Below are 70,138 nucleotides of genomic sequence, written 5' to 3'. Positions count from 1 at the left end.
TCCATCCAATCCCTCTGGGTCTTCCCAGTGCACCAGCCCTGAGCACTTGTCTCATACATCCAACCTGGGCTGGTGATCTGTTTCACCCTTGATAGTATACTTGTTTCAATGCTATTCTCTCAGAACATCCCACCCTCGCCTTCTTCCACAGAGTCTAAAAGTCTGTTCTGTACATCTGTGCCTCTTTTTCTGTTTTGCATATAGGGTTATCGTTACCATCTTTCTAAATTCCATATATATGCATTAGTATACTGTATTGGTGTTTATCTTTCTGGCTTACTTCACTCTGTATAATGGGCTCCAGTTTCATCCATCTCATTAGAACTGATTCAAATGAATTTTTTTAAATGGCTGAGTGATATTCCATAGTGTATATGTACCACAGCTTCCTTATCCATTCGTCTGCTCATGGGCATCTAAGTTGCTTCCATGTCCTGGCTATTATAAATAGAAGAAGTGAAACTCTCACTGTTTGCAGATGACATGATCCTCTACATAGAAAATCCTAAAGACTCTACCAGAAAATTACTAGAGCTAATCAATGAATATAGTAAAGTTGCAGGATATAAAATTAACACACAGAAATCCCTTGCTTTCCTATACACTAACAATGAGAAAACAGAAAGAGAAATTAAGGAAACAATACTGTTCACCATTGCAACAAAAAGAATAAAATACTTAGGAGTATATCTACCTAAAGAAACAAAAGACCTATACATAGAAAACTATAAAACACTGATGAAAGAAATCAAAGAGAACACAAATAGATGGAGAAATATACCATGTTCGTGGGTTGGAAGAATCAATATTGTGAAAATGAGTGTACTACCCAAAGCAATCTATAGATTCAATGCAATCCCTATCAAGCTACCAACGGTATTCTTCACAGAACTAGAACAAATAATTTCACAATTTGTATAGAAATACAAAAAAACCTCGAATAGCCAAAGCAATCTTGAGAAAGAAGAACGGAACTGGAGGAATCAACCTGCCTGACTTCAGGCTCTACTACAAAGCCACAGTCACCAAGACAGTATGGTACTGGCACAAAGACAGAAATATAGATCAATGGAACAAAATAGGGTTGATTTCCTTTAGGATTGACTGATTTGATGTCCTTGCTGTCCAAGGGACTCACAAGAGTCTTCTCCAAAGCCACAATTTGAAAGCATCAGTTCTTCAGCCCTCAGCCCTCCTTCATGGTCAACCCTAACTTCCGTACTTGACTACTGAAAAAACCATACCTTTGACTATATGGACCTTTGTCAGCAAAGTGATGCCTCTGCTTTTTTTAAGATGCTATCTAGGTTTGTCATAGCTTTTCTTCAAAGGAACAAGTGTCTTTTAGTTTCATGACTGCAGTCACTGTCTGCAGTAATTTTGGAGTCCAAGAACATAAAGGGTGCCACTGTTTCCATTTTTCCCCATCTATTTGCCATGAAGTGATGGAACTGGGTGCCATGATCTTCATTTTTTGAATGTTGAGTTTTAAGCCAGCTTTTTCACTCTCCTCTTTCACCTTCAGCAGATGTCAAATAATGGTTGTAGATAGCCACCTTCTCACTGTGTACTCATGTGGGCTTTCCTCAGTGCATGTGTGAAGAGCGAGCTATCTGGTATCGCCTCCTCTTCTTTTTAAAAAGCATTGATTTATTTGGTCGCACTGGGTCTTAGTTGGGGCATTTGGTATTTTTAGTTGGAGTATGTGGGATCTAGTTCCCTGACCAGGGATCGACCTGGGCCCCCTGCATTGGGAGCATGGAGTTTTAGCCACTGACCACCAAGGAAGGCCCTCCTCCTCTTCCTATAATGACACAAAGCCTATCTGATTAAGGCCCCACCGTTAAAACCACATTTAACCTTAATTTCCTCATAAGGTCCCCATCTCCAAATGTATTCATATTGGGAGTTAGGGCTTCAATATATAAATTGGGGGGTGGAGGGGGTATAAACTTTTGGTCCCACAACAGACTCCTAAACCATCAGTAGCTGGACACCAGGATGGGGAAGTGAAATAAACTCCCAGGCACTTACGGTCCTCCAGTATGAGCAGGGTGGCTCCAGAGCTAATGAACAACCCCCTGAAGGCCACAGGTGTGAGCAAGTAGCAGGTAAGCTTGAAGAAGCTGGGTGATATGTACACAGAGCTGGAGTCTAGGTCTGGCTGGCAAAAAACCTTCAAGATACTCCACTGCTGTATCAGTAAGAGATGACATACATCTGTTCTAATAGAGGAATTGAATTATAATTGTATATCTGCAGACTTCTAACCCTGCACACCAAGCTGAAGAAGTCTTCTGCTAGACTTGGAAATTTCCACAGAGTTAGCCTCCAATTTCCTCTCACAGCCTGGCAGTTTGATCAAAAGACTTCCTAGGTTTTTCACAAAATCCATAATGGTAAACACAGGGCTTTGATTTCCCCCTTGTTCAGATGATTCCAAACTACTGCTGAGCCCTGGTTGATTTCCCTGTCAGTGAGATCACTGCTCTGACAGTGAGAAAAAAAAAAAAAAAAAAAACAGAAACTTCCACCCAGAGCCCAATCAAGCATCTGTCTTAAAAGCATTTGCCTTGAAATCCAGCCAACTTCAGTGCAATAAAAAAAGAATCCATTTTCTGCTTCTATTTCTTGACCAACTCCTAGAAGAGGCAGTGACTCAAGTCCTGGACGTCAGTGGTTGGCACGGGAGCAATGATACACTTATCAGTAGGCTGGCTGTGCCTACAGAGAGGCTGTGAATCAGGAGGGCACGAGCCACTCCATAATCTCCAAAGCAACCAAGCCAGGTGTGCTGTCAAGCACCGCAGATGCTCCTGAGCTAGAAGACTGAGAGATCTCTTCCAGTCGAAGTTCATGTTTGTTAGGAAAATTTTTCAACCTTTCACAGATATGGACAGCTTTGTCAATTCCAAAATGGGGTCAGAAAATGGAAATTCTCCTTGGATGGGGTCCATGGGCACATAATATCTGTGCATTTGCTCTTTGCACTCATAAATGTCTGTGGTTCCATCCAGTTGCACACAGAAGAGAGATGGGAAGCTGTCTGCTCCTCCATAACCTGCTTCAAAAATATAAAAAGAATGATTAGCAGTCTTGGGATGATGCCAAACACAATTCTTTGGTTTTCTTCCCCTGTGTCAAATCACAACACAATTCAGCTCTTTCTAGGAGGCATGGCTCTACTGGAGTCCTAGTCCATGTGCCATAGGAGATGTCAAGACAATGTCTTTGTTGGGGCAATGCCAACTCCTTGTAAAGTTTTGTTTTTCAAAACTGTGCTTTTGGGACTTCCCTGTTGGTTCAAGGATTAAGAATCTGCCTTGCAGGCCAGGGAACAAAGGTTCGATCCATGGTTGGGGAAGATCCTACATGTTGCAGAGCGACTAAGCCTGCACACCACAACTACTGAGCCCGCAGGCCACAAGAGAGTCTTCACACCACAGCCAAAGATCCCGTAAGATGCAACGAATATCCCTTGTGCCCCAACTAATACTGAGGCATCCAAATTAATTAATTAATCTAAAAATGCTTTTAAAAATAAAATACAATGTACTTTCTACACACACACATACAAGTTCAAGTTGGATAGACTTAATATATTCAATGTACTTTGACAGCATCTTAATTTTAACTGCCCCAGAAGCTTAGGCAAAGATTTGAGAATAAATACACTATTTAGAAAGTAGCTCCAGAAAGTATCAGTAGATTATAGAGATGGAAGACAAGGAAGACAAGATAGACAGTAAATGATGTACTGGCGAGAGAGTTACTGCCGTGAGTTACTAGAGCTTAATCCCTCTGGAAGTCTGGCAGCCAGTGTAGAATTAAAGGGTGAAAGAGCTGGGGTATTGACCCACCAACTCCTGTCAGTCATTTGTAGAAGGTTGCTCTCAGTAGGGACTTTGATTTCCAAGCACTTCTGGCTGCCCCTGTGAAGACAAAACAGACTCTGTTTGCAAGAGAAAGCTTCTGATCAAAGAGATACCAGTCCTGGTAGCTGGAAATGGGGTCAGTGTTTACCAGAGTGTCAAGGAAGAGGGGAAATCCTCAAGCTTCAGGGGGTGAGAATCTAGCCACATAAGCAACACTAAGCTTTTGTGACCCATTACTTGAGTGATGAATAGAAAGCCAAAATGGGCCTGGCATGGTTAACTTACGGGAGGAGAAAAAAAGCCCTTCTTTTTTCAGTTGCGCTTCAAAATGCATAACATAAGCTTTACCATCTTAACCATTTCTGGGTGTACATCTCAGTGGGATTCCCTGGTGGCTCAGATAGTAAAGAATCTGCCCGCAATGCAGGAGACCTGAGTTCCATCCCTGGGTCAGGAAGATTCCCAGGAGAAGGAAAAGGCTGCCCACTCCAGTATTCTGGCCTGGAGAATTCCATGGACAAAGGATTCTGGTGGGCTGTAGTCCATGGAGTCACAAAGAGTCAAACACAACTTAGAGGCTAACACTGTCAGTGGCATGAAATACATTCAGATTTTGTGTAGCCACCACCCATCCCCAGAACACTTTGCATCTTGTAAAACTGAAACTCTATACCCATTAAACACTGACTGCCCAGTCTCTGGCATCCAGCATTCTATTTTATGTCTCTATGAATTTGACTTATCTAGGGACCTCAAGTAAGTGGAATGATATAGTACTTATCTTTTTGTGACTGGCTCATTTGAGTTATCATAATGTGTTCAAGATTCATGCATGCTGTAGCACCTTTCAAGACTTCATTTCTTCTTAAAGCTGAATGATATCCCATTGTATGGACAATACTGGACTTCTCAGGTGGCACTAGTGGTAAAGAATCTGCCTGCCAATGCAGGAGATGTAAGAGACTGGGTTCGATTCCTGGGTCAGAAAGATGCCCTGGAAAAGGAAATGGCAACCCACTCCAGTAATTTTGCCTGAGAAATTCCATGGACAGAGAGCCTAGCAGGCTACAGTCCATGGGGTTGCAAAGAGTCGGACACGACTGAGCATCTGAGCCCATGGATATGCTACATTTTGTTTTCTCATTCCTCTGATGAGGAATACTTGGGTTGCTTCCACCTCATGGCAATTGTGAGGAATCCTGCTATGAATATCTAGCACACATTTTGTGGAGGAAGAACACCAACAGGATTCTGAAATCCAGCACTACATCGATGCTGAGGCCGTGATTCCCACAGGCTGCCCCCACCAGTGACCAAGCAGTGCAAGGATACTGCGGCAGGCCATGACCTGGGAGACTAGAACTCCTTTGGAACAAGCAAATGAGCTCAGTGACTGGGTCAAATCCCTCAGAACTACCCTGCAGTCTAATCCGATTCCATCTCGAGTCTTCCCTGGTGGTCCAGTAGTTAAGACTCGGCTCTTGCACTGCAAGGGGTGTGAGTTCGATTCCTGGTGAGGAAACTAAGATCCCATATGCTGCATGTTGATCAATCACGCGACTCTTTGCGACCCCAAGGACTGCAGTATGCCAGGCCTCCCTGTCCCTCACTATCTCCTGAAGTTTGCCCAAGTTCATGTGCATTGCATTGGTGAGGCCATCCAGCCACCTCATCCTCTGAGGCTCTCTTTTTCTGCTCTCAATCTTTCCCAGCATCAGGGTCTTTTCCAATGAGTCAGCTCTTCACATCAGATGACCAAAATACTGGAGCTTCAGCTTCAGCATCAGTCCTTCCAGTGAATATTCAGGGTGGATCTCCCTTAAGATCGACTGGTTTGATCTCCTTGCAATCCAAGGGACTTTCAAGAATCTTCTCCAGCACCACAGTTTGAAGGCGTTAATTCTTTGGCAGTCAACCTTGTTTACAGTCCAACTCTCACAACCATATGTGACCACTGGGAAGACCATAGCCTTGAACACCGACCATTGTCAGCAGAGTAACACCTCTGTTTTTCAACACACTGTCTAGGTTTGTCATACTGCATGGTACAGACTAAAATAATTTTTAAAAAATAAAAAAGAAGATAACCTAGAGAGACACATAGAGAGAAGAAGACCACATGATAATGAAAGTAAAGATTGGAATGATACAGCTAAAGGCCAAGAAATGCCAAGGACTGCTGGAAACTGCCAGAAGCTGGGAGAGAGGCAGGATGTGGATTCTCCCTCAGTCTCCAGAAGAAACCAGCACCACCGATACCTTGATTTTGGACCCTTGGTCTCCAGAACTTACAGCTTTCTGTTTTTGAAGCCCCTGTGGTCACTTATTGGGGCTGCCCTGGTGGCTCAGATTGTAAAGAATCTGCCTGCAGTGCAGGAGACCCAGCTTTAATCCCTAGGTCAGAAAGATCCCTTGGAGAAGCAAATGGCAAGCCCCTCCAATATTCTTGCCTGGAGAATACCATGGACAGAGAAGCCTGCTGGGCTACAGTCCATGGGATCACAAAAGAGTCAGACATGACTGAGCAAATGAGCATACACGGTCAACTGTTACGGCCACCTTAGGAAACCAAAACAGTCAGTTGAAGGCAGTGGTTGGTATAAAAGGGAACTCTTTTCAAGTAACCTCCAAGGCAGTAGGAGCACCATCAGCATCTGCTATGGCAGAATCTTTTTATCTCCGGAAATGTGTTGCAAATGCAACCAAGAAATTATGATGGTTGGGACTTCCCTGGTGGCTCAGTGGTTAAGAATCCACCTACCAATGAAGGGGATGCGGGTTCGATCCCTAGTCTGGGAAGAACCCACATGCCTCAGAGCAACAAAGCCTGTGCACCACAACTGTTGGCGCCCATGCTCTCTAGAGCCCGAGCTCCACAAGAAGCCAACACAACGAGAAACCTAAGCTCTGCAACTGAGAGTAGCCCCTACTTGCCGCAAATAGAGAAAGCCCACGCACAGCAAGGAGGACCCAGTGCAGCCAAAAATTACATAAATAAATAACTTTAAAAAAAAAGAAAAAAATTATGAAGGGAAGGACAGCACCTCCTTCCCTTGGGGAGCTGACATTGGCTATAGTTCTGGCTACCTCTCATTTAACCTGCCATCTTCCAATGATCATCTCGCTCTCCCTTTTAGGGGGAAACTCCCCACTGAGAATAGTCTTAACATAGGGACTATTCCAACACTAGCCTCCCTACCCAGGGCAGGCATGAGAGCCATGGTTGGCCAACCTAAGTCTCGTTGTTTTGACTTCTGAGTGAATGGTCCGGGGTCATTTGGAAGTGTCTGAGGACAGGGGCAGGGGTAGCATGTGGCCAGAGCTGTCCACCAGCTCTGTGACCTTGGCTCTGAATCCTCTTGCCGGCCCCTAAGGAGGAAGGCTCATCTAAGACAGATATGCTGAGGGAGAACTTCCTGTGAACTTTCTCTTCAGCATGAAAGTTCACAGATGTCCGGTAATAACACAAGAGTGATCAGGAGAAGGGATGTACTGAGCCCCACCAGAACCTCTCCTCTCACCACAACATGAAGGTATTAGCTGGGTGTATGCATGCCAAGTTACTTCAGTCATGTCCGACTCTGCCACCCTGTGGACTGTAGCCCACCAGCCTCCTCTGTCCATGGGGATTCTCCAGGCAAATAGTGGAGTAGATGGCCACGCCCTCCTCCAGGGGCTCTTCCCGACCCAGATATCAAACTCACATCTCTTATGTCTCCTGCACTGGCAGGCGGGTTCTTTACCACTGGGAAGCACTACTTGGGAAGGCCATTAACTGGTTAAAAAGAAGAAATCTGGACAGGATTGTGCTCGCAGAGCCGGGCAAAGCTGCTGCACCCAGCTCCTATCTCTGAGGCCACTGTCTCCAAGTGACTGGAAGATTCTAAGGAAACTTCAAGATGTCAATATTAGCATTTCTCAGCCCTTCACTCTCAACGTGGGTTCTAAATTCCTTCTGCCATAGAATGTAATTGTTTTGCTCAGGTTCCCCTGGAAGCAGATGCTGACCCCAAGTCTCCTGCATGAGTCATTTATTTGGGAGGTGACCCCAGGATACACCAGTAGGGGTTTAGGGATGTGATAAAGAAAAGGGAGTGTGCCCCATACTGGTGCTACAGATAACCGGTTTTCCTCTATGGACTCAAATGACTAGGAAACTCTAGGAGACTGCATAGGACATGCCCCTCAGAGTCTTCCCACCTGAGGGCAGGAGAGCTGGGGTATTGATACACCAGTTTCCATCAGTTGTTGGCTGATTGCTACTGGTCGTGGCAGGGGTGGGGATATAGCTGTTCGATGTTCATTCCCAGGCACTTCTAACCTACTGTGCAGCCTTTGGCAACTTTAGAGAAGCCTATTGAGCAAAAAGATGCAAACAGCAATAGCTGAGAGTATCTACCAAAGGTTACAGTTGTGCAACATTAGCATCAGCAATTCACAACCCTCATGGTGCCCACTGGAACCCCCAGAGATCCCTCAGTTTCTCTCCTTTCTCCAAGAATATTTCTACAACTCTCAGTCCATTCTTTGAGCCTCTGATATTAGTTCCATAAAACTCATCTTTTAAATTTATTAATAATATGAACAGAATCTATTTCTTTTGCATGCGTGCAGACAAAAACCCTGACTGAGGGACTTCCCTGGTGGTCCAGTGGCTAAGAGTCTGTGCTTCCAATGCAGGGGCCCTGGGTTCAATTCCTGGTCAGGGAAATAGATCCCACATGCTGCAACTAGAGTTCTCATGCTGTAACTAAAGATATCACATGCTGCAACAAAGATGGAAGATCCCACATGCTATAACTAAGACCCAGTGCAACCAATAAATAAAATTTTTTAAAAATTCAGCTCTGACTGTTCCCCTTTACGGCGTTATTTTTCTCCATATCAATTAACAAAACTGTTGTAGTTTGGGGACTTCCCTGGAGCTCTCCTCATTAAGACTCCACCCTTCAAATGCAAAAGCTATAGTTTCAATCCCTGGTCAGGGAACTGAGATCCCATATGCCACATCGTGTGGCCAAAAAAATATTTTAAAAATTATACAGTTTCCTTTTTTATTTTACTGACTGACTCCAGCCCATGTCCAGTCCCATGAGGACAGGAGCTTTCATCTATTTCAGTAGTTGCTGCTGTAACACCAGTACCTAGCACAGCACCTGCTACAGAATTGAATGAATGAACTGATACATATATTTCATGAATTATGGAATATTTACTCTTCAGCAGTTGATAGTGAAAGCCTAGAGCCTATATAGAGTCTTAAAGGTTTCTCTGATTTGACCCTGAAGCACTGCATTTCTCTGCATCCCCAGCAGAGCAAGAAATCTGCCTAGCATTCACCATCCAGTATTGGGGAAAATCATATCTTGTGACCCTGTACTTCTCAGACTTGAAACATTCACAGGACTGAACATCTCCAGGCAGGGGTGAAGCTCCTAGTTTTGAGCCACCAGAAAGAAATGCTCCTCGCTGGAGGTGACTCTTGGTCACATTTTTCCTTCACCCCTCCTCTGTCCTAAAAATAATCAAGATGCTGGAAGCTGTTGAGGCTGTGTTGAGCTATTTTTAACCTTGGGATCTAGGCTGTGACCAGGCTTGACTTAGCTGCAGCAAAAACATATCGATGGGTATGTCTCACCTCAGAGATGATTTTGAACATCTTTATGATGTGCAAGTTATGATGCCTGACTTAGCAGAGGCTGTAAATTGAGAGTTATTGGGGAATTGGCAGAAGAATGAGTAAAGTGCAAGAGTTCATTCATTAAGTGCCAGGTTCTTTTCTGGGTAATGGGGATACAGTAAGGAACAAAACAGACAATCTGTGCCCTGGATATAAACAAAGTGAGCTTAGACTATCTACTTAGGTCAGAAAGCAAGGAAGGGGCTTTTAAAGACAAAGTTTTGTCAAAAAATACACAAACTAGTTTGAAGGACTTCCCACTAGTCAAAACTGGGATAAGATCCTCCTCTCTTAGCCAAAAATCCCATGTTATAAAAACCTTTCTTGTGCTCGCTTCGGCAGCACATATATTAAAAACCTTTCTTACAGATATTCAATGCCATTTCTTACAGCTCTGACCAGAGCAATTAAATAAACAGACTGTCTAGAGGTTTCACACAACAAGAATAAATAGCCAAGCACCAAGGATTTTTGAAAAGCAATATGGTACATATTGAAATTAAAAGATCAGCGGCATGTCTACCTGTCTGCTTCAAAAGGGAAAAGTGTTTTGGCTCCTTTTATTACTCCGGTAGTATCCAAACAATTCTGTTGCCATATTGAAGGTACTGAAAGGCAAGGCTCTCTCTTTTCTCTAGCGGAAATAATAAGCAGTATATGGCGTTCACCCATATGTTCTCCTACATTTCCCAGACTCCCTTACAGTTAGAACAGACCCATGTGATTCATTCTAGTCAACGGATTATCACTACTGGGAGGAGGCAGTTAACAGCTGGTACGCTCCCTCTATCCTTCTCTTCTCCTCCCAGGGTAGCTTTGGAAGCCATGTGAGAGATGCTGCTAGTGCTCGATGGAGGAAGGTTGGATCTCTGAGTCACTGCTTGGATGAGAGCCCTGCTAGCCAGCTTCACAGCAACAGGAAACAAACTTGTGCTGGGTGCAGCCATTAAAGTTTCCGGTTTCTCTGTCATCACCACTGAACAGAGCCTTATACTGACTAGCAAGCCTACTTTCTGGACAAAGGGAGAATTCTCAGGACAATTTTGCAGACATTACATGTCATTTTCCCCAACTACAATTTGCATAATTCATTTTCCAAATTATTTCATGAAACTTAGTGAAGAATTAAGGTCAGTATGCAGCAGTTTGCTGGTGGCTTTTGTTTTCATGAGAGAGGAGAAATCATTTATTACATAATGAATGCCATTGGGTCTCTTTAAAGGGCCTATAGCCAAGAGCCTCTCCTAGAAGGAGTGCACATAAGCCACTTTGCCAATATGGCTCTCAGTTTCCCCATTTGGAAGGACGCATAGGAAAGTCTCTGCAGTCCATTTGTTCATTAAAAAAATGTCCTTGATTTTAGGGATTCCCTGGTGGTCTAGTGGTTAAGAATTCCTCCTGCCAATTCAGGGAACTCTGGTTCAATCCCTGATCCGGGAAGATCCCGAATGCCTTGGAGCAGCTAAGCCCATGTACCACAGCTACTGAATCTGAGCTCCAGAGCCAGGAAGCCACAACTAGTGAGCCTGTGTGCCACAGCTATTGAAGCCTACACACCTAGAGCCCATGTTCCACAACAAGAGAAGCCACCGCAATGAGAAGCCTGTGCACCACAACTAGAGTAACACCTGCTCAACACAACTAGAGAAAGCCTGCTTGCAGCAATGAAGACCCAGTGCAGCCAAAAAGAAAATAAATAATTTTTTTAAATTTCCTTGATTTTAATTTCAGTCTGAGTAACCCAGGGAAGGGGAGAAGAGGGGAAATTTGGAGATAATTCCCCTCCATGTAGCAACCCCCTGAAGCTCTCACACACACAAAAAAAGGTTATAGTGAAAATGGGAGCAAGAATTCTAAAACTTCTCTACTCCTGAGGAACCTGCTGTCCTAAATTTAAACTTGGCAGAGACTTTGGCAACACCCTCAAGCCGCTTTCTGCCAAGAAACTCACTGAAATTAACAAATGGCTTGTTTGCTTATGTTTGGTCTGTCCTCAGCGCCGTAACAGTTTTCCACGCATGTAACTGTACCCAAATTTACTTCCAGTTTTTCCTCTCCTTTCTGCTGTTGTGTTGTGTCCTCAGCTTCAAAGGTCACGTTCATCAAATTAGAATATGACAGGTTGGCATGCAGACATTTCATGTAAATGCCTGAATGCCTGAGGCAAGATAAGGAAGGAAAAAACTTTTGCAAAAGAAAAATAATTATAATAACAGCTTGGGCACAGTCCTCAAGTTGTACATATATTAAATTTAGCAATATTGGACTTTTGTAACCACCTGAGCTCCTTTGCAGTACATATTTTCTTTTGCCCAGACCATTCCAATAAATTTGTAACACATAATAAGGCAGTTATCATACAAAAATGCAAAAGGTGAAAAATAATGATCTAAAATAACACAAATTGGGACTTGCCTGGTGGTCCAGTGGTTAGGACTCCACACTTCCACTGCTGGGGGTGTGGGTTTGATCCCTGGTTGGGGAACTAAGACCCCACATGCCATGGGCACAGCCTTAAAAAAAAAAAAAAAAAAAAAACACACAAATTGTTAACACCCTAGTCTGAGTCTCCATCATTTTCCACCTGGACCAGTGCTGTTGTTTCTGCCCAGGTCTCCCAGCTCCTGCCCTTACACATGATGGTCTGTTCCCTTTGCAACAGTCAGCGGGTACCAGTGAGCACCTGAGTCCGGTCATGCCTCCCCTGCTCAGAACTTTGCACAGCTCCCATTTCACTGGGGTAAAAGCCAAAGTCCTTCCCATGTCCCCCAAGGCCTCGCACAGTCTGTCCCCAACACGTCCCTGCCTCACCTCCTCCCACCCTCCCCCTCAGTCATGCTCTCCAATCACAATGGCTTCCTTGCTATTGCCCAGACAATACTAGGCATAGTCCCACCTCAGGGCCTTTGCACTTGGTATTCCCGTGACCTAGAAAGCACCTCCTCCCAGCTTCCTCCTTCGCCTGCCTCAAGTTTACTCAGTTCTCACATTCTTGATGAAGCTGGCTTCTGAGCACTAGAAACTGCAACTCGCTTCCTAGCACCCCCAATCCACTTACCTTATTCTATACTTTTTCCCACAGTATTTACTACCTTTTAACATACTTTATGGGCTTCCCAGGTGGCGCTAGCGGTAAAGAACCCGCCTGCCAATACAGGAGATATAACAGATGCAGGTTTGATCCCTAGGTCAGGGAGTTCCCCTGGAGGAGAGCCAGCAACCTACTCCAATATTCTTGCCTGGAGAATCCCATGGATTGAGGAGCCTGGCAGGCTGCAGTCCATAGGGTCGCACTAAGTCAGACATGACTGAAGTGACTTAGCACGCATGCAACACACTTTATGTCTCATATTTGTTATCTACCACCCCCCAACTTGAACTGAAGTCCCAGGAGGATAGCTTTGTCTATTCATTCCTGTAGCTCAGACACCTAGAAAGTACTTCACCCATAGCACATACACAACACACATTGTTGAAGGAATGGATGGATGAACAAATGAATGACTTGCTATACAATATCTGGCTTATGGAATTTTTAGAATATCTAACTTTGGAATATCTCAGTGTTGACTTCTTAATAGGTTTTCATTTCCTCCCTATAGTATCCTGTTTGAGTTCAAATCCCATCCTTGGTCCTCTAGAATTCTCTCCATCCACAGACACGGCAGTGTGGCTCAGATGGTAAAGAATCTGCCTGAAGTACAGGAGACCCAGGTTTGATCCCCCGGTCAGGAAGATCCCCTGGAGAAGGGAACGGCTACCCACTCCAGTATTCTTGCCTGGAGAATTCCATGAACAGAGGAACCTGGCGGGCTACAGTCCACAGGGTCACAAAGAGTCCAACACAACTGAGCAACTATAACACTTTCAACACAGATATACAACCCCACAACATTCCCACAAAAATGAATCTTTTAATTAAAAACAACAGTACTATTTCCAGGTGGGAGATGATGGAGGGTCAGACCAGGGTGTTAACAATTTGTCCTATTTTTTACTTTTAAGGCTATGCCTCATGGCATTAATAAGAAGGAAACACCAGACAAACCCAAACTGAGGGGCATTCTACAAAGTACTCAACCTGCACTGTTCCAAAGAATCAAGGTCATGGAAGAAAACGAATGACCAGGAGGCTGTCCCAGCCTGAAAGAGACTGTAGGAATCCAGTGACTAAAAGCAACAATTGATGACTCTAAATGGGACCCTTTTGACCTAAAGCAGCAGTCCCCAACATTTTTGGCGATAGGGATGGGTTTCGTGGAAGACGATTTTTCCATGGACAAGGGTGAGGGGGTGGTTTCAGGATGATTCTCACAAGGAGCATGAAACCTAGATCCTTCGCATGTGCGGTTCAGAGTAGGGTTCATGCTCCCATAAGAATCTCATGCCACTAATGATCTGTCAGGAAGTGGAGCTGACGCAGTGATGTGAGCGAGGGGGAGGGGCTATAAATACAGATGAAGTTCCGCTTGTGCGCTTGCTCGCCCGCCGCTCACTGCCTGCTATGCGACCTGGTCCCTAACAAGGGGTTAGGGGACCCCTGCCCTAGGGGACCTCTGCCCTAAAGGACATCGTTGGGGTCATTAGTACGTTAGTGCTATTAGTGGCACCAATACACAGAACAGGGATAGGCCAGAGGGCATTTTGCTAAGTGGAGTAAGTCAGACAGAGAAAGACAAAGACTACATGATTTCATCTATATGTGGAATCTTAAAAAAGAGAGAGAGAGAGAGACCATAGTTACAGAGAACGGATTGATGGCTACTACAGCCAGGAAGAGGGATGGGTGAAAGGACCGAGGTGATCGAAAGTTACAGACTTCCATTTATAATGACTTCTGGGGATGTTATGTACCGCATGGTGACCAAAGCGCTGTGTTGTATATTTGAAAGTAAGAGCTAAGGGAGTAAATCTTAAAAGTTCTCTTCAAAAGAAAAAGATTTCAAAATATACGAGATGATGAATGTTAGCTAAACGTACTGTGGTAATCTTTTCACAACATATACATATATCGACCAACAGGGGTCTACTATCTACGGAGGGAATTGTACTTAATACTTTGTAGTAACCTATAAAGGAAAAGAATCTGAAAATAATTTATATATATATATATATGTATATATATATGATTGAATGTGTGCCAAGTCACTTCAGTTGTGTCCGACTCTTCTGAGGCCCTATAGACCATGGCCTGCCAGACCCCCCTGTCCATGGGATTCTCCAGGCAAGAATGCTGCAGTGAGTTGCCATGCCCTCCTCCAAGGTATCTTCCCAACCCAGGATAGAACCCGCTTCCATGTTGCCTGCATTGGCAGGAGGGTTCTTTTCCACTAGCACCACCTAGGAAGCCCCATATATATGACTATATATACATATATATGTGTGTGTATATATATATAACTATATCATGTGCTGTGCTTAGTCGCTCAGTCATGTCCAACTCTTCGCAACCCCATGGACTATATAGCCCACCAGGCTCCTCTGTCCATGGGATTCTCCACGCAAGGATAATGGAGTGGGTTCCCTTCTCCAGGGATTGAACTTGTATCTCTTGCATTGGCAGGCAGATTCTTTACCACTGAGCCATCAGGGAAGTCCTTAAATATATATATATATATATATAAAATTGTTTTGTACACCTGAAACTTATACAGTGTTATACGTCAATGAAACTGTAAAAAATAAGTGTGTCCTGAGGAAACCAGAATTGAAAGAGACACATGTACCCCAGTGTTCATTGTAGCACTGCTTACAATAGCTAGGATATGGTAGCAACCTAGATGTCCATCAGCAGATGAATGGATAAGAAAGTTGTGGTACATTACACACCAGTCAAAATGGCTACTATCCAAAAGTCTACAAGCAATAAATGCTGGAGAGGGTGTGGAGAAAAGGGAACCCTCTTACACTGTTGGTGGGAATGCAAACTAATACAGCCACTATGGAGAACAGTGTGGAGGTTCCTTAAAAAACTGGAAATAGAACTGCCATATGACCCACCAATCCTACTCCTGGGCATACACACCGAGGAAACCAGATCTGAAAGAGACACATGCACCCCAATGTGCATCACAGCACTGTTTATAATAGGCAGGACATGGAAGCAACCTAGATGCCCATCAGCAGACGAATGGATAAGGAAGCTGACGTACATATACACAATAGAATATTACTCAGCTATAAAAAAGAACACATTTGAATCAGTTCTAATGAGGTGGATGAAACTGGAGCCTATTATACAGAGTGAAGTAAGTCAGAAAGAAAAGCACCAATTCAGTATATTAACGCATATATATGGAATGTAGAAAGATGGTAACGACAACCCTGCATGCAAGACAGCAAAAGAGTCACAGATGTAAAGAACGGACTTTTGGACTCTGTGGGAGAAGGCAAGGGTGGGATGATCTGAGAGAACAGCACTGAAGCATGTATATTACCATATGTGAAATAGATGACCAGTCCAGGTTCAATGCATAAAACATGGCTCTCAAAGCCGGTGCACTGGGACAACCCAGAGGGATGGGATGGGGAGGGAGGTAAGAGGGGGGATCAGGATGGGGGACACGTGGACACCCGTGGCTGATTCATGTCAATGTATGGCAAAAACTACCACAATTTTGTAAAGTAATTAACTTCCAATTAAAATAATTAATTTAAAACAAACTCATAGAAAAAAATAAGTGTGTGTACAGGTATATACATACACATATACAGAAAGACACAGAGGTAAAGATGAAAGCAGTACAGAAATGTTAATAACTAAGGGCTATGGGTGAAGAGTTTGTGGATGTTCATCGTACTGTTCTTATAGTTTTTCTGTATTTGAAAATTTGTGAACATTTCAAACAAAAGATATGAACATTTTCAAAATGAAATGTTAGGAAAACAAGTCACCTAATCTATTGCCAGAGTTTTAAAATTTTATTTGTTGACTTATTTATTTTTGACTGTGCTGGGTCATTGCTGCTGTGTGTGGGCTTTCTCTAGCTACAGCGAGTGGGGGCTGCTCTCTAGTTGTGATGTGCAGGCTTCTCATTGTGATGGCTTCTTCTGTTGCGGATCACAGGCTCTCGGACATGTGGACTCAGTAGTTGAGGCTCACAGGTTTTAGAGTGTGGGTTCAGGATGATGGCACACAGGCTTAATGGCCCAGTAGCATGTGGAATCTTCCCAGACCTGGGACTGAACTCATGTCCTTTTCATTGGCAGGTGGATTTTCAACCACTGGACCACCATGCAAGCCCTAGTGCCAGAATTTTAATTAATTCAAGTAAGGGATTTATGTTTCAAAATGCTCCCTTAATTAGAGCTTTACAAAGGAAACAGAGGAAGAACATTGGAGATTTTCAGAAAATATTTGGTTATTGCTACACATCTTGAGAGTCCCTTGGACTGCAAGGAGATCCAACCAGTCCATCCTAAAGGAGATCAGTCCTGGGTGTTCATTGGAAGGACTAATGCTGAAGCTGAAACTCCAATAACTTTGGCCACCTCATGCAAAGAGTTGACTCGTTGGAAAAGACTCTGATGCTGGGAGGGATTTGGGGCAGGAGGAGAAGGGGATGACAGAGGATGAGATGGCTGGATGGCATCACTGACTTGATGGACAAGAGTTTGAGTAAACTCTGGGAGTTGGTGATGGACAGGGAGGCCTGACGTGCTGCGATTCATGGAGTCACAAAGAGTGGGACATGACTGAGTGACTGAACTGACCTGAAGACATTTGCCATGGATAATCTGCGTTTTTCATCTCTACCTACAAACACTTATTCAACAATATTGTGTGGTCCCGTTTAGAGAGCCATTTTCCTCCTCCGAAAGTCAGAATGTCTTCAAGATTTGCATAATCCATTTCATGGCCAGGGAACATTAGGATAGATGCGAATCTTGGAGTGTGGGTTGTTAGACTATTTTGAAGCTGGTGAGAAAAAAACACACACACAAAATATCTGCAAGACAAAATAGGTATCTGCAACTCCCGGTCAACAGACAGCACAAGTAGAAATGTCTCTGCCCTGGTGGGAACAGATTGAGTGGAGGGAGTTGATGGGTGGGAAGGCAATGCTGTCAAAATCCTGAAATAAAGATGTTCAAAACGCCCTTTCACAGCATCTCAGGCAAATGTCATGTGGGGACCTCGACAGCCCAGAATGACTGAATGTCAAGTGGAGATTTTGAGAAAATGAGAGAGGGTGGAAATGATGCATGAAAACATACCCTTTTTCTCTCTTTTCAAATCTGGCTCAAAAAGCCCAGCTGTGAAACCAGGACAGTTTCTCAGCTGTCTAAGAAGCAGTACTACCTTGTCCAAGACTAACAGGGTACCAGAATAGTCAGGCTTCCTATTATTAATTGATTTGTTTGATTTACATTTATGTTCTAGGTGCTATGCTAAGCTTTGGAAAACAGAGGATTCTGCCAGCTCCTGCCCCTGAAGTCTTGTAGTCCAATGAGAGCAAGAAAAGTAGTAACAAGTGTGGTGGATTGAACTGCTGGTCTCATTTCTTTGTTCTTTCTCTCTCTCTTTCTTTGTATGACTATACCGGATCTTAGTTGTGGCATGCACATCACGATTGAAGTCTCCCATCTTCAATCTTTGTTGCAGGACACAGGATCTTTAGTTGCAGCATGCGAAATCTTAGTTGCAGCCTGTAGGATCTAGTTCCCCAATCAGGGATTGAACCCAGGCCCCCTGCATTGGGAGTGGGGAGTCTTAGGAAGTGTTAGTTGCCCAGTCATGTCTGACTTTGTGCCCCCATGGACTGCAGCCCACCAGGCTCCTCTGTCCATGGAATTCTTCAGGCAAGAATACTCGAGTGGGGAGCCATTTCCCCCTCCAGGGGATCTTCCCAACTCAGAGATCAAACCCAGGTCTGCTGCATTCCAGGCAGATTCTTTATCATCTGAGCCACTGGACCACCAGGGAAATGCCCTGGTCTCATTTATTTACTCCTCCGCAACCCATACCGTGCACCATGGAACTTCACTGTCATTCTCACTAGAGGCAGAGTTCTTGCCCCTTGAGTTTTAAAATACACTGTGTTGCAGGAAGCTTGACAGATAGTAAGGCCAATAGATCAGAAAATGATTTCCATTGACAAAATACCTTATCTCCCAAAGTTCCCAGAAGGAAGGGGTTCATGCCAAGCTGTGCTTCCTTTGGAAGAAGCGAGTGAAGCAGAGTAAACGCACTTCAGATTGACTAGTTGGAGTAACTTCAGCAGTGTCTGGGCATAAGTGCTGCCCCTAGCTGTCCAAAACCTACACCTGGGTTGACTAGGACAGACGGCTAGTGGCCCTGAGTGCCAGAGCCCAATAAAAGAGATGGTTGGACTTCCCTCGTGGTCTAATGGTTAAGAGTGCGTCTGCCAATGCAGGGGACATGGGTTCGATCCCTGGTCTGGGAAGATACCATATGCTGTGACAGTTAAACCCGTATACCACAACTACTGAAGCCCACACGGCCTAGAGCTTGGCCATGCCACAAGAGAATCCACCTCAACGAGAAGGCCTCGAACCACAACTAGAGAGTAGCCCCTGCTCCTTGCAACTAGAGAAAAGCCCGAGCACAGCAACAAAGATGCAGAGCAGCCAAGTAAATAATTCTTTTAAAAAAGAAGTAAAGTGAAGTGAAGTGAAGGTTGTTCAGTCGTATCCGACTCTTTGTGACCCCATGGACTATGCAGTCCATGGAATTCTCCAGGCCAGAATACTGGAGTGGGTAGCCGTTCCCTTCTCCAGGGGATCTTCCCAACCCAGGGATCGAACCCAGGTCTTCCACATTGCAGGTGGATTCTTTACCAGCTGAGCCACAAGGGAAGCCCTAACAAAGAAGTAAAGGGGAAGTAAAAGACCTGTTTTAAAAAGTTATTAGTTCATTTTCTTTTTGGCTCCCTTTAGGCCTTTGTCGTTGCACAGGGGCTTTTCTTTGTTGATGTGCACAGGCTTCTCATTGTGGTGGCTTCTCTTGCTGCAGAGCGCGGGCTCTAGGCAGGTGGGCTCAGTAGTTACCCCTGGCGGGCTCTAGAGAACAGGCTCCGTAGTCACGGGGCACGGGCTTAGCTGCTCCACAGCATGTGGGATCTTCCCAAATCAGGGCTCGAAACTGTGTCTCATATATTGGCAATCAGATTCCTTTTTTCTTTTCCTTTTTTTTTCCCCCAAACTTATTTAAAAGAAAATTGTTTCGCCATTTGGCCTCTGCCACACCTCAACATGAGTCAGCCATAGATATACATGTGTCCACTCCCTTTTTAGCCTCCCTCCCACCTCCCACTCCTTCCCACCCCTCTAGGTGATTACAGAGCTCCGGTTTGAGTACCTTGAGTCACACGGCGAATTCCCATTGGCTATCTGTTTTCCACATGGTAGTGTATATGCTTCCCTGTTCCTCTCTCCATTCGTCCCACCCACCCTCTCCTTCCCCCCCGCCCAACCTCCAGGCCGGACTGTGTCCATAAGTCTTTTCTCTATGTCTGCATCTCTGTTGTTGGCAAGAGGATTCTTAACCACTGGACAACCAAGGAATTTCAAGAACTCTCTGAGACAACGTCTAGTATCTGGGTGTAGTGATAGATTTCCTGCGCCCTCCGGTGGGCGTGCTGTGCCGCAGTAGGTAATGCAGCTCAGAGGTGAGAAGGTCAGGGGTTCTGTGCCTTTCAGACACAGGGGAGCATCCAAGCGTCTGCTGTTGGAATTCCAGGCAGCGGTGAGGCGAGCAAGCTGGAAAGACACAGCAGGAGACAGCAAATGGAAAGCTGAATGAAGCGACTTAGAACACAGTGCCCTTTACACCAAAGCTGTGAGCCTCTGAGAGGCCGGGAATGTCCTATCTCTCGGGATCCTGGTGGTGGTTACTTTGCTGTTGTCTGGTGGCCCAGTTGTGCCCAACTTTTGCGACCCCCATGGACTGTGCCCACCAGGCTCCCCTGTCCATGGAATTCTCCAAGCAAGAGTACTGGAGTGGGTTGTCTGTCATGTCCTTCTCCAAGTGGTTACTTGGGTGCATATAAATGTAAAAATTCATCAAGCTGTATGCTGAAGATTCATTCATTTATGGGCCTAAGTCTTATCACCAGCAAGCCTTTTATTTTTAACGGAATTCTTTTCTTTTTTTGAGTTATTTATTTGGCTGCACCAGGTCTTAACTGAGGCACGTGGGGATCCTCTATCTTCATTGCAGCGTTCAAGAGCTTTAGTGGCAGCATGCGAATTATTCGTTGTGGCATGTGGGATCTCATTCCCTGACCAGGAATTGAACCTGCGTCTCCTCTGTTGCAAGCATGGAGTCTTTGCCACTGGACCACCAGAGAAGTCCCACCAGCAAGTCTTTTTTTTTTTTAATCCCTGCAGCGCTTCTCACCCCCAACTAACTGCCCTTCCTCAGTTTCCAAGGCTCTCTATCCACATTTTAAACCTGCCTAAATTATATATACCAAGGGTTGGCAAACTCAAAGGACCAGAAAGTAAATATTTTTAGCTTTTCAAGTCAGATGGTCTCTTTCTAAATGACTCAGCTCTGCCCTTGTAGCATGAAAGTAACCGTAGAAAATAGGTAAACAAATGGGTGTGTCTGTGTTCCAATAAAACTTTATTTACAAATGCAGGTGGTGGGCCAGATTTGGCCTTGGGGCCATAGTTTGCCAGCCTCTGATATTTACCACGTTTGAATTGCTTCATCTCCTCTATCAAGCACAACTACCTTGAGGCAAGGGCAAGTTTTTCCATCCCTGTAGTTTCACCATCTGGTCCAGCACCTGACACAAAATAAATGATTGTCCTCAAACAAATCAATGAGTGATTTAGTTAATTGTTTACTCAGCTCACACCTAAATGAGAAGAGGAAGAAAAGCAAAGTTGAGTGATATAAGGGTATGACAAAGGATGCAGCCCACCCAGGAGGCATAAAAAAACCTTCCAAGTTGCCCCCACACTATGGAGATTCTGGTTATTGCATTCAGTTTTGTGTACAGAGTTTCCTTTTGGGTGATGAAAACATTCTGGAATTAGATAGAGGTGATGGTTGTGCAACCCCAAAACTGGGTGCCTCTTGGTGGATGTTGAGTCAAAGGACACAATCAAGTCAAAGATTGGAAGAAGGAAGGATTTATTTCCTGCAGCAAGTAAAGAGAACACTGGAGATCTTTCCCAAATAGCAAAACTGAGGAAGTTTTAAGCTAAGGGTACATGCATATTCATGAAGTGACTTGAGCAAAGAACTCAACATGGAATTGGAGCAAAGGTCAACAAAGTTCAAGCCTTGTGATTGAGGTCACGAGGGTCAATGTCATCACGCCATCCTCTACCTGGAGGGGGGCGCTTAGTTCCTACAGAACTCAAAAGACATGTATCAGATTGTTATATATAATATATCCCCACAGGGGGAACTAGGACTCTGTTTTGTTGCTAACCTATTGTTTCTTGACTGCTTTTCCTCTGTTCCTGCATTCTCTCACCCATAACTGAGACCTGTTCAAAGTAAGCATTGCGACCAGGCTTAGATCCCCAAATGACTTAGGCTAGAAAAGGCTTCACTTACGTCAAGAAAGCCATTCCCGGGGACTCCGCTAATGATCCAGTGGTTAAGAATCCTCCTTTCAATCCCTAGTTGGGGAACTAAGATCCCTCGTGCCACAGGGCAACTATGGAGCCAGTGGACTGTAGAACCCTAATGCCGCAACTAAGATCCAAGAAGGTCAAATAAATAAATTTGAAAGAAAGAAGGATATGTCTGGTCGTTTTTCTCCAGGGACTCCCTGCCCTATCTGCTTACGATTACACAACCCTGTGAATGTACTAACTACCACTGAATTGTTCATTTTTACATGGTTGATTTTATGTTTTGTGAATTTCAATCTTTGAAAGCAAAAAAAAAAAAAAAAAATAGAAATAGATATACAAATGTGAAACTTTGCTAAAAAGGAAAAACAAAGGCTCCCTCTGGCTGCTGAGTAGAGAATAGACTTTCTACGAGGCTGGAGCAGAAGTTGAAGGTACCTAAGTTCTTCAGCTTCAGTCATTTTACTTTCGTTGGTTCTATTATTTCGGAAATATTTCTTGAGGGACACAAAATGTTTTGTCTCAATGCTATTGGAACTACCTAACTTCTTCTCGGTCTTAGGAAATGCCAAGAAATAAAGATGCTGGGACTTCCCAGGTGGTCCAGTGGTTAAGACTCTGTGCTCCCAATGCAAGGGGCTCAGGTTCAATCCCTAGGCAGGGAATGAGATCCCACATGCCACAACAAAGACCCAGGACAGCCAAATAAATTTTAAAAATAGAAAGAAAGAAAGATGTTGCCACTGAGCAAACTGGTGGGGTCCACAGTTTGATGGTCTCAGACAGATACTGCCCCAGTGTTAGCGTCTTGGAGCAGTAGCTAACGCCCTTGGAGATCTTGCTATGTACAAAGCGCCATATTAATCTATTTACGTTTGAGTATATGCTTGTGAGCTGATGCGCTGTTCTATCACCCTTTCTGCAGTTAATCCGTGAGTGCTGCATATCCCTTTCCTTCAGCCTTTATGCTTATAGCCTCCAGAGGCTGCAAGCTTCAAGTCACCTTCTGTTGACTGTGTCCCATCTCAAGACTATCACACATCATTTCACTTTCTCCAGCCTTCTCCAATCCTACAGGTTGGAGAAGAGTGTGAAGTTAAAGATCACTGGGGTGCAGTTGGTCATGATTAACATCGACACATCATATCACACGTTCCCTAGCAGGATATACTTAAACGGGCTGTTGTAAACTGAAAGTTTGTGTCCTTCTAAATTTCATGTGTTAAGAGTCTAAGCCCCTGTTAATCAGCTATACCCCAATATGAAAGAAAAAGTTTAAAATTTTCTTTTTGAAAAGAATATATATGATGAAATATTTTATCGGTGTTAAAAAAGCAATAAATCGGACATTTTTAAGACAAAACAAAAAACAAAAAAATCTAAGCCCCATAGAGAACAAATGTATGGACACCAACGGTAGAAAGGAGGAGGAGGGTGGGATTAATTGAGAGATTGGGATTGACATATATATATACACTATTATGTATAAAACAGATAACTAATGCGAACCTACTGTATAGCACAGGGAACTCTGCTCAACGCTCTGTGATGACAAAGAGGGGAAACATGTATACCTAAAGCCGATTTACATTGCAGTGCAGAGGAAACTAACACACCACAGTAAAGCAACTAAGCTCCAATTTTAAAAAAAGTTAACCCACAACATGATGATATTGGGAGGTGGGGCCTTTGGAGAGTTGATTAGGTCATGAGGGTGGAGCCTTCATGAATAGAATTAGTGCCCTTACATTCAGGGAAGCTGGGTTAAGTGTGTAAGAACTTTCTGTACTATTTTTGTAACTTTCCTATAAATCTAAAATCATTTCAAAATACAGTTTAAAAGCTTAAAAAGAAAGATTTCAGGTTTTGACCTTCAACCGGTGGAAAACATGATCCAATGGATAAATGTTCCTACCTCCAGCTTTCAAACAGACATTGTCGGGAGAAAACTTAATTCTGTGGCTCACAGCAGTGACCACTACAACACACCTCATCTTGGCTTTTCCCCCTTCTCAGTTGTATTCTCCCAGCTCTCTCACTCCTGATTCTTGGGGTCATCTCTGACAAGGACCCCTCTCTTTGACCAAACTTTACTCAGGCTCTTCTGAACTCCCTGGCCGGCCCTTGTCCTTGTCCTACTGATTCCAGTTGAACAAAAGTCTCCCCACACTTGACACATAACCAAGTTCCTCTTAGTAACTTACTAACTGATTCCCTCACCACACCCATTGGCTATAAACTAGTAGCTCTCCTCACTGTATTAGGAGTTGAGGTCAATCTCTCTCCTCTATTGCCATAGTCTTGAATAAAGTCTTCCTTGCCTGTTTAACATTGTCTGGTGCAATTTTTCTTTGATGTCTCCCAGGTAAACAACTTGAGCCCAAGTCCTTGTCTCAAGGGGACCTGAATTAAGACAATCCCCACTAACAGATGAGGAAAATGAGGCACCCTGAAGTTAAGGTGTAATCTCAAGGTTTAACAGCCAGGAAATCGTAGAGATAAGATGTAACAGACAGCCCAACAGCAGAGTCTGCCCTCTTGATGACCACACTATACTGCCTCTAAGAATTAAAGGATTTTCTGGGACATTCCTGATGGTCTGGTGGCTAAGACTCCATGCCCTCAATGCAGGGGACCTGGGTTCAATCCCTGCTGGTCAGGAAACTAGATCCCACGTGCTGCAACTAAGAGTTTGCATGCTGCAAGTAAAGATCCTGCAGGATGAAACTAAGACCCAGTGCAGCCAAACAAGTAAATTAACTTTAAAAAAGAATTAAAGACTTTCTGTTTAAAATTTCACTAATTTAAACCCAGGTTTGTGTCACCATGATTCCCCAACACAAACCCGAACACCATTCTTCTGCCAACTTATTCAAATAATGTGTGTCAGGCAGAGAAAAGTGACAGCTTGAAACTACTCTAATTTTACTTACAAATAATTGGGTTGATTCATGCTGTTTTCTCCAAAAAACTGGTAATCTGATTGGTGTTACAGAGTGCCAAATTTGTCACATACGTCTCCTACAGCTTTTATAATTCTCCTTCAAAGGCAACACTCAAAAGCAGTCAGTCACAAAACTAGAGTAGTGAGCAAGAGATATTCCAAGATGGAAGAAAGTTAGTTTTCCAAAAGAGATGAAACGAGAAAAAAAGAAAGCAAGGTAAGAAGGAGGAAAATGAAAGAGCAGCTTCTGGGAGAAAGAAACCTCAGTGTTCCATGATGTAAAGATCATTAATAGGGGTGGGATGGAGTGGGAGGTGGGAGGGAGACTCAAGAGAAATTGTGTTAGTATCACTCACTCATGACTCTTTGTGACCCCATGGACTGTAGCCCGCCAGTCTTCTCTGTCCATGGGATTCTCCAGGTAAGAATGCTGGAGTGGATAGCCATTCCCTTCTCCAGTGTATCTGCCCAACCCAGGGCTTGAACCCAGGTCTCCTGCGTTGCGGGTGGATTCTTTACTGTCTGAGCCACAAGGGAAGCCTTGTAAAGATCATTAATAGGATTAAAAAAATTAAATTGCTATAACAGATACTCAAAAATGTACTAGTTAAAAGAATATAGAAGTATGGACCTTACTCAGGTAACTGTCCTCAGATAAGTGGTCCAGTTGTGCATGCAGATGCTCTCTGTTTGATCACTAGGGACACAGGTACTTTCCATTTCCTTTCTCTGTTATTGCATTAGTTACCTGCTTGTCTGCTCAGTTGCTCAGTCATGTCAGAGTCTTTATAACCCCATGGACTGTAGCCCACCAGGCTCCTCTGCCAATGGGATTTTCCAAGCAAGAATACTGGAGTGGGTTGCCATTTCCTCCAGGGGATCTTCCCAACCCAGAGATCAAACCCCGTGTCTCCTGTGTCTCCTGCATTGGCAGGCAGATTCTTTACCAATGAGCTACCTGGGAAGCCCCATTAATTTTCTAGTTCTGCTTTAACAAAGTGCCACAAATTGGCTTAAAACATCATTTATTATCTGGTGGCCAAGAGTCCAAAATCAAGGTGTCGGCAGGGCCATGCTTCCTTGGCCGGTGGTGAAGTGAAATGAAGTATTTTTCATGTCTGACTCTTTGCTACCCCATGGACTGTGGCCTGCCAGGCTCCTCTGTCCATGGGATTTCCCAGGCAAGAATACTGGAGTGAGTTGCCATTTCCTTCTCCAAGGGATCTTCCTGACCCAGGGATCAAACCCAGGTCTCCCATAGTGCAGGCAGTTTCTTCACTGTCTGAGCCACCAGGACCTGAGATAGTGTAACCAAAAGTGGGGTCCGATTGCTCGCTGCTCAAAAGCCATTGAAGAGGCCAAGCAGGTGGAAAGGAAAGTTTGCCTTATTTTGGATGCCAGCAACTGGGGCAGAGGGTGGATGCCCAAAGGCTGACTCCCCCACCCTGAAAATCAGGGAGCAAGAGCTTTCACAGATAGAAGGAAGGGGCTACAATGCAGAAACTCTACATTCAACTCTGCATCAATGCAGTCAACTCTGGCAGTTATCTTGAAATTGGTCATTGGTGATCTGACCAGGGTCATCTTAATTGTTTTAGGTACAGAAAACCATTCCATGGTCTGTTTGCTCTCACTTCCTTGAGGCCATTTCTCAGAATTATGGCAACTTATGTGATCGCTACCCTGGAAAAGGAAATGGCAACCCACTCCAGTATTGCTGCCTGGAGAATCCCAAGGACAAAGGAGCCTGGTGGGCTACAGTCCATGGGGTCCCAAAGAGTCGGCCATGACTGAGCGTACACACACATGTCATGGCTATAGTCTGGTCATCACATAGTTAACTTCTTCCACCTAGTGGGGGTTTCAAAACCTGTAAGACAGCTCACAGGATATGGCTCAGAATATTATCTATAGCCCTTGAGAAGGAACTAAAAGTCCTTGACTATGTTTAATGACTAAGTGACTATTATTTGGTCTTCTCTGACTGTTTTTCTTTGTTTCTGTATTTTCTCACTTCTCTGATTAAGCTTATTCTTAAGATTTTTCCACAGACAAAAGGTGGGCAGAGGGCATAGTGACAAGAATCATAGGATCTTGTTCTGTTTCAATAGCATCACTTCAGTCTCTGCCCCTGTCTTCATAGGGTCTTCTTCCATCTGTTTCTCTCTGTAGTATCCTCTTCTCATAAGAACACCAGTCATTAGAATAGAGCCCCCTTAATGATCTCTTCTTAATGCAAAGAATGTATTTCCAAATAAGGTCACTACTGAGATGTTTTTAGTCACACTTTTGACACCAAATGCCTGCATTTTTTTTTCCACATCAATAACCTGTTTTCCAGCTCTCTGGACCTCAATTGGGTATCCAAAAATTCAATTCAATAATGACACTAACTACCCAAAGTTCATGCCAGACCTCAAAGGTTAAGGGCTCAATTCTACAGGACTGTCCACCACTTCATATGCCAATTACAAATCCTGGGCCTCCTGTACTTATGACCAACTGTCTATAAAGGGCCACCATGATCACCTCCCTGGGTTCAGTAATTTGCTAGATCAGTTCACACAAGAAAGAAAAGTGAAAGTGAAGTCCCTCAGTCATGTCCAACCATTTGCGACCCCATGGACTGTAGCCTAGAAGGCTCCTCCATCCATGGGATTTTCCAGGCAAGAATACTGGAGTAGGTTGCCATTTCCTTCTCCAGGAGACCTTCCCAACCCAGGGATTGAACCCTGGTCTCCAACTCAAGGAAAATAGTTTAGTTACTGGTTGTTGTTTAGTCACTAAGTCCTGTTTGACTCTTTTGCTTCCCCATGGACTGTAGTCCACCAGGCCCCTCTGTCCATGGGATTTCCCAGGCAAGAATACTGGACTGGGTTGCCATTTCCTCCTTCAGGGGATCTTGTTGACCGAGGGATCAAACCCACGTCTCCTGCATTAGCAGGTGGATTCTTTACCACTGAGCCACCAGAGAAACCCTTAGTTACTATTACTGGTTTATTACAGAGGATATTATAAAAGATACTTTATATACTTAGAATAACTGAGGTTAGATGATGATATAATTTGGTCAAGATCATACAGTCAGCAAATGGCATGGGGAGGATTGGAACCCCTGTTTCTCTCCTATGCAATGTTGTTGATCAAATATAACAGTACCCTTTCTCATCAACCAAAAATAAAACACCATATGTCTGCTTGTTTATTCAAAACACTTGATGAGCTAGTCCTTACCCTCAAGAGGTTTACAACTTCTTTAAAAAAAGAAAAAAAGCAGAATCCACTCTACTCTCTATTACTTTCAGTTCAGTTCAGTCACTCAGTCATGTCCGACTCTTTGCAACCCCATGGACTGCAGCACGCCAGGCTTCCCTGTCCATCACCAATTCCTGGAGTTTATTCAAACTCATGGCCATTGAGTCGGTGATACCCTCTCAGTTCTGTGTTGTCCCCTTCTCCTCCCGCTTTCAACCTTTCCCAGCATCAGGGTCTTTTCAAATGAGTCAGTTCTTCCCATCAGATGGCCAAAGTATTGGAGTTTCAACTTCAGCATCAGTCTTTCCAATGAATATTCGGGACTGATTTCATTTAGGATAGACTGGGTGGATCTCCTTGCAGCCCAAGAGACTCTCAAGAGTCCTCTCCAACACCATAGTTCAAAAGCATTAATTCTTCGGCACTCAGCTTTCTTTATAGTCCAACTCTCATGTCCATACATGACCACTGGAAAAACCATAGCTTTGACTAGACAGATCTTTGTCAGCAAAGTAATGTCTCTGCTTTTTAACATGCTGTCTAGGTTGGTCATAACTTTTCTTCCAAGGAGCAAGCATCTTTTAATTTCATGGCTGCAGTCACTATCTGCAGTGATTTTGGAGCCCAAAAAAATAAACTCTGCCACTGTTTCCGTTGTTTCCCCATCTATTTGCCATGAAGTGATGGGACCGAATGCCATGACCTTAGTTTTCTGAATGTTGAGTTTTAAGCCAGCTTTTTCACTCTCCTCTTTCAATTTCATCAAGAGGCTCTTTAGTTCTTCACTTTCTGCCATAAGGGTGGTGTCATCTGCATATCTGAGATTATTGATATTTCTCCCAGCAATCTTGATTCCAGCTTGTGCCTCATCCAGCCCAGCATTTCGCATGATGTACTCTGCATATACGTTAAATAAGCAGGGTGACAATATACAGTTTTGACATACTCCTTTCCCTATTTGGAGCCAGTCTGTTGTTCCATGTCCAGTTCTAACTGTTGCTTCTTGATCTGCATACAGATTTCTCAAGAGGCAGATCAGGTGATCTGGTATTCCCATCTCTTTAAGAATTTTTCAGTTTGCTGTGATCCACAGTCAGAGGCTTTGGCATAGTCAATAAAGCCGAAGTAGATGTTTTTCCTTTAAGTAATAAAATCTCCTGAATTGTTGGGGGGGGTCACATGACCCCCATCTAGAAACTACATTTCCCAGGAGGTCTTGCTGCCAGGTGTGGCCATGTGACTATGTTGAATCCCAGTGGGATTCAAGTAATCCTCAGAGCAATTTGGGAGTCACCTCCTTAAAAACAAAACTACTCACCCAGATCTCCTCCTCCTTCTGCTGGGAACTAGGCTATAGAGGCAAGCCAGCTCCTACTGTGTATCTGAGGACAGACCCTAGGAGATGGAGAAGAAACAAGACAAGACAGAAGGAGTCTGGATTCCTGGATTAACTAATGGAGCACAGAAAAGAATTAATACCCAACCCTATGTGACCATATTTGCCCCTGCTTAATTTTAATCAATGACTTGAGTCCACACAAAGTATGTAGCAAGAGTGAAATGGAATGACTTACTATAAAAGTTTGTTATATAAAAAAAAAAGTTTGTTATAAACATTCCATAAGGCTCAAAGCCATGCAACTAATTACAGTAAAATTATTATGTGCAGGAAGGTTGTTGTCGTTTAGTCACTAAGTGGCATCCAACTCTGCTACCCCATGGACTATAGCCCGCCAGGTTCCTCTGTTCCACAGGATTTCCCAGACAAGAATAATGGAGTGGGTTGCCAGTTCCTTCTCCAGGGGATCTTTCTGACCCAGGGATCAAACTCTCATCTCCTGCATTGGCATGTGGATTCTTTACCACTGAGCCAACTGCAGGAAGATAACTGGCACGTACGGAAACTTCAGGCAAATAGAAAAAGGCATCTACTCTAATAGACTAGGGTCCACGATCCTCCAACTTGGGGAATACAGTCTAGGCAGGATTTCAGCCCCCTTTCCAGCCTCTCAGCCAGTCACAGCATGAACAGCCATACACAGCAGTTCATATCAACATGCAGAAATAGGAGGTGGGATCTTGTATCTAAATGAGTTTTCTATAAAGTGAATCATTTTCAGTGCACTGAGGAAGTTGTCTATTTAAAGAAATCCTCCTGCGAATTCTTTGACAGAGAACGCTTTCCTAATGGAGTTAGTCACCAGTGAGTCATCTCTACAAAATTCAGACTCGTGATTTGGTCTTAGCCGGATTTGGCGAGAGAAGTCAGATAAATTATAGATGGCGTTAATGAATTATAGAGTATTCAAAAGCAAAAGAGGAAAGAGAAAAGGGCACGTGAATGTGAACCAGTGGACCCCAGGGAGGTAGATCTTTAAAGTGGTCCCCGTGCGTGCGTGCTTAGTCGCTCAGTCTTGTCCCATTCTTTGCTACACTATGGACTGTAACCCACCAGGCTCTTATGTCCATGGGGTTCTCCGGGCAATAATAATGGAGTCGGTTGCCTTGCCCTCCTCCAGGGCATCTTCCCGACCCAGGGATCGAACTAGCATCTCTTGCATTGCGGGTTCTTTACTACTAGCGCCACCCAGCACCTAATCCTAGCCAAGATCCTATGCTACCCATAATTTTTTAATAAACAAATGGTCCTGGGAACAGAAAAATCAGCTTCTGTCCAATTGGAAAGTGAACGAACGAAGGGAAAAGAAAGAGCAACTGGGAAAACAGTCACCAAGTTGAGGCAAAAAGCTGTGGACGAACAAAAGAAGCCACCGCAGACAAATTCTTGCGGCTCCCGGGCCCGGTTGCCATGACAACCGAGCTGGCGTCAAGGTAGAGCCTGGAGCACGCCGCAGGCCTCCCGCAGGCCCCGGCGCTGATTGACGCTCGCGCAGACGCCCCAGAACCAGCGTCGCGCCGCGGAGGTTCCCCCTTTTGAGCCCCATGCTCGATCTCTGCTCCTCGCCGGAGCCTCGCAGCGCGGGGAAGCGGGATCGCAGGGACCCGGGAAGAATAAGCAGCTTGTCTGGATGCCCCCTTAGTGCTGAGAGCCCTCTGGAGGACTCTGGTGAAGATCCCCGCCTTCCAAACCGGCACCTTCCTTCGAAGCTATGTGAGACTGCACTTCGGGTCCATGTGGCTAGCCTCAGTCTCCCCATCTGTAGTGTGCGGGTTCACAGCTCCTACCCCCGAGGCCAAAGAATATTCATAAAACTGGAAACAGGGCGGGCTCCGTGGTGGGAGTGATGGGGTGAAGGCAGCCCTTCAACGGCCCGAGGAGGTGGGCATATTATTCTCATTTTACAGAGAAAGAAACTGAACCCAGAAAAGTGAAGTGAGACCGACTCATGAGGCTCAGCTAGTGCCTGGCAGGAGGAAGAGGGGAAGGTGCCCACCCTGGGGTAACCCCCACTGGAGGCTCGGGGGATGCAATGAACCTGTGCCTTGGCAGGAGTGAGAGTGAAAGTGAAAGTCGCTCAGTCATGTCCGCCCCTTTGCCACCCCATGGACTATACAGTCCATGGAATTCTCCGGGTGAGAATACTGGAGTGGGTAGCCGTTCCCTTCTCTAGGGGATCTTCCCAACCCAGGGATGGAACCCAGGTCTCCCGCACTGCAGAACGCAGCTCTTCTGATTTCAACAGCCAGAGGAGGTGGGCATACTATTCACATTTTACAGAGAAAAAAAACTGAGCCCAGAAAAGTAGTGAGCCAGCAGGGAAGAATGAGAGGGTTGTGTTTACATGTTGGGGGTGGGGAGACAGAGTGAAGGCAAGAAATAACAACCCAGAGTGCCCCAAACACCATCTGGATTGTAAACAGGATGGGAAAAGTGTTGGATTTAGGAGCCCATATATGCTTACCTTTTGAAACAGTACCTTTGTTGGCAAATTCTTCAGCCCACTTGGCATCTCCACCAGGGTCCAGGTTCTAATCTGAGCTCCCATTTTGGTTCCTGTGCCTCTGGGTTTCTCAACATCAGCACTTCTGACATTTGGGACTGGCTCATTCTTTGGGAGGTGGGCTGTCCTGTTCGGTGTAAGATGTTCCATCTAGCAGCATACCCAACCTCTACCCGCTAGATGCCATGAATATGACTACCTCCAAATGTCACAACCAAATGTCCTCTGGGGGACAACTCTCCCCCATTGAGAACCACTGACCAGAGCCAAAACTTAAGACATTCTGTCTCTGGACTTCCCTGATGGCACAATGGATAAGAATCCAGCTGCCAATGCAGGGGACACAGGTTCCATCCCTAGTCCAGGAAGATTCCACATGCTGCAGGACAACTAAGCCCAGTACACTGCAACTACTGAACCCAGTGGGCCTAGAGCCTGTGCTCCACAACAAAAGAAGCCATGGCAATTAGAAGCCCATGCACCACTGCGAAGAACAGCCCCCACTCACCATAACGAGAAAGCCCACACAAAGCAATGAAGATCCAGTGCAGTCAAAAATAAATAAATAAATAAATTTTAAAAGACAGATAAATCTATTCATTTTCACTAAATAAATTTTTAATTCTTGGATCATGCTCTATGGGAGAAGGCAATGGCAAACCCACTCCAGTACTCTTGCCTGGGGAATCCCATGGACCGAGGAGCCTGGTAGGCTGCAGTCCCTGGGGTCACAAAGAGTTGGACCCAACTGAGCAACTTCACTTTCACTTTTCACTTTCATGCACTGGAGAAGGAAATGGCAACCCACTCCAGTGTTTTTGCCTAGAGAATCCCAGGGACGGCGGAGCCTGGTGGGCTGCCGTCTATGGGGTCGCACAGACTCGGACGCAACTGACGCAACTTAGCAGCAGCAGCAGTATGCTCTATGCTCCAAAGTGGTGGTGGTGTTGCTGTTCGGTCGCTAAGTTGTGTCTGACTCTTTGCAACCCAGTGGACTGTAGCGCGCCAGGCTCCTCTGTCCTCCACTATCCCCCGTAGTTTGCTCAAATTCCTGTCCATTGAGTCGGTGATGCTCTCTAACCATCTCATCCTCTGCTGTCCCCTTCTCCATTGGCCTTCAGTCTTTCCCAGCATCACTCATTCCAAGTGAGTCAGCTCTTCACATCATCAAGTGGCCAAAGTGTTGGAGCTTCAGTTTCAGCAACAGTCCTTCTAATGAATATTCAGGGTTGACTTCCTGCCCCAAATTACATATCATATTAATTCTGTCTCTCTCTGGAGATCCTTAAAATAGTCCAACTTTCTGGAAACTGGTTATCACAATTGGATACTATGGAACACAATGGATGATTGTAATGGATAGGTCAGCTGTGGAATAAGCACTGGCTAAGAATCAGGAGAGCTGGGTTCTGTGCCAAGCTCTGCCGTTACAAACTCTGTGACCTTGTCACTTAAGCTCTCTGGATTGATTTTCCCATCAGTAGTAGTAGATGGGTAGTGAGGGTAGTGAGATGATTTCTAAGGACTTGGAAATGCTCAGAGTCCAACAAGATAACTCTCCCCATCTTGAAGTTATTTAAACCACCCAGCCCCTTTCCCAGCGCCCTCTTCACCCCCAAGTGTCTTTCATTAACATCTTTTAGCCTCCTGGCCTGTCCCCTTAAACATATCTTACAGAGTCAGTTCTTCCAGGCTGCTGTTACCACTCAGACAAACTCATTATTTTTCCTGATTCTAACAAGTAAATTATGGTGGCGTTTAACACAGCAATGGCAGGGGCTTGTTTGTAGGAAATTACGGTGTTTAAGCACAAACACACCCTGATATTTGCATGGGGAAAAATAAAACTAAAAGTGATCTTTTAAAATGCCCCCATGATGTGCTGCTTAAATTACAGGAATGTCTCAAGCATCCACATAAATTATGCTGACCTGTTTGGTCTTCACACAAAAAGCCATGTTGTTGTTTAGTCACTCAGTCAGTTGCTCAGACTCTTTGCAACCCCATGAACTGTAGCCTGCTAGGCTCCTCTGTCCAGGGGATTTTCCAGGCAAGAATACTGGAGTGGGTTGTCATTTCCTTCTCCAGAGGATCTTCCTGACCCAAGGATTGAACCTGTGTTTCCTGCTTTGGTAGGCAGATTCTTTACCCCTAAGCCACCTGGGAAACCCACAAAAAGCCATAGATCATCCATTTAATTAATTCTCTTCAGCACCTACCTGCCTTTCCACATACTCTGCAGTTGCCAGATTGGGGTAATGGGTCAGAAGATTCTACGTCCTATCTTCAAAGAGCAGGAACTCGAAGTAAGGAATGAGGTATCCTGCTCATAGAGAACAGTCTGCCCAGGATGATCCAACCCGAACCCACCGGAATGTAAGCTCAGGGGGGCAAAGAGCATCCATTTTATTTATCGCTGCATCTCCCATGCTTAGAAAAATTCTAGACACCTAGTTGTGCATGCATGCTCAGTCGTGTCTGACTCTTTGCAACAAGATGGACTGCAGCCCACCAGGTCACTCTGTCCATGAGATTTTCCAGGCAAGAATACTGGAGTGGGTTGCCATTTCCTGCTCCAGGGGATCTTCCTGACCCAGGGATTGAACCCACATCTCCTGTGACTCTTGCATTGGTAGGTGGATTCTTTACCACTGAGCCTCATGGGAAGCCCCAGACACCTAGAAATACTCAATAAATGAGTCAAATGAATGACTGAACAAGATATAGTTCGGTAAGTCATAAATAAAGTCAATCTAAATATTTTGCTTGAGGTTTAAGGTTATGTTGCAGCCCCCCAGAAAGTATTGGCGTACTAGACAACATCTCTCTCTTTTCCCTCTCCCTTTTTTCTGTTACCCTCACCAGTTCTCTCATTGACAAAGCACCTCCTCCCTCATCTGTGTCAGTTTTGTGTAATCAGCACCCTTTTGGAGGGCAGCATTCCCATGCGTTCCTTGTCACAGGAGGAGAAAGAATTTATTACCTAGGATGCATGCTGGGGGGAAGAGGTGGGCACTTCTGTGTTCCCCAAGCATGATCCCTATGCCCCTGGTCTTATCCCCAAAGCTGGTTCCATATGTTTCTGGTTTGCTGTTTGAAAATATCATCTTTAGGCAGGTGAATCAGATGGTGAATGCTATGAAGAAACATCATTTGGGGACCTCCCTGGTGGTCCAGTGGTTAAGAATCCACCTTCCAATGCAGAGGACATGGGTTTGATCCCTGGTCAGGGAACTAACATCCCTCTTGCCACACACAGGGAACTAACATGCTGTAGCTAAGAGTTTGCATGCCGCAGCTAAAGATCCTGCATGTCGAAATTAAGACCCAGCACAGCCAAATTAAAAAAAAAATTAAGAATAATTTTAAAAAAGAGAGAGAACAGGAAATATCTTCTTGTTGGTACCATTAATCATTCCTGGCCTCCTCCTTCCAGCCATACACCAAAATGCACTGAGTTACTCCTTCAAAGGCTTTTAGAAAGCCAGAAATGCTGGGAGTGTCTATATTTCTCCGGTTCTTTGCTCTCTTCTTAAATTTCAAGAACAGTCGATTCCAAGAGATTGTCAAACCCTTCCTATGGCACACCAGGCTGCCTAAAATAGCAGGCAGCAGAGCCAAGAATAGAACCCAAGAATCCGGTTTTCCTAAACCCATAAAAGGCCCAGGCCTCCTTTAAAAGTCCTTTGAACTTGGTGCAATAAAAGCAGCACTTGAATTAACCGTGTTATTCTTCTTGTTTGGAGGTAATTCACAGATGGCTTTGAGCTCGTCAAGGTCCAGACCTCCTCCTTGTTCTCTATTGCAGATTAAAGAGCCACAATGCATGATTCGGCCTCCTGGCTTCAAGGTGCCCTTCCACCACTGGGAAGGGAGGCTCCTTGTCTCATTTAATCCAGTCCTACCTTCTTCCTTTTTAGAGACACAGTTCAGTTAAAGAGCTCTCTTTACCCTGAAAAGCCCCTTGCATCGCTACACTCCTCTTGCCACACACAAAACATTTCTGTGACTCAGTGGTAAAGAATCCAGCTGCCAATGCAGGAGATGCAGGAGATGCAGGTTCAATCCCTGGGTCAGGAAGATCCTCTGAGGAAGAAAACGACAACCCACTCTAGTATTCTTGCCTGAGAAATCTCATGGACAGAGGAGCATGGCAGGCTACAGTCCATGGGGTCGCAAAGAATTGGACACAACTGAGCATGCACACACATAGTTGATTTGCAATGTTGTGTTAATTTGCTGCTGTCCAGTAAAGTGAGTCAATTACACACATATATACATCTTTTTTTATATTCATTTCCATTATGGTTTATCCCACAATGTTGAATACAGTTCCCTGTGCTAGACAGTAGGACCTTGCTGTTTATCCATCATATGTTCATTTTCAAAATTTTTGTTTCCCCCAAAGACTTTAGCCTCAGGGACTTACCTGAAAGTTCAGTGGTTAAGAACTTGCCTGCCAATGCAGGGGACTTGGGTTTGAACCCTGGTCAGGGAACTAAGATCCCACATGCTGCGGAGCAGCTAGGCCTACACACCACATTGAGCCCACACAGTCCAGAGCCCATGTGCTGCAACTAGAGAGCCCATGTGCTGCCGCTACTGTGCACCTCAAAGAAAGATCCCAAAGGGTGCAATGGAGATCCCAGGTGCCACAACTAAGACCCAATACAGTCAGATAAATAAATAATTTTAAAAAGCATGTCATCTCTGAATAAGGACAGTTGTTCTTTCTTTAAAAAAAAAAAAAAAAGACTTTAGCTGCAGAATAAACCAGGTGCGGCAGCTAACCAGTGGAGGTGTGGTACTGAACTTGCTAGCTCTGGAGGTCCTCTCTTGCTCCCTCCTCTGGAGTTCATGGCAAGAGCACGAAGGCTCCCTGGGTGCCCCGTGTCCTCAGAGCCTGGCCACTGGAGGAGTGACTCATGCTGGAGCTGGTCCTGTCCTTTCTGCCTTCTACCAGGAAGAGGATTTTCTAGAATCCAATGAGACACTTGAATGTTGTCCTGATCACACCAGGATCTTACAGAGGCAGATGTATAGGCATTGAGGTTTCTGTTTTGTCTGACGTTGATTTGAAAACATGTCCAGCTGCATTTTCTGGAGTTCTTGATTCGGCCTTTCATTTTCTCTCTGGATTCAGACCCCTCGACCAGCAAATCATGAACTCTGATACTGCTGGAAAATAGGTTAAGTAACCGGCAAGGAAGACTTGACATTGAGAGATCCCTGATCCATTCATTGTCCTGGTTTTGTAGCCCCCTGCATTTCAAATCCCGTTACCTTGTTTTCCATAATCAAAGAGCTTGCACCACTGGCCAGCTTCAGTGCTCACCTGCAAAAGATGATTAACTTGGTTTTTCTGGTTTGCACTTTGTTTTTACTCTTCTGTAGTTATTTCATATTTTGCAGTTCTATCTATAAAGTGAATTGTTTAAGGCTCCCCAGTCTTGGGGTTGGTCCTCACAGAAAATGAAATGAATCTGAAGTTTGTAAATTCCATGTCTTAGGCACTCACACAGTTACAGTTCTTTTGCTTGCAAGAAAGAGAAACTTGTTCAAATTAGCTTAGACAAAGAGGAGAGTTTATTATAGGGATAAAACACAGGGATATATCAAGGCACTTAAGAAATGAAAGGTCTCCAAAGATAAGGAAAGTTTCTCTGTCTCTATCTCCCGCTCTTTTTCAAATTTTATATTTTTAATTTATTTTTTTTATTTTTGGCTGTGATTGGTCTTCATTGATGTGCACAGGCTTTCTCTAGTGGCGGTGCCCAGTGTCACTGCAGTGGCTTCTCTTGTTGTAAAGCATGGGTTCTAGAGCACATGGGCTTCAATAGTTGGGGCGCGTGGGCCCAGTAGTTGCAGCGCATGGACTTAGTTGCCCCGAGGTGCGTGGAATCTTCCTGGACCAGGGATTGAACCCGTGTCCCCTGCAATGGCAGTGGATTCTTAACCACTGGGCTACCAGGGAAGTCCTCCCCCCCACTTTCTCTCTCTTTCTTTCTTACCACATGGTTGCATATCTCTGTTCTCTGCTCATGGCTAAAGATGGCTTCCCACTAAGTCCTAAAGTTCTGCGCCCTCAGATCAAGCCACCAGCAGATTTCTGAGCCTGGCTGGATCCCAAGTCTAAATTCCCAGGAGCAAACCACAATGGCCCAACTTGGGTTAAATCTATACCCCTGATCCAATCGTCTGTGGCTAAGGATGGGCCATAAGTGTTAGAAATGCTGCAGCGCCCTCTGGAGGTTGGATATTCTCACACACGGAGAGAGGTGGGGGCCGTGAAGGCACCCCAACTAAGCAGCAAAGCCCCTGTGCCACAGCTACTGAGCCCACACACCTAGAGCCTGTGCTCCACAATAGGATAAGCCACTGGGATGAGAGGCCCGTGCACCGCAGCAAAGAGCAGCCCCAGCTCACTGCAACTAGAGAAAGCCCACACGTAGCAACAAAGACCCAATGCGGCCAAAAAGAAATAAAATTTTTAAAATAAATACATAAAATGTCTAACCTATTGGGCCTGCTTTCTGAGCTGGGCTGGGCTGGGCTGAGCTGAGCTGTGACTGGGGGTGAAGACAGAGGTAGGTTCGAACCACAGACTCTTAGAAGTGGGAGGGAGCTGGAGGACTGGCATGTGGAAGACAGGTCAGTCCTCTGTGACCCCCGAAGGCAGGAATAGAGCCACATAGTCGGCGCCAATAGCAGGGAAGTGGGTTTCAGTTTGATGTAAAGAACTTCCTGGTGCTTAGAGGTCTCCTTCTCATTCTGCTCCAGTCCCGCAAAGCCACACCATGAAGAATGCCCTCCTCAGCCCACTGATTTCTTTCTTCCTACTCAAACTGTTTTACAATTACATTTGTAGACATTTACTGCATTTGTTCCCATGGGCAGGCTGAGCTGTCCCACTATACAGATGAGTAAACAGAGACTAGGTGACTTGATCAGGGTCCCCCTCGAGAGCTAGAATTCAGATCCCTTCCTGTCACCCTGCCCAGCCTGGCTAACTGTCTTCCTCTCCCTGAATGGGTTCCCTTGGCCCCACAGGAGCTGGCCTGCCCTTGGCATCTTTATAGACAGTCTCTTGATATCTCAGACTGATGTTTGTTTCTATTACCTGCCCTGTGTGGAAGTAATGAGTGAGGATCTACATGTCCCTTGAAAGCCAAAGGTTCTCACACTCCTCTTTCCCAAAAGAGTACTCACAAGGGGGTATTTTGTGACTTTTTAGTCACAAGTTCTTTCAGGTGCAAGACAAGGATTTAACCAAAATCCTGAGGTAGTAGACAAGATTACTGGGGTTGAGTGTGGCTCCATCTTGTTCCTCAGGATCTGTGAGCCTTCCTCTGGCCTGTCCACCCCCACAACTCGATTTTGTTGTTGGTTTGAGGTGGCATGGTTTGGCCACACCATGCAATATGCAGGATCTTCGTTCCTTGACCAAGGATTGAACCTGGACCCCCAGCAATGGAAGTGCAGAGTCTTAACCACGGGACCACCAGGGAAGTCCTTGCCTTGCTCCTCTTTATCTGGCTCAGGTGTCACCCCTCACAGGGGCCTCGCTGATCCTCACTCATGCCCACTCCCAAACACCTTACCCTTGTTAAAGGTTCCTCCTGGTTCCCACAGCCCTTATGTTTAATGCATACAAACCAGGGCAGTATAGCTCAGAGGTTAAGGGAACAAAGTTTAGCTGAACAGATGGCAGTCACACCTTCCACTCCTCACTAGCTGTGTGACCTTGGGTAGTTACTTAACCTCTCTGGGCCTGTCTCCTCATTCATAAAATGAAAATGGTAGAGTATCCACCTCCTGGAATCAGCATTCCCAGGTGATACATGTGACAAGTGAGCACTGGTGAATGATGTCTGGTGAGTAGTGAGCACTCCCTTTACAGCACTATGATTATAGGAGATCTGACTTATGAGGGCTTTAGAATAGGGCCTGGCACCACATAACACAGTAATAATAGCAATCATAATAGTAGTGTGCTTAAGTTGCTCAGTCATGTCCAACTCTTTGCAACCCCATGGACTGTAGCCCGCCAGGCTCCTCTGTCTATGGCATTCTCCAGGCAAGAATACTGGAGTGGGTAGCCATCCCCTTCTCCAGGGGATCTTCCAGACCCAACGATCAAACCTGGGTCTCCTGAATCACAGGTGGATTCTTTACTGTCTGAGCAACCATTATTGGAGATCTGACCTATGAGAGCTTTAGAACAGAGCCTGGCACCAAATAACACAGTCATAGTAGCAATTGTAGAAGTAGCGTCATTTTTCACACTGTCCTTGATAAATTGTCAGTTGGCATGTCTGCATCAGTGAGAAATAGGTGTGTCCTTTGCTTTCAAATTCCCATGGCCCAACAAAGAGCAGGCACCTAGTAAACAGCTATTGAATGAACAAATGAACAGATTCTGTTAGGTTCTACAAGGCACAAAAGTACATTCAAAAGTCACTGTCCCAAGCAGAAGGCAAAATTAAGCTGGTCCGAAGGCTCTAAGATAAGGGCCAGATAGTACATTTTCAGGTTCCATGGGCCACAGGCGTTCTGTGGCAACCATTCAACTCTGCCGTTGTCGTGGGAAAGCAGCTATAGACAACAGGTAAATGAATCGGCATAGCTGTACTCCAATCAAGTTTTATATATGCACACTAAAATTTGAACTTCATGAGGTCATAAGGTGTTATCCTTTTGATTTCTTCCCCCTTCCCCGCCACCACCGTCACCAACTACTTCAAAAAATGGAAAAACAATTCTTATCTCGCCAGGCATTCAAAAATAAGGGGCTGTTGGAGAAGGAAATGGCAACCCACTCCAGTATTCTTGCCTGGAAAAGTCCACGGACAGAGGAGCCTAGCGGGCTGCAGTCCATGGGGTTACATGACTGAGCACTCGTGCATGAGGGTGGAGGGAGATGGGTTGGTAGCAATAAACTGGAAAAACTTATAAAAAAAAAAAAAAAAATATATATATATATATATATACATATACATATATATATATATACACACACACACATATATATATATAATGGGCTAGTTCGATTTGGCCCGGGATATGGAGAGGCCCACCTTTGCCCCACCGATTAGTTGATTAGGCGGGCTAGAGCTCAGGAGCGCGCAGACAGACAGGCGGGCCTTGGAATGGGTCAGGCAAATGGGCGGGGCGAGGGCGGGGCATCGTGTCGTGCGTGCAGTTGGGAAGGGCAGACCCGATTGGTCTACTCCAGCGGCGGAGAGGTAGAGGCGTGTTCGACATCCAGCCCATCAGCGCAGCGCTGCCGCCTCGCCCCGCCTCGCGCAGGCGTCTTAGTCGCGCGGAGAGCGCGCCACGCCCCCTTGCGCGCCCAGAAGGGACTTCCGGGACGGGCTCACCGTGACGTCAGGAGGAGGGCAGGTAAGTGCGGGAGGGCAGAGGGGCGGGCAGGCCCGGTTTGGCCAGGGGGTCTGTCCACTTCCTCACCAGGTCTGTGAGCCGCCCGAAGGGGGCGAAAGTGCCGGGTCCGCGGAGCTCTGCGGACGTGGGCCTGGTCCTCGAAGCCCCTCCGCGACCCAGCCTTAACCCCGGACCCCGACCCATACTCGATACCTCTTCAGGTTTTCCTCAGGGACAGTAAACCCCTACCTCCCTGCGTCGTGGTGAAGATTTTGTAAAATGACGCTTGTAAAATGGTTTGTCATGAGAAAGAATCAAAACGACCATCGTTTAACTTGGCATCAGGCGCTGTTCTAGATCCTTATTTAACTCACCGAGTCTTGACAGCAGCCTTATCAGGTTGATACTTTTATAAACCCCATTTTACAAGTAAGAAAACTGAGGCTCAGAGAGAGAAGGAATTTGCCTATACTGCTAGAAAGCAGCAGAGTCAGGATCCAAGCCCCAGCATTATGCCCTGAGCCAATGGGATTTATCGTTATTCTTGACACCAAAAACCAGAGATTTCTATACATCCTCCCTATAGTCCAACCTGTGCCACTCGCTGGGGTGATAAAACCACTGAAAGACCCCAACTCCTGTGCAGGCATTACCCAGTATGTTATTTCATTTACAGCAACCACAGAAAGTCCTCTTGCTGTCATCCACTCTACAGATGAGGAACTGTACGCTCAGGGAGGCTCAGACATTGGGCAAGTTTCCCCAACTAGTGAGGAATGGAGCTGGAGTTCCAGCCCAGGGAACTGTGTGTCCTTAAAGCTTGGGTCTTGAGAGTCCCTTGGACTGCAAGGAGATCCAACCAGTCCATCCTAAAGGAAATCAGTCCTGAATATTCATTGGAAGGACTGATGCTGAAGCTGAAACCAATACTTTGGCCACCTGATGCAAAGAACTGACTCATTGGAAAAGACCCTGATGCTGGGAAAGGTTGAAGGCAGGAGGAGAAGGGGACGAGAGAGGATGAAATGGTTGGATGGCATCACCGACTCGATGGGCATGAGTTTGAGTAAGCTCTGGGAGTTGGTGATGGGCAGGGAAGCCAGGCATGCTGCAGTCCATGGGGTCTCAAAAAGTCGGACACTACTGAGCGACTGAACTGAAAGCTTGGGTGGGCACTTGCAGTTTTGTTAGTGTTTTTAGTTTGGAAGTGACTTGAGGAGAATCTGGTCCAGGGGCACACAGTACAGGTGGAGGATCTGAGGTGTAGAGGGGCTCAGGATGGGATGGTGGAAGACTTTATATCTGGGGCTTTTCACCCTGGCTCTGCCTTCTCCTCAGCTTCTGAGCTCGGGCAAGTTATTTAAGCTCCCACGTGCTTGTTTGTCAGCTGGAGATAGTAATAACATCAGTGGAGCGTGTGACACATAGTAACTATTACAGAGCATACAGCTAAGGTGGCAGAAATTATTAGAGACTTCCTGACTCTAGCGCAGGGAGCCAGAAAACTACACTCACAGGCCAAAATCACACCACCACCTGATTTTGTACAGCCCACCAGCACAAAATGGTTTTAACTTCTTAAATGGTTGGGGAAAAAATCAAAAGGATAATATTTTGTGACAGATGACAGTCCTGCGAAATTCAAATTTCAGTGTCCATAAATAAAGTTTTGCTAGGATGCAGCTACACCCATACATTAACATACTACCGGCTACTTTCTGGCTGAGGCAGCTCAGTTGAGTCTTTGGGACAGAAATGCTTTCCCTCAATGGAGAAAATTTGCCAGTCCCCATTATGGACTACACTTTAGTCCCTCATAATGTTTATTCTCTTTTTTTTTTAATTTCTTTTTTTTTAATTTCTTTTTTTTTTTTTTAAATACAGTTGATTTACAATGTTGTGTTAACTTCTGCTGTACAACAGTGTAATTCAGTTATACATTTTACATATATATATACACATTCTTCTTTAAATATTCTTTCCCGTTGCGGTTTATCATAGAATACTGAATAGAGTTCCCTGTGCTATACAGTGGGACCTTGTCCATCCAATCTATAATAGTTTGCATCTGCTAACCCCACATTGCCATATTGTTTCTCTTTAGCATCAAGTTGAACTTCCTTCTGTTTGGAAAGTCTCTCCTCTGAACATGCGGGGGGAGGGAGTCTCCCCACCCCACATTAAAGGAGCCTGGCATTTAACACCTGTGTCATTGACACTGCTTCTTATGGAACCTCTATCAATTATCAGAGGTTCACACAGTCAGCATTTATCAGGAGCTGTCCTGGGTGCCGGAGATGTAGCACAGTGTGACCTGGCAGAGGAGACAGACTGTAAACAAGTAAGCAGACCCAGGGTGACATGATAGAAACTCCAGGGAAGAAGTGACTTGAGATCACGTAGGCAGGTGAGGCCTCCCACTGAGGTGATGTCCGAGCTGAGATCCGTGACAAAGAACAGACTTGGTAGAACGGCACTTGAGGCAGTTGGCCTGCATCTGCTGAGCCATCTGAGGCAGGGAGCCAGTGTGACTGGAACAGAGGGAGGGACAGGGAGAGGGGTAAGAGTTGGGCTTGGGGAGGCAAGCAGGGGCCCCATAGGCCATGGAAAGGGACTTGACTTGATTCTCAAAGCCATGGGAATCCCTGGAGGGTTGGGTTTTGTTTTTGTTGTTCTTTTTTTTTTTGGTTGTGCTGGGTCTTTGTTACTGTACAAGGTTTTCTGTAGTTGCGGTGAGTGGGGGCTACTCTCTAGTTGCAGTGCTCCAGCTTTTTATTGTGGTGACTTCTCTTGTTGCAGAATACATGTTATAGGGCACTCAGGCTTCAGTAGTTGCAGCCCACGGGCTCAATAGTTGCCACTCCTGGGCTCCAGAGAGCAGGCTCAATAGTCGTGGCACAGGGGCTTAATTGCTCTGTGGCTCATGGGATCTTCCCAGACCAGGGATCGAACCTGAGTCTCCTGCATTGGCAGGTGAATTCTTTACCCCTGAGCTGCTGGGGAAGGGTTTTAAGCCCCCAGGAGGGTTTTAAGCAGGAGAGCTGTAGTTCAGATTTATATTTGAAGAGATCCTTCTGGCCCTTATGAGGAGAACAGACCGTGAGAGTCAGGGACAGAGCCAGGAGCCTAGCGAGGAGGTGACGGTACTCCTCCAGGTGAGGGATGATGGGGGCCATGGAGGGGTGAGAAGTGTCAGCTGGGAAATATATGTTGGATGGAGAGTGGACAGGACACTCCCTTTCCAAACAGCCAATCACCACTCCTCAGATGCCTCCTACACCTAGGGGGAGGACCACCACGCATAGCCCCCCTCGTCTTCACAGGGAATCTGTGGACTGCTGGGCTGTCCAGAAGGACAGCACGGGCAGTGAGTCAACAAAGCCGCGTCTCATCATCTTCAGATTGGCCACGTGGAGGGCGAGGACTATAGGCAGCTACCAGGATGGTAAGTAGAGGGACTGTGCTCACTGGGTTTCTCTTCTGGTCTTTGATACAGGGAAGGGGCCCCCTGAGTAGCCTCCTCTCTCCCCTAAAAGTCCCCTTTGCCATCCCTACACCTGACCCCAAGCTCTAAGGTATTTTTAAACTCTGCATCAAGGTCTTTTCAGTGCAGTGGTTTCAAACTTTGTGCATGCGTGCATGCTAAGTCACTTCAATCATGTCTGACTCTGTGTGACCCTGTGGACTGTAGCCTGCCAGGTCTGTCCATGGGGATTGTCCAGGCAAGAATACTAGAGTGGGTTGCCATGCCCTCCAGGGCATCTTCACACCCCAGGGATCAAACCCACATCTCTTGTGTCTCCTGCATTGGCAGGCGGGTTCTTTACCACTGGAGCCACGTGGGAAGCCCAAACTTTTGTGTTTGCTAAAATCACCCCAGGAGCTTTTTGCTTTTCTTTCCTTTTTTTAAAAATGAGGTGAAATTCACATAACATGAACATTTTAAAGCATGTGATTCAGCAGCATTTAGTATATTCACAATATTCTGCAACAACCACCTCTCTCTAGTTCCAAAACATTTCCTTCACCCGCAAATGGAAACCTTATATCCAATAGCAGTTGCTCTCATCCCGTCCACCCACACTCCCAGTCCCTGGCAACCCCCAGTTGGCTTCCTGTCTCTGTGGATTTGTCTGTTCAGGACCTTTCATGTCAACGGAATCGTGTACCATGTGTCCTTTTGTATCCAGTTTCTATCACTTAGCAGGATGTTTTCAAGGTTTATCTGTTAAAACATTAGAGCAGGTATTAGAGCTTCCTTCCTTTTTATGGCTCAGTAATATCCCATCACGTGGTTGGACTACAGTTTGTTTATCCATTCATCCATTAATGGACACCTGGGTTGCTTCCACCATTTGGTTATTGCAAACAAACATGTATGCACAAGGATGTGTAGAAACATGTTTTCCAGGTTGCTTTTGAAAAGCCCTGTGTCCTGTGACTTCCCTGGTCAGGGAACAAGATCCCAAGTGCTGCATCTAAGACCCAGTACAACAAATAAATAATTTTCTTTTTTTTCAAATGGGCTTCCCTGATGACTCAGTGGTAAAGAATTCTTCTGCCAATGCAGGAGACGCAGGTTCAATCCCTGGGTCGGGAAGACTCCCCTGGAGAAGAAAATGACAATCCACTCCAGTATTCTCCCCTGGAGAATCTCATGAATAGAGGAGCCTGGTGGGCTACAGTCCATGGGGTCTCAAAGAGTCAGACATGACTTAGCGACTAAACAACAACAACAACCGCGCCAAAAAAATAAAGAGAAAGGAAAAGCCCTGTGTCCAGGCGCCAGAGCCGGTGCTGTGTCAGGCATCCATATTTTGGAAACTCCTCGGGGACTTCCTGGTGGTCCAGTGGCTAAGATTCCGCGCTTGCAATGCAGGAGACCCAGGTTCAATCCCTGGTCAGGGAACTAGATCCCACCTGCCGCAAATAAGACCCGGCACAGCCAAATAAATAAATATTAAAAAATATATAAGTGTATGGTTGTAACGTGCAGCCAGGTTTGAGACCCACTGCTTTGGTAGATCATTCAGTCAATTCAGCGGGCGGCTGCTAGCATTTAAAAGAGAGACTCTCACAGCTGGATGAACATTCTTTCCTGAAACCCATGCTTTGACTGTATTACGTGTGTCTGTGGTGTTAAATATGTCTTATTTTAAGTCATAGTCCCAAAATAACCGTGAAAGCCATTGTTCTAAGAGAGCCTGACCCTCGTGGAATTTTCCACAGCAATGGCGGTGGAGCATGTTTTGTTTCGTTTTGTTCTTTTGGCGGAGCCGTGGAGCTTGCAGGATCTTAGTTCCCTGGCCAGGGATTGAACCTGGGCCACGGCAGTGAAAGCACCAAGTCCTAAACACTGGACTGCCAGGGAAGTCCTGACAGTGGGTTTTTTTCTCCCTAAGTCTCAAGTTCTCAGCCACACATCCTCCAGGAAGTCCCTGTCTCCCTCATCCAGGTCTTGCCCTTTGAGGCTGCACAGGTAGGTCTGCTGCAGGACCCACCCTAAGTCACTTCTCTCTTCTGCTTTCCAGGGTGAAAGGAAAGGCGTAAACAAGTACTACCCTCCAGATTTCAACCCTGAGAAGGTAAGGGGCAGGCTTCCTTCTCCGTGTCCACGATACCAAAGCAACCCCACTGGGCAGGGGCCCACACACATCGTCCCCTCCTGGAGTCAGAACCACGGCTGCAGAATCCCAGGCAGCCTGAGAAGCCTCCCTGCCTTACGCTCATCACCTGGGTCTCGGGGCAGCCTTCCCTCCTGGGTGGTCAGTATGGTCCTCAGCAGACCCAGCATTGGGTGTGGCGTGTTTCCAGAGGAGCCAGGATGAGATCCCCTTGCCCTTCCGGCTCCAGCTCCTCTGGCCTCGTTCCCTCTGCTGGGAATTTCTGCCTCATTTTGACCCACGAGGCTACTTTCCTTACTTTAGGTCTCTCCTCACAAAGGGCCTCCCTGACCACCGCCTCGTGTTCTGTCCCATGACTGAGTGCTTTATTTCTCTCATAGCTCCCACAGCTCCCTGACACATGGTTTATTTGTTTGCATATTATCCATCTCTCCACCTGGAATGTCTACTGCTCAAGGCCAGGGACGTGCATCTGTCTCGTTCAGGCTGTGTCTCCATGCTGGGTGCTCAGTGTGGGCCTTTGAATGAATCAGAGTTTCTTGGCTGGTGCTCCCTGCTGACTCGGCCTTTCTATGCCACAGTCTCCCCGTAGGTCCAAAGGGGCAGCAAAACGACCTGGCCTCCCAGAAACATGGAGGGATTAAAGTGAGACGAGGCCCATAAAGTGCCTGGCAGCCATTTGCCGGTCTAGTCGCCTCACCCAGTCCTCCCCACGACACCCGGAGGCAGTTATGATCCTTGTCCCCAGTTGACTCGGAAAACCAGGCTCAGAAAGGCAAAAAGATGAGGTCACCGCCCAGGCTTGCACAGCTTATTTAGCTGCACCCGCTTCATCAAAGCCTCTGTGCCTCCCCTTTGCTGTTAACGCTCCCAGCGGAGCATAAGAATGAGGCCTGTCTCAGCCTGTGGGAGAAGGCCTGAGCTCCCCCCACTCAGCAGTGCTAATTTGCTTCCTCTTCCTTACCACACAGCATGGCTCCCTCAACAGATACCACAACAGCCACCCACTTCGGGAGCGGGCTCGGAAGCTGTCCCAGGGCATCCTCATCATCAGGTAAGGCCCTGATTGTCACCGGAGGACCTTGGTTCATTGTGTCACTTGGCATCAGCCTCAAGGAACATTCAGGACCCGCTGATTTTGCCCAGAGCTTCAGGGTCTTCATTGCATAAAGCAGAAAGTTGCTGTATCAGTCAGCTGTTGCCACATAACAAAATAATAAGCACGTATTATCTGTTGCTCCTGAGTCTACAACTCAGCTGAATGCCTGTGCTAGCCTTGGCTGGGCTTGGCTGATGTGGGCTGGGCTCTCACATGTTTGGAGGTTGCCTGGCTGGGGACTGGCTGGTCCAGCGTGACCTTGGTTGGTAAGACTGGGCTCCGTTCCAAGTGGTTCTCATTCTCCAGCCAACTAGCCTGGGCCTGTTCATACAGCAGCATCCAGGTTCCCAAAGAGAGCCAGCACAGGCACACATGGCTTCTTGAGGCAGGGACCCTGAGCTGGGTACCCTGTCACTTCTGTCTCATCAGTTCCCCAAAGCAAGTCATGATGCGGGGTGGGGGGAGGGGCAGGACACTCCACCTCTTCACGGGAATCTTGCAGAGGCACCTAGCAAAAGGCACAGACGTGGGGAGCATAAAGAATCTCAGCCTTTACTGCGGTCGAGCCAGGACGACGGCCCTTCCTGCAGGGTTCTCTTGTTTCTGGCCAGCTCCCTGTGGGTTGGCTGTGGAACGAAGCAGAAGCCAGCTTGCGTCACCCTCTAGGGTGAGCCCCTCACTGTCTCCTTTTCTGCCTCGTGGACTCTACCCTCAGTCTCTGGGGTTCACCCTGGGCCTGAGCAGAACATCCAGTAGCAAATCCATCAGAGGCAGGAACATCTATGGAAAAGGAATCAAGATACACATCCCAGAAGAGACCATGGGAGGCATGGAGCTGAAGGTCTCCTCCAAACTCCTACCATGCCCCCGTACCACAAAGCCAACCAAGTGTGCCTGCCTTGGTTGGGCCTGCACCCCGTTCTTATCCACTCTGTCTGCAAAGCCTTCATCTCATACTCTGTTGTTTAGTTGATAAGTCATGTCCGACTCTTTGCGACCCCATGGACTGTAGCCCGCTGGGCCCCTCTGTTCATGGGATTTCCCAGGCAAGGATACTAGAGTGGGTTGCCATTTCCTCCTCCAGGGAATCTTCCCAACCCAGGAATCGAACCCACGTCTCATGTCTCCTGCATTGACAGACAGCTTCTTTACCATTGAGCCACCAGGAAATAATGCCATCTCATATGTACTGTGTCTTAAATTCACCTCTTTATTCATTACTTAATGGCTTTATTTTAAAAGAAAAGCTCCATCACTACCATTAATGGAAATTTAGCAGAATTGCATGCTGCAAATAGAGCTGGAAAAAAGAGATCCAGGGACAGTACAGTAACTTAGTGAAGATGGAATAGGTCACCAGGGCTCCCTGCAGCCTGTTTCCTCCTCTGCTTGGAAGCTTGACTAGCTGACAGGGAGGGATATGGGAAGACAGGGCAGCCCCCACTGGAGGCGCTCACCTGGACTCGGTCAGCTGGCCAGAGAACCACGTGATGGACCTGGCCTGCCTGCAGGAAGGGCCACCGTTTTTTTGTTTGTTTTCATTTTGGTTTTGTATTTGGCCATGTCACGAGGCACACAGAATGATGGTTCCCTGACGGGATCGAACCCAGACCTCTGCAGTGAAAGCACCAAATCCTAACCACCAGGGAACTCCAAGGCCACCATTCTTTATCCTCCCACATCCACGCCCTTTGCAGCGTAACTGCAGCCAGAGTCTCAGGCATGGAGACCCAGGGAGAACCCACGTGGACAAGGACAAATGAGCTGTTCTCTGTTTGTTTAGGTTTGAGATGCCCTATAACATCTGGTGCGACGGCTGCAAGAACCACATCGGCATGGGTGAGCTTCTGCCTGCTCCCCACCCCGCCCCCCACTATTCAGCCCCACGGCCAGCGAGCCCCTTAACTTGCTGGGCGCTGTAAGAGACCATCTCACTGATGCTCTAGTCAAGAGTCAAGGAGAAGATAGGCTTCCCCCTCCCCCACTCCCAGTAACTGGTGGGCTGTGGCCACTTCATGGCAGAGCAGTTAGGAGGCTCTGGGTTCAGATCCCATCCCTGCCACTCCCTAAGCTGGGTAACCCTTAGCAGGCAACAGAGCCTCCGTGCGCCTCTCGGTTTACGCATCTGTGAAATTCACATGATATGAGTGCCCGCCTGCATGGCATAGAAAGTGCTTAGTGCAGAGAAAGAAAGAAAGAAAGAAGGGTGGGCTTTTATTATTTTTCTAGAGAATATCCAGGTTTGGGGGGGTTTCTTTTTCACTAATTAGATGATATATTCTGGGCTCTGATCTTGCTTACTAAGTGAAAAAGGCTTAAACTACAAAAACAGAACTTGGAGTGGTGGATAGTGTGGCCCCACTGGGTTTTCTTTCCCTGGGAGGCTGGGGGCTGCTCTGGTTCACGGCCCCGAGGGTCAAGCTGAGCCCTGCTGTTTGTGCCCTGAGAGCCTCGTGGCCTTTGGAGCAGGTGTCCCTAGCTGGGTGTGATCAGGGGGATGCGTTAGAGGGGTCTCTCAGCCTCAGCAGTGGGGTGACCTGGCCCCTGCTTCTTGCACTGGTCCCTCCCTCTGAAAGCCACCAGCTCCTGTTTATAGAGCAAGCTCTCCCCTGGGCTGGGTGCTGTGGGATGGGCTGGGGATATCTGCACTGCAGAGAAGGAAACGCAAGCCAGGGGTCTGAGTCACCCACCCCAGGCCTCAGACCCTTGTCTGTCCATCCATCTGTGTGCCTGTGGGCACAGTCAGGGGTTCGCATGCTGAAGGTAACAGTAGGCAGTGGCAGCGGCAAGTCAGGTCTGCAAGCCCTCGCACGTGCCACGTGCTGTGCGCTAAGCACTGTATTCATTTCCTGCTTTTAGGCCGCGCAGTGCGGCTTGAAGGGTCTTAGTTCCCCAACCAGGGATTTGAATCCATGCCCCCTGCAGTGGAATCGAGGAGTCCCAACCACTGGACTGCCAGGGAAGTCCCCAAAACCAGCCCTTTTGGAATGATCACTGGCACCCAGCCCGGTGTTAAGTGCTCTATGTGTGTTAACTGGCTTCTGCAGTTTGCACATCAGCCCTGTGTGGTGGCCGTCACAGCCATCTCAATGCTGCGGATGGGGAACGTGAGGCCAGATGGCCAGGGCAGCTGCACTAAGGTCGTGCAGCCGGTAGGGCAGAGCCAGGATTTGAACCCAGGCCCTCTGGCTCCACCCCACCACCCCCTGTGGCTTGAGCACCCATCCCACAGCCTCAACGTGGCTCTTTTCTGCTTGAGTCTCTGGAGGTGTCTCCCCTGCAGGCCCGTGAAATGCCACCACTCCTGTCTGCCCCACCACCACCCCAGGAAAAGATGCTGAGGGTGCACCCTAGCCTCATTCTCTCCCTTTCCTCCCAGGTGTTCGTTACAATGCAGAGAAGAAGAAGGTTGGCAATTACTACACGACCCCGATCTACAGGTAAAGGCAGTCTGGTGGGCCGAGGGGCGAGGGGCTCCACAGAAGTCTGAGTGGGAGGGAGGCTTGTGCCGTCTGCCTGAGGGTCACCCCTGTGGGTCTCTCCTGGAAACCGGCATGGTCTGTCAGGCCGGGCACATCCTGCCTAGACCCCTCCATGGCTCCCTCCTTGCTCGGACTAAAATCCTCAGGTCTCCCCGTGGCCCACAAAGCCCCCTCCCTGCCTTCACCTCCTCCCACCCTCCCCATCACTCACTCCCCTCCAACCACACAGCCTCCTCGCTGCCCCTTACAGAATCCCTCGTTGGTGCCCTCTGCCTGGAACATCTTCCCCAGACATCTGCACGGCCCCGTTTCTCTCCTTGGATTTCTGCTCCAAAATCGCCTCTCAGAGAGGCTTTTTCTAAAGCAGTGCTCTCACCCAACGCTGTGGTGGTCTGAGCATTCCCTGCCCGCTCAGCTGCCACTGGCGCATCAGCCCTGCCAAGAGCAGGGTGGCCTCCTTCACCGCTGAGTCCCCGGCCGCTGGCCCCAAGCCTGCCACAGAGCAGCCTGGCTTGGGAGGGTTTGTTGAATGAATGAGTGAACAGATGAACGAACAAATGAATGAGTGCATGGATGAATAAATAAACTCCAGACAGAAGGTCAGTACCAGGGTGAGGGGCCCACATGTGTCAGACATGGAGACCAGCGTGTACCCGGTTCTCTGCGAATGCTGGTAGATGGTGTAACGTACACGATGGAAGGAAGCAGGCAGGGGTCACAGGGTGTCCCAGGGCGGCCACAGTGTTCAGATTCCTGCCTGCCACCCTCCACCCTCCAGATTCAGGATGAAATGCCACCTCTGTGTCAACTACATCGAGATGCAGACGGACCCCGCCAACTGTGACTACGTGATTGTGAGCGGCGCCCAGCGCAAGGAGGAGCGCTGGGACATGGAGGACAATGAACAGGTGCTGACCACAGGTGAGCGCTGTGGGGGGGGGTTGGACCCCAACCCTGGTCCTGAGCCGGGGCCCCGAAAGTCCAGCCCCATTCTCACCCTTGCAGAGCACGAGAAGAAGCAGAAGCTGGAGATGGACGCCATGTTCCGCCTGGAGCACGGCGAGGCTGACCGGAGCACACTCAAGAAGGCCCTCCCCACCCTGAGCCACATCCAGGAGGCCCAGAGCGCCTGGAAGGACGACTTCGCCCTCAACAGCATGCTTCGGAAGAGGTTCCGGGTGAGTGGGGCTCCCAGCCCGGGGTCGGGACCACAGGCGGTGAGGCATCACCAACAGTGGAGCAAAGAAAGTGAAAGTTAGTCATTCAGTCATGTCTTACTCTTTGCGACTCCGTGGACTGTAGCCCACCAGGCTCCTCTGTCCATGGAATTCTCCATGCAAGAATACTAGAGTGGGTAGCCAATTCCCTTCTCCAGGGGATCTTCCTGACCCAGGGATTGAACCTGGGTCTCCTGCATTGCAGGCAGATTCTTTAACATCTGAGCCACCCAGAGAGTCCTAACAGTGGAGCAGGGAAAACGCAAAGTGGACTGAGACCCAGGCCCAGCCTGTGCCCCATCACTTCCTAACTATAGGCAGTCTTTTCACCCACAGTTTCCCCATCCACCACGTGGGGACCACCTCCCTACATCACAGCGCCCAGGGGAGGCATCTGGCCAGCAGCTTTTTTTTTTTCAATGATCTCTCTTTATATTTGTCTGTGCTGGGTCTTCACTGCTGTGCCGGCTTTCCTCTGGTTGCAGAGCACAGGCTTCTCACTGTGGTGGCTTCTCTTGTTGCAGTGCGCAGGCTTCTCACTGCGGTGGCTTCTCTGGTTGCAGAGCACAGGCTCTAGGCACTCGGGCTTCAGTAGTTGCAGGACACAGTAGTTGTGGCTCACTGGCTTAGTTGCTCTGTGGCTTGTGGGATCTTCCCAGACCAGGGATCGAACCCGTGTCCCCTGCATTGGCAGGCAGATTCTTAACCACTGGACCATCACAGAAGCCCAAGGGTTTTCTTACTAATTATTTGTTACTAAAAGTGTGTCCCTCTGGCCAGGCCTGTAGCCTGAGTTGTCTGTCCCCTGCCTTCTGGGCATCTCTGAGTGGCATCTGAGGGCCCCCAAACATAACATCACAGGGAAATCCCATCAATCCCATACCTGCCCTGCCTGCATCTTCCCCTTCTCAGTAATAGAAGCATCTTTGTTCTTCCAGGCACTCAGCCTTGTTCCTCTTGTTATAACCACCATTATTTCCCCACCTCCGCATCCATAAGCAAATTCTGGCAGGCTCTGACAATATCCAGAGCCTGCATCATCTCCGCCTGGACTAGCACAATCGTTCCTCGCTGGTCCCCAGTGGCTCCTAACTTTACGTCCCACAGCCTGTTCCCCTCACAGCCATCAGAGGGCACCCGTGAGCATGAGTGGGATCACATCCCTCCTATGCTGAGCCCTCCATGGTTCCCAGTTACTTTAAGTAGAACCCAGAGTCCTCCCCATGGCCCGCCAGGCCCAAATAATCTGCCCTTTTCCCTTCCTACCCCATCTCCACCTTCCCCTTGCTCATTCTGCTCCAGCCACATTGGCCACCTCACTGGCAGGTGCAGTTCTGCCTCAGGGCCTTGGCACAGGTTGTTCCTTCCCCCTTGGAACACTTTTCCACCTAATACCCACATGACTCCCTCACTTAGACATCTTTTCTTGAACATAATCTTCTCAGGGAGACTGCCCCTGCCCCTCCCCTCCACCCTGTGCCATATTTAAAGTTGAACCCCCCTGCCAACCCTCACCCCCTTCCCAGCGTTATTTTTCTCCTCATCATTTTGTCTCACTTACCTACTCATATGTCAGCTTCACCAGGGCAAGGGTTTTTGTCTGCTCACTGCTGTGTCCCTAGTGTCTAGAACAAGGCCTAACACCAGAAGGACATTCCGTAAATATTTGTGGAAAGAATGAATAACTGGGAACTTCCTTGGCAGTCTAGTTGTTAGGACTCCATACTTCCACTGCAGGAGGCGAGGGTTTGATCCCTGGTCAGAGAGCTAAAATCCTGCCTACCTTGAGTCACAGCCAAAAAAAAAAACAATGAATGCGTGAAGGACCCAGTGGTACACATAGTAATAACAATCGTGTCTCCTGTTTGTTGAACAAGTTCTGTGTCCCAAGCACTTTCCCCACATAAACTTAAAGAGGAGGAAACGGGAGGAGAGCTCGAGGGGATGCCCATGCCAGCTCCCAGCTCAGAGCGCATGGAAGAAGCATGACTCTGACACCCACCATCCCTCCCCGTGGCTGCTCTATAGAGCTCAGTGGTAAAGAATCTGCCTGCCAGTGCAGGAGACGCAGGAGACCAGAGTTTGATCCCTGGGTTGGGAAGCTCCCCGGGAGGAGGAAATGTCAATTTGCTCCAGTATCCTTGCCTGCCTGGTGGGCTACAGTCAATAGGGTCACAAAGAGTCAGACACAGCTGAGTGACTGAGTGCCGTCCCTCTGCACCCACTTCCTCCCCGACACAGGAAAAGAAAAAAGCCATGCAGGAGGAGGAGGAGAGGGACCAGGCACTGCAGGCCAAGGCCAGCCTGGCCATCCCGCTGGTGCCGGAGACAGAGGATGACCGTAGACTGGCCGCCCTGCTGAAGTTCCACACCCTAGACTGTGCGTGGGGGCCAGTGGGCCTGGGGAGTCGGGTGGGGGGAGACGGGGGGGTAGGCGCTCCGGCAGAGGGCGGCTCTGGACCTCCTTCTCCCCCTCAGCGTACGAGGACAAGCAGAAGCTCAAGCGGACAGAGATCATCAGCCGCTCCTGGTTCCCCTCCACCCCGGGAGCCAGCGCCAGCAGCAGCAGCGGCAGCAACAGCAGCAAAGCCAGCAGCGTCCTGAAGAAACTGGCCCAGAACCGCAGAGCCACTCCCACCAGCGCCCCCGTCACCATGGGGCACCTGGGCATCGTGCGGCGGCGGTCCCGGGAGGTCCCAGAGAGCCCCCAGCACCCGGCCGAAACCTTCAAGTCTGGGGAGCCACAGGTGCCAGAGGGGGCCAACCAGAACAGGCCTGCCTCCCCCCGAGACTGCTCTCTGGAGACAGCCGAGACCCCTAGGAACAGCGGGCCACTGGGGCAGGAGGAGAGCTGTCAGGACAGGCCCCAGCCCCCTCCAGACACCGCCCCCGAGGCAGCCAACCCCCAGGACACACCACAGCCCTGCAGCCTCGGCTCCTCACTTGTGGCTGACTATTCCGGCTCCGAGAGCGAGTGACTCCATGGCCCAGATTTACTCCCGAGGCCAGGACTCACCCAGAGGCCCATCCCAGGCTGCAGCCCTGCTGGCCCACCAGCCCTTGGAGAGCTCAGTCCCCACCCTGTGCACACCTCACTTTCTCACAGTGATAGAGTTGTTATTTATTTGGTCCTGGAGAGGGTGTCTGTGCCTTGTGGGACCCAAGACCTCCCAACATTAAAGCCCTGCTTCTTTGCCCCTGTCTCAGATTACTAAATGGGCCCAGGAGCTCTGCCCCCACCCACCCAATGAAGCTTGCCCAGCATCTCATCACCCAGTGCAGATGCCCTGATCACAGCCTTGGTCTCCACCCAGCTTGATGCGGATTTAAATGTAGTAGCCCAGGCTGGCCTGAAATCAGGGCCAACTTCCTGGAGGTGGTGGAACAACAGGCTGAGTTTGTGAGGGATGAAAAGGGGACTGGACAACAGGGCAGGCACATGGGGTGCTCAGCATCCTGGCCCAAAGCAGCAAAGGATGGAGAGCGCACAGGTGTGAGCTGTTCATTATTCCCCTGCCCATGGGGACACCTTGGAAGGGTACCCAGTGTACTTCTTTTGAAGGAAACTAGTAAAATGAATAGAAAACAGCCTCCAAACAGCAGAGCATCCACCAGGAGGCTCATGGCCCACCACCTTCCTCTAAACTCTGGAGAAGGATCATTGCTCAAACACTGGCACCGTCCGAGCCGTTTGAGATAACAGCATGAACAAATCAGACACGCGGCCCTCTTAAGGCTGAGGTTACGACTAATTTCTCGGAACTTGTAATGTGTGCCGGTCTGGAGGGGTGGTGGCCCCCAGCCCACTGGCCTTTCCTCCCCGCGGGGATGGGACGGTCTCAGGGCAGCAGTAAGGGTCTGTTCGATCTTGGGACCCCAATTGGGGCCTTGCTCTATATAAGACCACAAGCAGTACACGCTCCTGAGGGCGTCCACCAGGAACTTGGGGGTCGTGCTATATGGCATGAGGTAGTTGCTCCCAAAATAGTGGTAGGGGGCACTAACAGTGGAGGGGGCTGCTAACTTGGCTCGGCTGGGAAGGCGGGGCAGGATCTGACAAGTGGATGGCGACTTCCTCCCGGGAACCTGCGGGGTTACAGTGCGCATGCGTCTCCTTCCGGGGCGGCCCCGCCCCCAGGCCTCGTCTCCTCCGCGTATTCCAGCTCCGCCCCCGGTGCGAGCGGCCCCCGGAACCCGGAGAAGAGCAGTGAGCGCGGCTGTGACAGCATGACTTTGGAGGCCATCCGCTACTCGCGGGGCTCGCTGAAGATCCTCGACCAGCTGCTGCTGCCCCAGCAGAGCCGCTATGAGGCTGTGGGCACGGTGCGCCAGGCCTGGGAGGCCATCCGCGCTATGAAGGTGGCGTCGCGTGGTGGGGCTCAGGTTGGGGTGGGGGTGGTTCCCCTGACTGCTGTCCCTGACGCCCCCAATTCCCCCTCCAGGTGCGCGGCGCCCCAGCCATTGCCCTCGTGGGCTGCCTCAGCCTCGCCGTGGAGCTGCAGGCGGGCGCCGGGGGACCTGGCCTTGCCGCACTCGTGGCCTTCGTCCGGGACGCGCTGAGCTTCCTTGTCACCGCCCGGCCCACCGCCGTCAACATGGCCCGCGCCGCCCGGGACCTGGCCGACCTCGCGGCCCAGGAGGCGGAGCGGGAGGGCGCAACGGAGGAGGCGGTCCGAGAGAGGTAGAGGAGCCATGTGCCCGGCACTGTTCTAACCCGAGGCTATTCGTTCGTTCACTGGTGGTGGTGGTGCCCAGCTGCCAGTTTTACAGTTGGGGAAACTGAGGCAGGGTCCTCTTAATCCAGGGCCACACCGGCAGGCCTGGGACTCAACACCGGGCCACCCGGCCCCGAGGTCCTTGAACTTCATCCTCTGTGTCTTTCCTAAACGTCCCCAGCCCTATCTGCCCTTGGAGGCCCTTGTAAGTGTCGCCTGGTTTTTGCTTTTGAGAAATTTTGTTTCCAGCCCTGGTTTTGTCCCTGCTCTCTTCCCACTCTTTCCCTCCACGTCTGCTGCACAGATATTCTCCATTAGCCCCACCAGACTCCTCCTGCCTCAGGGCTTTTGCACACTCAGTGTTTGCAAGCCAGGTATCCACCTAGCTAATCTCCTCTCCCTCAGGTCTCAGGTTTCTGCCTTCCCCATCCCGCATATAATACAGTTCATCCCCTACCCTCTGTCTCCTGACGCTGCTGCCTTTTCCCTCCCTTTATTGTCTGCTAATCTTTTGCCTACCCAACCCCACTGTCAACTCCCTAGAAGAGGAGATTTTTGTCTTATTCACTGCTGTGTCTCCCAGTGCCTGACACACAGGAGATGCCTGGGACAATGTTTTGTGAGAGCGAATAAGTTACAGTTAGGTGGTTGTAGAAGGGACCAGCCCCACAGCTGAGAGAGGCTTTCAGCAAGAGAACCCTAGTAGGGCAGAGTTGGGCAGTGAGGAGGAGCTGGGGTGGGCCCTGAAGCCTGGTGGCTGGTGCTCAGAGCCCCTTGTCGGCCTCAGAGTGATCTGCTGGGCCGAGGACATGCTGGAAAAAGACCTCCGGGACAATCGGAGCATCGGGGACCTGGGAGCCCACCACATCCTAAAGCGGGCAGCACCCCAGGGTGGCAAGGTGACCGTGCTGACCCACTGCAACACTGGTGCGCTGGCCACCGCTGGCTATGGCACAGCCCTAGGTGAGTGGGCATCCACAGGGATGGGGGAGGGCCCTTTTTGGATGAAAGAGAAAGAAACCCAAACCACTATATGCATCCCCCAGAAAGGTGAATTTATTAGTTCTTGCACAGAAAGACACTCAAGGGGTTGGCTTCAGGTATGGCTGGATCTGGGGACTCAGTAGCATCAGGATCTTTCTATCCGCATCCCTAAGGTGTGCCCTCCTCCATAGTGGCATCATCCTCACTCTCGACTGCTTGGCCAGGATTCAGATCATGAGGAAAAGAGCCAAGGATCTCTTATTTTGACAGTGTCAAAAAAGTCTCCTTGTATCTTGGGGCCATGATGGAGTCACCTCCCCATCTAGGATCAACCACTCAATAGGCCTGGCCTGAGCCATGTGCCTAGAACGTGGGTGGGATCTGGGCTCTAAGAGGACTGAGAGGAAGGGTGTAACCCCCTAAAGAAAGATTAGACTAGCTGTGACCAGGACTGGGGGACTGGGCCCTGGCACTCAAGGCAACAGAGTCCACCTGATTCTTAATTCTCCTGGATGTTTCCCTGCCTGCCTCAGTCCCTCCTTTGTGCCTGGATACTGAGGCAAGACATTCATTCGTTTACTCAACAAATGCTTAGGGATTTCCCTGGTGGTTCAGTGGCTAAGACTCCATGCTTCTGATGCAGGGGGCCCAGGTTCCATCCTGGGTCAGGGAGCTAGATCCCACATGCCAAAACTAAGAGTTCAGATGCTACAACTAAAGATTCTACATGCCTCAACTAAGACCTGATGCAACCAAATAAATATTAAAAAAAAAAATACTTATGCTTAATAAATGCTTATCTACTGTGTTCCCCATTATTCATGCATGCATCCATTCCTTCAATCACTCAACATTTATTAAGCACTTACCTGTGTGTGCCATCATTCACTCATGTGTGCATTCCTTCATTCATTCAACAAACATTTATTAAGCACCTACTATTTGCCAAGCATCATTCTAGCAGTTAGGGACCCAGCAGTGGAGAAAGTAGAAGGAATAGGCAAAAGCAAATCCACGGATACCTATGATTCATTTCAAGGTGGTACATACTAAAGAGAAAGAGGGGATGGCAGTGTGGGGGTTGCTATGTGAGATGGAGTAATCCTGGAATGCCTCACAGAGAAGGCTTTCTCTAAGCACACGTGTACCAGGCAGAGGGAACAGCCACTGCAAGGGCCTGGGGGCCGACTGCATGGTTCAGAGTACTGTGCTGCTAGCCAAAGGGTCACCGTGCCCATCTATCCCTTTCTGTCTTATCCTGGCCTCTTCTGGTGGGCTGGGCCCCACAGGTGTGATCCGCTCACTGCATAACCTGGGCCGTCTGGAGCACGCCTTCTGCACGGAGACCCGGCCCTACAACCAGGGAGCCCGGCTGACGGCCTTCGAGCTGGTCTACGAGCAGATCCCTGCCACGCTCATCGCTGACAGCATGGCGGCAGCCGCCATGGCCCACCGAGGCGTGTCAGGTCAGCAGGCAGGGGCACCGGTGGGCAGGGCTCCAGCATCCAGGGCTGGGTCCTGATTCCCAGGATCTCATTCCCCAGCTGTTGTCGTGGGAGCCGACCGCGTGGTTGCCAGTGGTGACACAGCCAACAAAGTGGGCACCTACCAGCTAGCCATCGTGGCCAAGCACCACGGCATCCCCTTCTATGTGGCTGCCCCCAGCTCCTCGTGTGACCTCCGCCTGGAGACAGGCCAGGAGATCGTCATTGAGGAGCGTCCCGGTCAGGAGCTGACCAACGTCAATGGGGTCAGGATTGCGGCACCAGGTGAGCCATCCACTCAGAGAAGGGGACACCACAGTGCCTGGGCACCTCTGTGTAGACACCGTGACTCTGTCACATGGCAGGTGGCATCTGGGTTATCGTCAGCCTTCTGACATAGGCAGTTCCCTCTAGCCATGTTATTAGAGCAGACGTGTCTTGGAGGTCAGATTCACCGGTATGCATGTGTGCTCAGTAGTATCTGACTCTTTGTGACCCCGTGGACTGTAGCCCGCCAGGCTCCTCTGTCCGTGGGATTCTCCAGGCAAGAATACCGGAGTGGGTAGCCATTCCCTTCTCCAGGGGATCTTCCCAACCCAGGAATCAAACCCATGTCTCCTGCATCGGTAGTTGGAGTCTTTAACCACTGTGCCACCTGGGAAGCCCCCTTCCATGGTCAGAAGGTACAGTGATGAGTCAGGAGACTTTGAGTGAATTGTCTTGTTCTTATCTACCTCTGTTTTCTCACTTGGATAAGAAGTAAGAATACCACCTGGTCAAGTGCTTCTGAAGAGACAGATATTTCTCAGCTTCCCCACACTTCCTGACTGTAGCCAGGTGCCTAAAATTCATCCATAAGGGCCCTGTGATTGTTATGACCCTGACCTACCTCATACACCCAGGACGTTCAACAAGTTAACCCAGGCAACATCAAGAACAGTGCCTGCCCCTGAGTTAGTGCTCATTAAATAGTAACAGGTTACAATTGAAAACTTTTATAAAAAGGACCAGTTAGGGATAGTTAGGGAGTTTGGGACTGACATGTACACACTGCTATATTTATTTATTTTTATGTCTATATCCATTCCAAATGGCTTGGAGGTAAAGAACCCACCTGCAATGCAGGAGACGCAAGTTCAATTCCCTAGGTCGGGAAGATCCCCTGGAGGAGATGGCAACCCACTCCTGTCTTCTTGACTAGAAAATTCCACGGACAGAGGAGCCAGGTGGACTACAGTCCGTGGGGTCGCAAAGAGTCAGACGTTATTGAACACATGATGGATGGATATCCAGTTATTCAATTTAACTCACGTTTCAGGTCAAAGATTCGTGTACACTGCTGTATTTTAAATTGATAACCAACAAGGACCTACCATATAGCACAGGGAACTCTGCTCAATATTATGTAACAACCTAAACGGAAAAAGAATTAAAAAAAAAAAAAAGACCAGTTAGAACTCCTGAGAACTGAAAATACAATGAGGCCAGCATCCCTTACTCCAAACATGGAATGAGTATAAAATAACACTATACAGCTAAGCGGAGGGAAGTCCTAATATTCTATTGTTTTCTGCTGCAATTCCTTATAGCTTTCTAAAAATAGGACATATTAGCAAACTATTGTGTATACAATGGGTAAACAACAAGGTCTTACTGTATAGCACAGGGAACTATATTCAACATCCTGCGATAAACCATAATGGAAAAGACTATGAAAAGTAAATAGATAAATAAAAATAGATACGTTAATTCTGAAAAAATTTTTCTCAGTGTATTTTGATGCCCCTGCTTTCCTAGGGGCTTAATTATTTAGCACTGGTCAAAATCCACAAGACCATGGAAAGCGGAATTGACAACCCAGCCTGCTTTTCCCTCCAAGAAAGCTGGGTGACACGGACCAGGTGAAATCCGGCGACCCCAGTACTCTGCTGTGGCCAAGGGTCATAGGAATGTAGGCCCCAGGGTGATCGGTCTTCTGATTTTTCCAAGAGAAGCCTTAACATTTGTTATATGGCTAAAATCTCCCACATTTTGAAAACTGAAATGTTAGTTGCTCAGTCGTATCCAACTCTGTGACGTCATGAACTGTAGCCCACCAGGCTCCTCTGGCCGTGACTTTCCAGGCAAGAATACTGGAGTGGGTAGCCATTCCCTTCTCCAGGGGATTTTTTGAAAGCTGACTGCTAATTCAGTGGTCTTTTTTTTTTTTTTTTTTAAAGAATTTCTTTCTTTTTTTAAATCCGTGGCTGATTCATGTCAAAATTCAGTGGTCTTAAAAAAAATAACTGAGCCAGAGAAAACAGTTTGCAGCCTCTTGTGTAAGAGGTTGTTACTCATTCACCAAATATTTTTGAGTACCTAATCAATGCCAGCTGCCATGCTAGGGGCCAGGAATACAGGAGTGAAGAAAGACTTAAAAGTGGGACTTCCTGGCAGTCCAGTGGTTAAGACAGGATGCTTCCATAGCAGAGGGCTTGGGTTTCATCCCTGGTCTGGGAACTGAGATCCCTCATGCCTCTTGGCACAACCGGGAAAAAAAAAGATATACAAGTCCCTACCCTCAGGGGGCTGACAGTCCAGTGGGGAGACAGAGACAGATAAGACAAATAGTAAAATTCCAGTGTATGTTTTCAGAAAGGGATAAATAAACGAGGCACAGAAGGATACAGGACGTGTCTCTTCAGGGAGTGGGTTAAACAGGATGATTAGCGAAGTTCTCACTGAGAAGGCGACATTTGAGCAAAGACTTGAAAGGAAATGAAATATTAAATCATATGCATATCTGAGGGAAAGCATCCAGGCAGAGGGCACAGTCCAAGCAAAGGCCCTGGGGTGGACTCTTGGAGGTTCCCAAAGAGATTCTTGGAGCAGGCACAAGTTGGGTAGACATGTATAGGACTTTGAAGCCTTCTTGGCAACAATCCAGGAATGTCAGGGTGTCTAAATGTATTACTGGGTGTCAAAACCCATGCATTTGTGTATTTTGGGGGTAAGGATCACCAGATTCTCAAGGATTCCCCAGCCCCAAGAACCACCATGAGGGAGACATGTGACAATAGCTTAAGAACATCCACTGACCAAATACCTGCCTTCTTGCCTCTCCTCTTCCCTGCAGGAATTGGAGTTTGGAATCCTGCCTTTGATGTCACCCCTCACGACCTCATCACTGGTGGCATCATCACAGAGCTGGGCGTCTTTGCCCCCGAGGAGCTCCGGGCAGCCCTTAGTACCACCATCTCCTGAGTGGGAGACCCTAGATGGACCCCAGAAGTAACCAACCTATCTCTCCATAGCTTCCATATCCCCTCCATATCCACATTATTTTTATAATAAATTTATTGAATGTTCTGCCCAACTGCTGACCTTCTTCCTGCAACCACAGTACTTCCCAGAGCAGGGAAAGCAGGCAGGATACAGGAAGAGCCTGTGTGTGGCTCCTGAGAGGCCAGCATCCGGAGCCCAGCTGCTTGAGTTCATATCCCAGCTCCACCTCTTTTTCTGCAGTGTGATCTTGGCCACATCACTTCATCTCTCGCATACTTTCTTTTCCTCGTTTATAAAATGCAGATAATACTGGTGCCTGCCTCTTAAATTGCTCTCAGGGCTGAAATGAAGGTGACACCTCAGGTGCAGAATTTTAAAGGATGCCATAAAAAGCTCAGTAATCAAGATAAATGGGCTTCCCTGATAGCTCAGTTGGTAAAGAATCCACCTGCAATGCAGGAAATCCCAGTTCGATTCCTGGGTCAGGAGATCCGCTGGAGAAGCGATAGGCTACCCTCTCCAGTTTTCTTGGGTTTCCTTTGTGGCTCAGCTGGTAAAGAATCTGCCTGCAATGCGGGAGACCTGAGTTCAATCCCTGGGTTGGGAAGATACCCAGGAGAAGGGAAAGGCTACCCATTGCAATATTCTGGCCTAGAGAATTCCATGGACTGTATAGTATAGTCCATGGGGTCACAAAGAGTCAGACACAACTGAGCGACTTTCACATTCAATCAAGATAAATAACAGCTTCGTGCATTTTTTTTTTTTAATTAATGCAGGGAATTTCCTGGCGGTCCAATGGTTAGAACTCCACTTCCGCTGCAGTGGGCACAGCTGCGGAACTAAGATCCGGCGTGCCAGAGACACAACAACAACAACAACAAAATTGGGGCTTCCCACTCCTGGCCCAGTGGTTAGGATTCTGCTCTTCCAATACAGGGGGCACAGGTTCGATCCCTGGTCGGGAACTAAGATCCCATGTGCCTCATAGTGTGCCCCCCCCCCAAAAAAAAGAACAGAAAGGAAAAATTAATGCAAAAAAGAAAGACCTCCATGATGAACAAAATGTCAAGATATTCAATAGAATGAAACCCTGACCTTACCTATCCTGACTTTCCCTAAGTTTTGATAACCAATGTTCATACCAGTAATACTTATTCACAGCATCAGACAGCCAGTCCACAGGCTGTGGTGGACAATATGATTTTTTTAATATTAAAATATTATTTTTGAACGTTCAAAATATTTTTATCTTGATTACTGAAGTTTGGAGTGCTTAGTCGCTCAGTCGTGTCTGACTTTGCCATCCCATGGACTGTAGCCCACCAGGCTCCTCTGTCCATGGGATTCTGCAGATAAGAATACTGGAGTGGGTTGCCATTCCCTTCTCCAGGGGATCTTCCCAGCCCAGGGATCGGAACCCAGGTCTCCCGCATTGTAGGTGGATTCTTTACCCTCTGAGCCGCCAGGGAAGCCCACTGAAGTGCGGGGCACCCCTTAAATTTTTGTTGTTGTAGTTAGGTAAACTGACTTTTACTAACAAAAAGCATAAGACAGTGTAAGTTTTACAAAACAAGTGACCAATAAATGTTAGGCTATCATTATAACCCTTAATTCAAAATTTTTGCTCAACGCTGGCTATGATCAACCACCATTGTGAGTAGCTTGTCCCTTTAACTCTTTGCCACGTTGTATCCCGTGAGTCATCGCGCCCTTCAGCCCCACTGTATCCCATCGTGCCCTGCGCCTTCCTTCAGCGACTTCTCCATCTTCCGATGCGCTCCTGATCATGGCGCAGGGGCAGCGCAAGTTTCAGGCGCAGAAGCCAGCGAAGAGCAAGGCGGCGGCGGCTTCGGCGCGGAACCGGGGCCCGAGGAAGGGCGGTGAGAAGCGGGCCGGGGACTCGGGGGTTAGGTGGGCCCGATGTTCTCCGGCCTCACGAGAGCGCGTTTCTCCCCAGGTCGCGTTATCGCACCCAAGAAGGCACGCATCGTGCAGCAGCAGCAGCTCAAGAAGGTGAGTGCTGGCGTGCAGCGGGTCGGGGATGGAGAAGTCCCAGTGCTGTGAGCCTGTTTCCTCCTTTGTGCGGTGGGTACGGAAAAATCTAGCAGCCAACGGGCCTCCTAAAGCAGGGATTGGCGCGCGAAAAAGTGTTCACATGTTAGCTGCTTTCGCGAAATTGTCCTCGTTAATAGACCTCGAAAAGACAGGCAGCCTGGGAAAGGAGTTAAAAACCTCAGCCTTGCAAGAAGGATGTGCTGGATGCAAAACGCAATTCAGTTGACAACTAGTGTATCTACACCCCGAAGATCTTAACTGAAATGGTCCTAGTGATAGCACTTCTCTCCTAGAATTGTAAGAATTCAGGGCCATAGGAGTGCTTGTAGGTGAACAGGGTTAAATTTATAAAGAAGTTGCAGAAAGACTTGTTAAGATTGCAGAGAAGTTTCAAAGAGATCTGGTGGAGTCAGATCTGAATTCGAATTGTCCTCTCCACAGTAATTCGCCCTTTGTTGTTGTTCAGTCGCCAAGTCGTGTCAGACTCTTTGTGACCCTGTGGACTGCAGCACCAGCAGGCTCCCCTGTCCTCCACTGTCTCCCAGAGTTGCTCAAAGTCATGTCCATTGAGTCGGTGATGCCATCCAACCATCTCTTCATCTGTCGCTCCTTCTCCTCCTGCCTTCAGTCTTTCCGAGCATCAGGCTCTTTTCCAGTGAGTCAGTTCTTCGCATCAGGTGGCCAAAGTATTGGAGCTTTAACTTCAGTGTCAGTCCTTCCAATGACTATCAGGGTTGATTTCCTTTAGGATTGACGGGTTTGACCTCCTTGCAGTCCAAGGGACTCTCAAGAGTCTTTTCCAACACCACAGTTCAAAAGCATCAACTCTTCAGTCCTTCACCCTACAGTCTTGAGCATATTGTTCAGAACCTCAGTTTTTCATCTTTTTCTTTGGCTGCAGCATGCAGCTTGCAGGATCTAAGTTCCCCCACCAGGGACTGAACCCTTGCCCTCTGCAGTGGAAGCACAGAGTCTTAACACCAGGATGTGAGAGCCTCAGTTTTCTTAGACCTGGGTACCCTGCTTATCTTCACCTGGCAGCCAGAGGAGGGAAGTGTCTCTTGGGCAGCTCAAGTTCAGTATGCCCAAAACCAGTCTTCCCTACTCTGCTCCATCACCCCACCATGATCCTACCAGTCTCTCCTTCCAGATACTCAGGAGTCCCCTTTTTCTTTCACATCCAGGTTGGATCTCATCCTTTTTGCCTTCAGGATTTTTTTTTTTTTTTTAAATATTTATTTATTGGGCTGTGCTGGGTCTCAGTTGCGGCAGATGAACTGTTAGTTGTGGCGTGTGGGATCTAGTTCCCTGACTAGGGATCAAACCTGAGCCCCCTGCATTGGGAGCGCAGAGTCTTAGCCACTGGACCACCAGGGAAGTCCCTGCCTTCAGGATCAGTCTAGAATGTACTCTCTTTCCACCTCCTTGACCCCCCCCCCCCACCTGTTCCCATCCCATCATCTAAAAACCCCTGGACTAGAGCAGTCACATCCTCTCAGATCTCCTTCCCCCGCCCCTCTAGTAATAACCACAGGGCGCCATTGAGCACCTGAGAGCTCCTGAATCAGGGCACCTCTGCTCAGACCCCTCCATGACTCCCACCTCGCTCAGGAAGAGCCTAAGTTCTCCCCATAGGACCTGGCACTTTTCTACTCCTGTCTTTTCCCTGCCCTCACCCCCTCCCTCTCTTCTTTCCTCCTGGCTCCCTCCCTCTAGCCTAACTGGCCCCGTAACTGCTCCCTGACCCACCTGGGAACTTTTGTACTAGTTGCTTCCTCCACCTGGATTCTTTCCCAGAAATCCACACTGCTTTCTTCCTTCAGGTCAAGGCTTGCTGCCATTTCTGATGGTAACCTCATCACCCCACCTCTTGCTTATTATCCTTTCTCTTTTCTCCACAATAGCACTTACTATCCACCATCATTTAGCAGTTTACCAGAGTGTTATTGAAGGTTACACACACACACACACACACACACAGTCTCTCTCTCACACACACACACAGTCACACACACACACACACACAGTCTCTCTCTCACACACACACACAGTCACACACACACACACAGTCTCTCTCTCACACACACACACAGTCTCTCTCTCACACACACACACACACACACACAGAGTCTCTCTCTCACACACACACACAGTCACACACACACACACACACACACACTGTCTCTCTCTCACTGAATGTCTGCTCCGTGAAGGCAGAAGTTTTTCTGTGTCTTTGCTGTTGTGTCCCCTGCGCCCAGGTGTGCGGTGACACCCATGGTCACCATGGTCATTGGAACTCATAGAGCAAGGGAGCAGTTTAGGTAATAGGATTAAACTATCAGTCTTGGACCCAAACACTTGGGCTCTGATTGCTATGCCTTTATTCCACCCTATATCTCTCAGAGCCCCAGTTCACCATTTGCCAAGCAGAGATGACGGGACAAGAAGGGACTGTAATTTCAAGCCAGAGAGTCTGGGCAGGCTGGGTTCCAGTCTCGCATCACTCACACAGTTTGGGAGCCCTGGCCAAGTGCCTCCTCCCTGCAGGTGCCTCTGTTTCTCCATCTATAAAATGGGAATGAGCAGAAGTTTAGAAGCTGAGGTCCAGAGATGAGAAGGGGTGCTTCGTGTGTGTACAGTGTTCTCAGAGTGTGGGGCAGAAGTAGGACTTAAGCCCCAGCCACCAGACCCAGGTGCTTTTTCAGGGAGAGGGTTGCTGATCTAGCCCCTGGTGAGCTCACAGAACCAAAGGCAGCAGGCCAGGCCCTCCCTCCCACCTCAGGTCCCAGTCTGATTGCTCCGTGCTTGCTCCCCCCAGAACCTGGAGGTTGGGATCCGGAAGAAGATTGAACATGACGTGGTGATGAAAGCCAGCACCAGCCTGCCCAAAAAGCTGGCGCTTTTGAAGGCCAGCACCAAGAAGAAGGAGGCCTCTTCCTCCACCAAGATGCCTGCCTAGGGATGTGCCCCAGCAGGGACCATCACTGCAGCCCCCTCCTCTGTGCTCAGGCCTATGCGGTTAACCCCACAGGAAAGAGGAACTGTGCTCTCCAAAGACTTGAATTGCGCCTCGAACTTGACCGGGGATCTGGCCCGTGAGCCAGTGAGTAGCAGGTCAGAAGCACACGGACTGGCTGGCTTTCCAGGTGCCGAGGTCTCAGCACAGGCCAAGGCCAGGGGGATGTCTTCACCGACTTCCTGTGTCCCCACTACCCCCTCCCACATCCTGTCTGGATAACTTGGAGCGAGGCACCTGACTTTGTCTTTCCTCCCAGGGTCACATGCTCCTGTGAGCAGGCCAAGCTAGGGCATCAGGCCAGGTGCCTGGACCACTAGTCCAGCCCCAGTTTACACACGAGCCACATGCCCAGGGAAGGATGGACAAGCTCTGGCACCTCCAGCCTGGGGGCTGGGGGAGAGTCTTTTCTTTCTCCCTACCTGGGGTGACTCGCCTGCTTGCCCTCCACAGATATCCCCAGCCAGACAGCCTAGGGAGCCACTTTCCCATCCACAGGACAGACAGTGACACCACCTTGTAGAGTCAAAATGCTGATTAAACCAGAAGTGCTTTCCAACTTCTCTGTGCCACCTTTATCTTTATAAAGTCCTAACAGCGAGCATCAAGCAGTGCCTATGGCCCAGACGCTGTTCAGGTGCTTCCCACACGTCTCACCTCAATCCTCACGATGCCCAGGTCAGGTCACGTCATTCATGGTCCGGAGCAAGGACTTGAACCCACCACTGGCAGAATTACAGTGCACTCATTCAGCTGCCGAACCACTGCCTCCCCTCACAGACTCACGTTTCTGACCTGTTCCATCCTGGGCTCCTCCTCCTCTAAATCTGCCATCTTGAAGACCAACCAGTTATAGTTTTGAGATAATGTGGTCAATTCTGATGAAACTGGTAGAAAATCCTGCTTAAAGAGTGTTGTTGTCATATCCTCGTGGCTTGCCCAGTGGCTCAGTGGGTGAAGAATCCGCCTACAATGCAGGAGACACCAGAGATGCGGGTTTGATCCAGGACCTGGGGAGCAGGGACCAGGGCAGGCTATAGTCTGGGGGATGCTAAGCTGCTGTCTTTGGAGGGAGGTGGGCATGTGGTGGCTGATCCTCCCAGGTGAGCGACTAATCCCCTGGTGGCCCAGCCTTTCCCAGCCAGTCTCACCCACCCCACATGGGTTTCCTTTGTCCCACGTAGTAGTGGTCAACATTTTTTGACCACCCAACATTTTTCTAAAAAGCAGGGAACAGGGACTTTGCTGGCAGTCCAGTGGTTAAGACCCCACACTCCCAGTGCAGGGGGCATGGGCAATCCCTGGTCTGAAAGATGTCACACGGCTCAGCCAAGTAACAGAAAGCAGGGGACAACCACTGTGGAAACCAGTCTGGTGGCTCCTCACTTCAGCCTGGAGTTGCCACCACGTGACCCAGCCCTTCTCTCCCAGGCACATACCTTAAGGGACTGAACTCAGACATCTCACACAAAGGTGGCAGCAGCCCAAATGCCCAGCAGATGACTGGATAAACAAAATGAAGATTATCCACACAATGGGATATTTATTATTTGGCCATATAAAACAGAATGGCCTCTGTTGGCTCATTGGTAAAAAATCC

The 70,138-nt window shown here is 47.9% G+C and overlaps 3 protein-coding genes and 1 non-coding gene across 8 annotated transcripts; 3 read left to right on the top strand and 1 right to left on the bottom strand.

Moving 5' to 3' along the window:
• The first annotated feature begins 41,564 nt into the window (after window positions 1-41,564).
• Window positions 41,565-56,212, top strand: YJU2B (YJU2 splicing factor homolog B). 5 transcript variants are annotated; one of them, XM_061150128.1, is made up of 10 exons: window positions 41,565-41,616; window positions 44,919-45,040; window positions 47,127-47,180; window positions 48,191-48,273; window positions 50,102-50,157; window positions 51,698-51,758; window positions 52,579-52,721; window positions 52,806-52,978; window positions 55,259-55,397; window positions 55,496-56,212. In XM_061150128.1, the coding sequence occupies exons 2-10, from the start codon at window positions 45,038-45,040 to the stop codon at window positions 55,993-55,995; spliced, it is 1,212 nt and encodes a 403-aa protein (XP_061006111.1). In that variant the 5' UTR covers window positions 41,565-41,616; window positions 44,919-45,037; the 3' UTR covers window positions 55,996-56,212. The 5 variants fall into 5 exon arrangements, with proteins under 5 accessions (XP_061006111.1, XP_061006110.1, XP_061006112.1 ...); XM_061150127.1 differs by having other exon boundaries at window positions 41,572-41,616; window positions 44,845-45,040; XM_061150129.1 differs by lacking the exon at window positions 41,565-41,616 and adding an exon at window positions 42,272-42,661.
• TRNAE-UUC (transfer RNA glutamic acid (anticodon UUC)) lies at window positions 46,895-46,966 on the bottom strand. Its single transcript has one exon. It is a non-coding gene; the product is annotated as a tRNA-Glu (tRNA).
• Window positions 56,213-57,036: 824 nt separating the features above from the next.
• On the top strand, window positions 57,037-63,555 carry MRI1 (methylthioribose-1-phosphate isomerase 1). Its single transcript, XM_061150131.1, has 6 exons — window positions 57,037-57,376; window positions 57,460-57,698; window positions 58,520-58,695; window positions 60,006-60,182; window positions 60,261-60,485; window positions 63,316-63,555. The coding sequence occupies exons 1-6, from the start codon at window positions 57,245-57,247 to the stop codon at window positions 63,441-63,443; spliced, it is 1,077 nt and encodes a 358-aa protein (XP_061006114.1). The 5' UTR covers window positions 57,037-57,244; the 3' UTR covers window positions 63,444-63,555.
• Window positions 63,556-65,188: 1,633 nt separating this feature from the next.
• Window positions 65,189-69,097, top strand: C9H19orf53 (chromosome 9 C19orf53 homolog). The gene is made up of 3 exons (XM_061150132.1): window positions 65,189-65,347; window positions 65,425-65,480; window positions 68,341-69,097. Exons 1-3 carry the CDS (start codon window positions 65,254-65,256, stop codon window positions 68,479-68,481), a joined length of 291 nt encoding a protein of 96 aa, XP_061006115.1. The 5' UTR covers window positions 65,189-65,253; the 3' UTR covers window positions 68,482-69,097.
• Window positions 69,098-70,138: the final 1,041 nt, after the last annotated feature.

This window comes from Dama dama, chromosome 9 (genome assembly GCF_033118175.1).
Source record: "Dama dama isolate Ldn47 chromosome 9, ASM3311817v1, whole genome shotgun sequence".
In the NCBI taxonomy this organism is placed as follows: Eukaryota; Metazoa; Chordata; class Mammalia; order Artiodactyla; family Cervidae; genus Dama; species Dama dama.
The sequence above is the reverse complement of the archived record's forward strand: the minus strand, read 5'-3'. Positions and strand labels throughout refer to the sequence as shown.

What these genes read in the sequence shown, in the direction of transcription:
- YJU2B (XM_061150128.1), top strand. An exon ending in TACACGACCCCGATCTACAG is followed by an intron (nt 51,759 to 52,578) that starts GTAAAGGCAGTC and finishes TCCACCCTCCAG; the next exon opens with ATTCAGGATGAAATGCCACC. An exon ending in GAAGTTCCACACCCTAGACT is followed by an intron (nt 55,398 to 55,495) that starts GTGCGTGGGGGC and finishes TCTCCCCCTCAG; the next exon opens with CGTACGAGGACAAGCAGAAG.
- MRI1 (XM_061150131.1), top strand. Translation starts at nt 57,245, where the DNA reads ATGACTTTGGAGGCCATCCGCTACTCGCGGGGCTCGCTGAAGATCCTC. An exon ending in GAGGAGGCGGTCCGAGAGAG is followed by an intron (nt 57,699 to 58,519) that starts GTAGAGGAGCCA and finishes TGTCGGCCTCAG; the next exon opens with AGTGATCTGCTGGGCCGAGG. An exon ending in TGGCTATGGCACAGCCCTAG is followed by an intron (nt 58,696 to 60,005) that starts GTGAGTGGGCAT and finishes TGGGCCCCACAG; the next exon opens with GTGTGATCCGCTCACTGCAT.
- C9H19orf53 (XM_061150132.1), top strand. Translation starts at nt 65,254, where the DNA reads ATGGCGCAGGGGCAGCGCAAGTTTCAGGCGCAGAAGCCAGCGAAGAGC. An exon ending in CCGGGGCCCGAGGAAGGGCG is followed by an intron (nt 65,348 to 65,424) that starts GTGAGAAGCGGG and finishes GTTTCTCCCCAG; the next exon opens with GTCGCGTTATCGCACCCAAG. An exon ending in AGCAGCAGCAGCTCAAGAAG is followed by an intron (nt 65,481 to 68,340) that starts GTGAGTGCTGGC and finishes TGCTCCCCCCAG; the next exon opens with AACCTGGAGGTTGGGATCCG.